This window comes from Schistocerca gregaria, chromosome 10, assembly GCF_023897955.1.
Source record: "Schistocerca gregaria isolate iqSchGreg1 chromosome 10, iqSchGreg1.2, whole genome shotgun sequence".
NCBI lineage: Eukaryota > Metazoa > Arthropoda > Insecta > Orthoptera > Acrididae > Schistocerca > Schistocerca gregaria.
In genome coordinates this window covers 67434589-67506677 of record NC_064929.1, presented here as the reverse complement: position 1 = coordinate 67506677, position 72089 = coordinate 67434589, and the positions used below count along the sequence as shown (strand labels likewise).

The window sequence follows — 72089 nt, the reverse complement described above, 5'->3', positions numbered from 1 at the left end:
GCAGCTCCGTATTCTGCCTGTTTACATATCTCTGTATTTGGATACGCCAATTTCTTTGGCGCTTCGGTGTATATCTAGTTGTTACGGAATCTTTTCTGATAGTGTTCGTATGAAGTGCTGACCTGTATGGAAGTGAAACATTGACGATAAACAAATTTGATAACATCAGAAGAGAAGATGGCGAAACGTAGTCCTATAGAAGAATGTCGATGATTAGATGGGCAGGTCACGTAACTAATGAGGTGATACCGAATGGAATTTGCGAGACAAAAAATTTGTGGCACAGTTTGACCAAAAGAAGGGATCGATTGATAGGATACATTATGAAACGTCAAGGGATCACCTATTTAATATTAGTGGGAAATTTGGGGGAAGGGAGGGGGGTGGGTAAACATTGTAGGAGCTCAAGACATGAATACGGTAAGTAGATTCGGATGTACACTACTGGCCATTAAAACTGCTACACCAACAAGAAATGCAGATGATAAACAGGTATTCATTGGACAAATATATTATGCTAGAACTGACATATGATGACATTTTCACGCAATTTGGATGCACAGAGCCTGAGAAATCAGTACAGAGAACAACCACCTCTGGCCGTAATAACAGCCTCGATACGCCTGGGCATTGAGTCAAACAGAGCTTGGATGGCGTGTACAGGTACAGCTGCCCATGCAGCTTCAACACGATACCACAGCTCATCAAGACTAGTGACTGGCGTATTGTGAAGAGCCAGTTGCTCTGCCACCATTGACCAGACGTTTTCAATTGGTGAAAGATCTGAGGAATGTACTGGCCAGGGCAGCAGTCGAACATTTTCTGTATACAAAAAGACCCGAACAGGACCTGCAACATGCGGTCGTGCATTATCCTGCTGAAATGTAGAGTTTCGCAGGAATCGAATGAAGGGTAGAGTCACGGGTCGTAACATATCTGAAATGTAACGTCCACTGTACAAAGTGCCGTCAATGCGAACAAGAAGTGACCGAGTTGTGTAACCAATGGCACCCCATATCATCACTCCGGGTGATACGCCAGTATGGCGATGACGAATACACGCTTCCAATGTGCGTTCACCGCGATGTCGAATAACGGATGCGGCTATCGTCATGCAGTAAACAGAACCTGGATTCATCCGAAAAAATGACGTTTTGCCATTCGTGCACCCAGGTTCGTCGTTGAGTACGCCATCGCAGGCGCTCCTGTCTGTGATGCAGCCTCAAGGGTAACCGCAACCACGGTCTCCGAGCTGATAGTCCATGCTGCTGCAAACGTCGTCGAACTGTTTGTGCAGATGGTTGTTGTCTTGCAAAGTCCCCATCTGTTGACTCAGGGACCGAGACGTGGCTGCACGATCAGTTACAGCCATGCGGATAAGATGCCTGTCATGTCGACTGCTAGTGATACGAGGCCGTTGGAATCCTGCACGGCGTTCCGTATTACCCTCCTGAACCCACCGATTCCCTATTCCACTAACAGTCATTGGATCTCGACCAACGTGAGCAGCAATGTCGCGATACGGTAAACCGCAATCGCGATAGGCTACAATCCGACCTTTAACAAAGTCGGAAACGTGATAGTACGCATTTCTCCTCCTTACACGAGGCAACGAAACGACGTTTCACCAGGCAACGCCGGTCAACTGCTGTTTGTGTATGAGAAATCGGTAGCAAACTTTCCTCGTGTCAACACGTTGTAGGTGTCGTCGCCGGCGAATGCTCTGAAAAGCTAATCATTTGCGTATCACAGCATCTTCTTCCTGTCGGTTGAATGTCGCGTCTGTAGCACGTCATCTTCGTGGTGTAGCAATTTTAATGGCCAGTAGTGTTAATTGCAGTAATTCGGAGATGAAAAGGCCCGCACAGGATACAGTAGCGTGGAGATCTGCAACTAATCAATCTTCGGACTGGAGACAACAACAGCAACACACCAGGTGGATGAGGCCGCTGTAGTAGCAACAACAACAACAACAAGAAGAAGAAGAGTAGCGGAGAGAGCGGCCGGCAGATACGGCGGCGCGGGTGTTTCCCCGGTGACAGGGCTAGGCCGGTCCGGTAGCTGCGTTACGCACGCAATCTGCGTGTTCGCACGCCACGCAGCAACCGGCGTCGCAGATAGCCGCAATCTGAGCGCCTGGCCGCGCACACACTTCCTCGCACGACGCGTCTTCCTCCTGCACGGCCGCACTTTGCTCGCCGAAGGACGCCACACAAACAAACAAAGCAGCCAGCTGCCGGCCGCCAAACGCAGTCTCCCGTTCCTTAATAATCAGTTATTAGACTGACCAGATGCTGCCCCCCACGTTTCCCCACCTGCTGCTAATCGGCTTACTTCTGCTTGGGGGGGGGGGGGGGGGTGTAGGACGTCAAACGGGCCGTCTTGGAGCAGGGGAGACACAACAGGACATTTTAATTTCCACTGTCTGTACTTTTACTAATGAATAATAAGTTTCATATCAGCGCACACTCCGCTGCAGAGTGAAAATCTCATTCTGGAAACAACCCCCATGCTGTGGCTAAGCCATGTCTCCGCAATATCCTTTCTTTCAGGAGTGCTAGTTCTGCATGGTTCGCGAGAGAGCTTCTGTAAAGTTTGGAAAGTAGGAGACGAGGTACTGGCGGAAGTAAAGCTGTGAGTACCGGGCGTGAGTCGTGCTTCGGTAGCTCAGATGGTGCCGGCACGGTAGCTCAGCGTGTTCGGTCAGAGGGTTAGCTGCCCTCTGTAATAAAAAAACTGAGTTAATCGATTAACAACGAACGTAAACGGATGTCATACGACCTCCGCCCCGAGCAGATGCAACGAACGAAAGGGAACAAAATTAGACTTAAAAAAAAAAAAAAGGTAGAACATTTGCCTGCGAAAGGCAAAGGTCCCGAATTCGAGTCTCGGTCGGGCACGCACTTTTAATCTGCCAGGAGGTTTCAAATTGATAAAACTATGTCAGCATGACCAGGAAGGATCCAGAATTCACAATCATAGCAGTGGAAGTTCAAAAACATAACAAAATAATTTTTTTTACATGTGAAATTTCATCATTTTTTCACTTCTATTGGCTGCGTTTGTTGCTATAGGTACACGTTTCTTCACAAGTAAGAGAGATTCTTCGATGAATTTTGCACAGCGTACAAACCATGCTTACAGGTGCATGAAACTCTCTAGAAATTTTTTAATTTATGAAAAAATGAATGTGCTATTATATTTTAAACTCCATGCCTTGAAAAAACTCAAATTTTATAGTTAATTATATCAATTTTTACCACAGTTTTTAATAGATTTGGAAAATTCTAGAGTTTCATACACCTGTAAGTATGGTTTGTATGCTGTGCAAAATTCATCGAAGAATGTTTCTTACTTATGAAGAAGCGTGTGCCTATAGCAACAAATGCTTCCAATGGTAAGTGAAAAAAGGTGAAATACAAATGTCAAAAAATAAATTATTTTCTTATAATTTTGAACTTCCACCATTATAAGTGTAAATCCTGAATCATTTCTGGTAATTCTGACAAAATTTTATGAATTTGTTTGAAAAAGTACAGACCGTGGAAATTAAAATGTTCTGTGGTGCCTCTCCTGCTTCAAGTCGGCCCGTATGATGTCCTACCTCCATTAACTACTAAGTTTAGCAATGAAGTTTTAATTATCACTTCGGAAAAGCAGAGTTACGTAATTAAGTTTCGGTTTGTTTGCAGGTATACATTCAAATTCCTGCGCGAAAGAACCATAGCGCGCCGCTAGAGGGTACAGAAACCAGACTGGAGCTACAAGAGTCAAAAGACATGAAACTACAGCGTTAGTTCAAAAAGAATTGAGCGAGAGTTGTAGGCTTTCCCGTTTTTGTTTAGTCTCTACACTCAACATGCAGCGGCGAGGTCAGGGATTTTCTCTGCCTCGTGACGACTGGGTGTTGTGTGATGTCCTTGGGTTAGTTAGGTTTAAGTAGTTCTATGTTCTAGGCGACTGATGACTCAGAGCCATTAGAACCATTTTTTCAACATGCAGTAAAGGAAACCAAAGAAAAATTTGGAGAAGGAATTTTCAAAGAGAAGATATAAAAGCTTTGTGATTTGCCGATGAAGTTGTAATTCTGCCAGAGGCAGCGAAGGACTTGGAAGAACAGTTGAAGCGAATGAGTAGTTCTTGAATACAGCTTAAAAGATGAGCATCAACAAAAGTAATGGAAGGGCCACACATTGTAGACAAAATAAATTTGGCGAGGCTCAAGGAATTAGTTCAGGAAATGAGCCAGTAAACTAGTAGATGAAATAACCTAGTTGCACAGTAAACTAACTCATTACGGCCAAAGTAGAAAAAATGTTCAAATGTGTGTAAAGTCTTATGGGACTTACCTGCTATGCTCATCAGTCCCTAAGCTTACACACTATTTAACCTAAATTATCCTAAGGACAAACACACACACCCATGCCCGAGGGAGGACTCGAACCTCCTCCGGGACCAGCCGCCCAGTCCGTGACTGCAGCGCCTCAAACCGCTCGGCTAATCCCGCGCGGCCTCAAAGTAGACAAGATGTAAATTACGGCCTGGTTACACCAAAATAACAACACGGATTATTTACAGAAGAGCTAGAAGCCGACCACGGTATAGATAAGTTTGGGATCCGGACGAATGTAGGAACACCCGGCATAATACTGAACCCACGACTTACAAGGCAGGGTAACGAAAGGTCCAAATGGCTGTGAGCACAATGGGACTTAACATCTGAGGCCATCAGCCCCTTAGAACGTAGAACGACTTAAACCTAACTAACCTAAGGACATCACACACATCCATGCCCGAGGCAGGAATCGAACCTGCGACCGTAGCAGTCGTGTGGTTCCGGACTGAAGCGCCTAGAACCGCTCGGCCACTTCGGTCGGCTGTAAGGAAAGGGAAACCTACGTTTATAGCGCTTGTAGAAACAGCCTCTCTCAATGTTGACTGGAACACGTACCTTAAAATTCTTACGGTAGCAGGGACAAAATACAGAAGGCAGAACGCCATACACAGATTGTACAGAAACCAGACGGCAGTTACAGGAGTCGAAACACGCGAAAGGGAAGCAGTGGTTGAGAAAGGAGTCAGACGAGGTTGTACTTTCTCGATGTTTTAAAGGGCACTCAAATGAAAACCGAATACTCACCCAAACACGACCATGGAATGATTCCATTCAAAAGTAATCACCACGTTTGTCTCACCTGGAAGCGACACGATCAATTTCTGATTTGTAGAACGCGGTCGACTGTTGAAGTATTCACAACCACACCCACTCATGCACATCCTCACCCGACTGAAAACGATGACCACACATGTCTTTCTCCAGGTGGCCAAAGATGTGATAATGACACGGTGAAAGATCCGTGCTGCACGGAGGATGTTGCAGTGAACCGCAACCAAATCGCTGAAGCGTAGCCTTCCTCGGATTTGCAGTGTGTGTGGGTGTGGGTGGAGGGGGCATTATTGGAGCAACGGGATGACTCCGTCAGACAACATTCCTGGTCGTTTTGACTTTATGTAGCGCATCGCAGTTCCTGAAAAGTGTCTTCATAGCGCTGCACACTAACTGTGGTTCCACGCTCAAGGAACTTTATGAGCAGAGGTGCCTTGCAGCCGAATATGGACGTCATCATGAGCTTACCGAAACTTGGCTGAACAGTTTTAGATCTCTTTGGCGGGGTAGATGTGGGATGTTTCCACTGCTGGATTTGCCATTTGCCCCGGGCTGTCGGAATGCTGTCTATCAAAATCATCCTGTTGCACGATAACGACCACCCCTACACTGCCAATCGGACGAAGGTTATGCTTGTGCGATTCACTTGCGAAACACTGCAACATCCTCTGTACAACCTGGATCATCCACAGCGTGATTTTCACATCTTTGGAGACCTGCAGAAAGATATGTGTACTTGTCGGTTTGAGTTGGAGGAATAAGTGTGAGAGTGGATGCAGTAGTGGATTCGTCAGTAGCCGACCGCGTTCTACGTAACAGCAACTGATCGTCTTTGCTGCCGATAGGATAGATGTCTTAATGAGTCTGCTGATTTGAATGGAACCATTCTATGGTCATGTTGTGGCGTGTACTCGGTTTTCATTTTACCGCCGCTGGTATTCATTCTTTAGATTGAGCAAACAGCAAAAGAAACTGAGGAAAAATTTGCAGAAGAAATTAAAATTTAGGGAGAAGAAATAACAATCTTGAGATTTGCTTACGACATTATAAATCTGCCAGAGACAGTAAAGGACTTGAAAGAGCAGCTGACAGGAACGTGTAGTGTCTTGAAAAAGAGTTTAAAAGCTGAGCATCAACAAAAGTAAATCAAGGGTGATGGAATGTAGTGGAGTTGAAGTACACGAAGGTGAGGGAAATAGATATAGGGATTTGGACACTAAAAGCAGTAGATGACTTAAGCTACTTTCGCAGTAAAATAATTAATGATCGTCGAAGTAGAGAGGATATAAAATACGGACTGGCCATAACAAAAATTCATTCTCATTTCTGACAAGGGAACCTCCCCATCGCACCTCCCTCAGATTTAATTATAAGTTGGCACAGTGGATAGGCCTTGAAAAACTGAACACAGATCAATCGAGAAAACAGGAAGAAGGTATGTGTAACTTTGAAAAATAAGCAAAATATACAAACTGAGTAGTCAATGTGGAAGATAGGCAACAACAAGGACAATCTGAGCACAGGAGCGCCGTGGTCCCATGGTTAGCGTGAGCAGCTGCGAAACGAGAGGTCCTTGGTTCAAGTCTTCCCTCGAATGAAAAGCTCAATTTTTTATTATCAGTTTACGTGACAAACTCTTATGTTTTCATTACTTTCTTTGGGTGTATTTATCACATCCACGTTGTTGTTGTGGTCTTCAATCCTGAGACTGGTTTGATGCAGCTCTCCATGCTACTCTATCTTGTGCAAGCTTCTTCATCTCCCAGTACCTACTGCAACCTACATCCTTCTGAATCTGCTTAGTGTATTCATCTCTTGGTCTCCCTCTACGACTTTTACCCTCCACGCTGCCCTCCAATACTAAATTGGTGATCCCTTGATGCCTCAGAACATGTCCTCCCAACCGATCCCTTCTTCTGGTCAAGTTGTGCCACAAACTTCTCTTCTCTCCAATCCTATTCAGTACTTCCTCATTAGTTATGTGATCTACCCATCTAATCTTCAGCATTCTTCTGTAGCACCACATTTCGAAAGCTTCTATTCTCTTCTTATCCAAACTAGTTATCGTCCATGTTTCACTTCCATACATGGCTTCACTCCATACAAATACTTTCAGAAATGACTTCCTGACACTTAAATCTATACTCGATGTTAACAAATTTCTCTTCTTGAGAAACGCTTTCCTTGCCATTGCCAGTCTACATTTTATATCCCCTCTACTTCGACCATCATCAGTTATTTTGCTCTCCAAATAGCAAAACTCCTAATCTAATTACTTCAGCATCACCCGACTTTATTCGACTACATTCCATTACCCGCGCTTTGCTTTTGTTGATGTTCATCTTATATCCTCCTTTCAAGACACTATCCATTCCGTTCAACTGCTCTTCCAAGTCCTTTGCTGTCTCTGACAGAATTGCGATGTCATCGGCGAACCTCAACATTTTTATTTCTTCTCCATGGATTTAATACCTACTCCGAATTTTTCTTTTGATTCATTCACTGCTTGCTCAATATACAGATTGAATAACATCGGGGAGAGACTGCAACTCTGTATCACTCCCTTCCCAACCACTTCTTCCCTTTCATGCCCCTCGACTCTAATAACTGCTATCTGGTTTCTGTACAAATTGTAAATAGCCTTTCGCTCCCTGTATTTTACCTCTGCTACCTTCAGAATTTGAAAGAGAGTATTCCAATCAACATTGTCAAAAGCTGTCTCTAAGTCTACAAATGCTAGAAACGTAGGTTTGCCCTTTCTTAATCTAGCTTCTAAGATAAGTCGTAAGGACAGTATTGCCTCACGTGTTCCAACATTTCTACGGAATCCAAACTGATCTTCCCCGTGGTCGGCTTCTACTAGTTTTTCCATTCGTCTGTAAAGAATTCGCGTTAGTATTTTGCAGCTGTGACTTATTAAACTGATAGTTCGGTAATTTTCACATCTGTCAACACCTGCTTTCTTTAGTATTGGAATTATTATATTCTTCTTGAAGTCACACCCACAAGAAAACCTAAATCGGACAAGGTAGAAAAATCCTTTTACCCATCCTTTTGTTCGCTTTCGGTCGTTGCATCTGCTCGGCGCGGACGTCGTAAGACATCCATTTAAATTCGTTGTTGATCCAGAGCACACTGAGCTACCGTGCCGGTTCCCGTTCGGCAGCTGCTAAAGCTAGCCACGGGATCGCGGCGCTCCTGAGCTAACATTCTCCATGATGTTGCCTATCTTGTGCATGGACTACTCAGTTTGTATATTTTGCTTATTTTTTTCATAGTGCCACACAACTTCTTCCTGTTTTCTCGATTGATCTGTGTTCAGTTTTTCAAGGCCTATCAACTGTGCCAACTAAATCTGAGGAGGGTGCGATGGGGAGGTTTCCTTGTGAGAAACTTAATGTAAACTGAAAAGTCTAGAAGTCTTTTGTGATGGTATGGAAGCGAAAAGTGAACGATAAACAGTTCAGGCAAGAAGGGAATAGATTAGAAGCTTTTCGAACTCGGTGCTACAGAAGAGAGCTGAAGAGTAGATGGGTAATGTGTGAGTGTGCGTGAATTCCTATGGGACCAAACTGCTGAGGTTCCTAGACTTACACACTACTTAAACTAACTTAAGATGAAGACCACACACACACACACACACACACACACACACACACACACACACACACACACACACACACACACACACACACACACATATGTCCTAGGGAGGCCTCGAACCTTCGGCGGGAGTGCCTGCCCGATTCATGACCTGGGTCTCTAACTAACTTCGCGGCCACACTGCTCAGTAGATCGGTAGACAGCGTAAGTAATGAGAAGTTACTGATTAGAACTGCGTACAAAAAAACTGTGGCATAGCTTGACTAAAAGGGGGGATCGTTTGACAGGACACAGTCTGAGGCATTAAGGAAATGTGTATTTGTTGGTAAGTGAGAGGGATAAAAGTTGTATAGCCAGAGCAAGTTGGTTCAAATTGCTCTGAGCACTATGCGACTTAACATCTGAGGTCACCAGTCCACTAGAACTTAGAACTACTTAAACCTAATTAACCTAAGGACATCACACACATCCATGCCCGAGGCAGGATTCGAATCTGCGACCGTAGCGGTCGAGCGGTTCCAGGCTGAAGCACCTAGAGCCGCTCGGCCACAGCGGCCGACTGTACTGTTGCAGCAATAAATCCAGAGTGAATAGGAAACCTCTAAAAGGGTATGTCCATTTTTCTTCCGCCGGTGTACAAGGGTCGGCCATGTGCTTGCTTTAAACTACTGGTCACGGTTCTTTGTTCAAACGCACTACACTAGATTAAAGTTAAAAGAATTACTAGCTCAGCCCCAAGTTCATTACAGGGCCCTGGATCTTTGTTCGGGTCTAACGATTTGAGCTGTTTCTCAACGCCACTGGTGGTAATATTGTAAGAAGGCTCTTTAGGTTTTTATGTTGGTAACGCCAAGTAGCGCTCTGTATGAAAATCACTGACTGTGCAGTGTGCAGTCTCTGGCTGGTTTGTATTGTTGCAATATTCAGTAGTGTAGTGTTGGGCAGTTGGATGTGAACAGCGCGTAGAGTTGCGCAATTGGAGGTGAGCCGCCAGCAGTGGTGGATGTGGAGGGAGAGAGAGAGAGAGAGAGAGAGAGAGAGAGAGAGAGAGAGACAGGGATATCAGAGTTTTGGGAGGTTACTATAACCGAATGATCTGGACGTTTGTCCATTAGAGAGAGTAAAATTTGTAAGACTGGATGTCATGAACTGAACACTATTAAGATAGATACATTGTTTGTTCTCTATCAAAATCTTTCATTTGCTAACTATGCCTATCAGTAGTTAGTGCCTTCAGTAGTTTGAATCTTTTATTTAGTTGGCAGTAGCGGCGCTCGCTGTATTGCAGTAGTTCGAGTATCGAAGATTTTTGTGAGGTAAGTGATTCGTGAAAGGTAAAGGTTATTGTTAGTCAGGGCCATTCTTTTGTAGGAATTATTGAAATTCAGATCGCGCTTCGCTAAAAATATGTTGTGTGTCACTTTAGTGATAATCGGAATAATTAAAGAGAGAAATGTCTGAGTACGTTCAGTTTTGCTCAGCTGTTTGAAAATCAAAGGACGTAGGTTTTCCAGCACTGTCATGTATAATTTTTCTAAGGGGGCGTTTCAATATTTATCTCACTCGTCTTTTCAATGGTACGCGGATTAAATTGGAGCAATTCCGCCCGGTTTTCCTTTGTAAAAGAAAAAAAAAAAAAAAAAAAAAAGCTCACAGAGATCTGCAGACCGTAGATGTAGGTCTCCTGTTGAAATGAATAGAAATGCGTCGGAGAGGCGTTGTCTTACTACGACGGCAGTGGACTATGACGTCACAGAGCGCCTCGCAGTGCAGACGGCTACTGGCTGTGGCGGCAGAGGGTGCGACTGCTAAACGCCCGTCGGAACTCTCGCGGCTTTAACCCGCTCGGTGCCGAGATCGCAGAAGCTGTGATTATAAAAAGTCCCAACTGCGAGCTCGCTCCGCGGGGGGTAGTTAGCTGTAAAAACGGCCCCGCTGCTAAGTGAAGGGAGTGAGTGCGGGGTCACTTCCAGTTACTGGACGGCCGCTTAACGCTCTAATAGCCGGCCGCGTGTGTCAGCCTTAACCGCTAAACGCCGTCATACATCCAGAAGCAAGGCCTTAGCGTGGTGCAGTCCTAGGACCTCAAAGACTACCCTTTTAGATGCCGAGTGCCCTGATGCGGGTGGCTTCTCGGTACACGGGGTGTAAATTTTAAAAGTTGACAAACCAGAATAACTCAAAAAATAAGCTTCACACGAAAGAAAGGTGTAGAATCCGAAGTTGATTATTTTCGAGGGGGACGTCTGATGGTGCTGAAATTAGCCCGCCACCCCCAGCTCCCTGTTCCCTATTGACACATTTGTATCTTAAAGCTGTTTCATGCCGGTACACCTGGCATTGACTCCAGTAAAACCCTACGGCCGCAGGTTCAAATCCTGCCTCGGGCATGGATGTGTGTGATATCGTTAGGTTAGTTAGGTTTAAGTAGTTCTAAGTTCTAGGAGACTGATGACTTCAGCAGTTGAGTCCCATAGTGCTCAGAGCCATTTGAACCATTTTCCAGTAAAACCAGCTTGAAAGCAGTACTACTGCATAATGGCAATGCACGTCCATCGGTACCTTTGGCTTACGCAGTCGACATGAAAGAAATTTATGAAATTATAATTATCCAGTTTTAATACTCTCCGAGCCAGAAGGAAGCCTACAAGGATCTGGATAACTCTCCATACCATCGCCCTTAAACCTTCTACGTGATTTTGTATAAAATGATTTTGGACATTGGGACGCGTCAGTGTCAACCACTAAAAACAACCAAATTGCCGGCGTTTCGTCCATCTTGCTACAGTCCTCTTCAGGGCCGTTAACTGAAGGGGACCGCAGTAGCCGGGCGGAGTAGCCGAGCGGTTCTAGGCGCTACAGTCTGGATCCGCGCGACCGCTGCGGTCGCAGGTTCGAATCCTGCCTCGGGCATGGGTGTTTTTGATGTCCTTAGGTCCTGTGAGCGTGGGGTTGATCTGCTATTCTGTTATTCTGCGCAACGGATTAATCTGAGATGTACTCTTTACCCTGTGGCTCCTGCAAGATCCAATTTCCAACCCGACACTACTACAGAAGTCAGACAGACGCTCCTAACGTTCTAAAAAGAAATGCCTAAAAAAGTTTCAGCAATAAATATCTTCTGGAGTCGTCCTCTGTAAGGAAATGACACAAAAATTCACAAAATTTCTTACGTAACTAGTGGCATACTTGGGTACTGGAGTAGTGCTAGTTAGTGTAAGAAAAACATGAAACTAACGAAAATTATTATTTATTTCGCAAAAATTCTGAGAAATCACAATGGCACTTTTAGTTATGAATTGAACAAGTTATATCCTGGTTCTTTTCGATGCCACTCAAAAATTCGCTCTCAGGCGTTTAACTACAACTCTGTCCATTCACACCGCACAATAAGTGTGTCGGCCAAAACAGTGAACAACGTTTAATCGCACTTCGATTCGCTCTCGACAGAGGTGCTCTCCCAGTGAAGTACTGAGGAGAGACTTGTTCCTCGCTGCAAGAGTGACAACGTAACGGCCGCTCTGTATGCTAGATGTGAAGGGGTATATATTTCGGTCTCTTACATTACTCCTTCAGCTCAAGGCGTCAGAAATACCGTCTGCCAATCAGCATTGCTCTTCTAAAACGGGAGGATGACGTTTCGCTTTAGGCGACCAGTCTGGAAATCTTAGTATCGGCCTTTGGCGTTTGCTGTCCTCTTGTGAAAATCTCTGAAACTGCATGCTATGTGTAAAGAATGCGTAGGTTGGACGCTCTGACACAATGTAGCGGAATTTTCTTTTAACCTGAACACGGGGTCTTTTCCCTTTCACTCGGCACACGCTGTCTGCTCCAAGGGCGGCCGAGGTTGATTCGTCCTCTGAAGGGACTGGCCTCCGGGTGTGTGGTATGCGTCCTTCGAACTAAAAGGTCCTGTGACGATCGTGTCTTTAATGTATGTGTGTACGCCAGCCTCGAGTATTTCAACCCCGGTGCGCACTTGATATCGTTTACATGAATTCATACAACATTGACTTTATCTTATCGTGTTCGGGTTCGAATGAATCGTCTTGATGTACGGAGTATGATTGTGAGGGCGGAATATGTAAGCAATGAAGGTCAGGAGACCACGTCCAGATCATTCGGTTATAGTAACCTCCCAAAACTCTGATAGCCCCCCCCCCCCCTCTCTCTCTCTCTCTCTCTCTCTCTCTCTCTCTCTCTCTCTCTCTCTCCCTCCCTCCACATCCACCACTGGTGGCGGCTCACCTCCAACTGCGCAACTCTACGCGCTGTTCGCATCCAACTGCCCAACACTACAATAACAGACAACAATGGAAACCAGTCACAGTCAGTGATTTTCACACAGAGCTCTACGTGGTGTTACCAACATAAAAGGTTAGTTAGGTTTAAGTAGTTCTTAGTTCTAGGGGACTGATGACCACAGCAGTTAAGTCCCATAGTGGTCAGAGTCATTTGGACGGCAGTAAGTCAGTCGAAAGGTCAGCAGTTCAGTTATTTTAGTATTTTACAATGACGCGGCCCAATTCTAAAAATTGTTGTATTCAAAATAACCCCGGCCGTGGGAGCCTTCGAATTTCTGTGCCGAGTCAACACTAGTGCAGAAGTGCGCCCTTGGCGGCAGAGGTTTGGCAGCCGCTCCTCCACTAGCGGTGTGTTGTTTCGGCGGCGCTCCGCCTCGGGAACAGCCAGCGCACCGCATTCGGCGAGATGTACGACGTGGCGCGCTGCTGCTCTCCTTAACGACTCGCCACTTTATTGCCTCACCTCCTCGGGTTTCGCAAAACATCCACACGGCGCCGCGCCGTCCAGGAAATAGCGACTACACCCTGCTGCGCCCCGTGTCGCTGACTTTTCAAGCGCCAGGGGTGCGATTACACCCCCAGCCGCCCCCGCAAACAGCCAGCCGCCGCCGCCACGGTGCCTCCTCACCCTACCCCGCCCCGGCAGCGCAGCGGGCGGCGTTAATGTCTGCGTCGCAATGGCTCGCGGAGCGCGATAAAACTCTCAAAACTGCCACGGGCGGCCATTTAAATCAGCCCACACAGCCCCCATCCCCATCCCTGCCTGGTACGTGTGTGTTTCACTGGCTGCTCCTATAACATCAGCGCGAACAGATAACGCGCAACCTTGCCGCCCTTTCCACACGCCGCGGCGGCCATCGGAATTGTATGAACGTCGTTTATCGCATCGTAAATGGCTCTAAAGGCGATAGCCGAAATTTGGTCGCTTAATTTTTTTTTCTTTTTTTATGCACGCCCTCATTAGCCTTGCGACTGATTTGACGATTTCCACGATTTTTCGTGAACTGTGCCTGCACGTTTACCGCAGAATTGCATTTTCAAGTACGTTATTGTAAGTACGGTGTTCCCTCTGCCCCGATTTAATATTTGTTCACCAGTGGCTGTAAGGCAAAGGTACAGAACGGCACGCAACTCGCACTGCTATCAACTGAAATTACCTCTTTCATTATTTTTTTTTATTAAACACTGACTTACGGAATTTTCCCTGACAAAGATAACTCAAACTTAACCTATAAATATACAATCCCAGCGCAATCTGACTGTGTAAGTAGGCTGTTTAGGTTTTTTTAATTGGTAACGCCACGTAGCGCTCTGTATGGAAATCACTGGCTGTGCTGTGAGCAGTCTGTGGCTGGTTTGCATTGTTGGAATTTGCTATTGTAGTGGGCAGTTGGCTGTTTACTGCGCGTAGCGTTGCGCAGTTGGAGGTGAGCCGTCAGCAGTGGTGGATGTGGGAAGAGAGATGGCAGAGTTTACAGAGCGGATGAACTGGACGTGTGTCCATCAGACACAGTAAATTTGTAAGAATGGATGTCATTAACTGATGTATATATATTATGACTTTTGAACACTATTAAGGTACTTTCATTTGCTAACTATGTCTATCAATAGTTAGTGCCTTCCGTTGTTTGAATCTTTTATTTAGCTGGCAGTATTGGCGCTCGCTGTATTGCAGCAGTTCGAGTAACGAATATTTTTGTGAGGTAAGTGATTCATGAAAGGTATAGGTTATTGTTAATCAGGGCCATTCCTTTCGAGGGATTATTGAAAGTCGGATTGCGTTGCGCTAAAAATATCGTGTGTCAGTTTAGTGTTGATCAGAATAAGTAAAGAGAGAAATGTCTACGTTCAGTTTTGCTCAGCTGTTTAAATAACTTAAGAGGTTTATTAGCACAATCATTCATAAATTTTTATAAGGGGATATTTCAAGTGTTCCCTCTGCGCAGTATTCATGCCCGATTTAATTTTTGTTCACCAGTGGCTGTAAGGCAAAGGTGCACCATTTCTATCAGTTGAAACTACTTCTATTATTTTTTTTATTAAACACTGACCTACGGAATTTTCCCTGACAAAGCTGGCTCAAATCATTTACTACCCTCAATATACAAGCTCAACGCAATCTAACTGCTATACATTTGCAATATGACTTTCAGTAATTAACACAAAAGAATGACCCTGAATTGCAATAAATCGTAACCATAACACAAATCCAAAAAAATATGAAATTAAAGAAATATGAAACTACTTCCAACTCAGTGCGTAAACTCATTTCAGTCACGAATCCCGATAGTGAAAACCTCGTTCTCTTTCATAAGTGACTCACCTCACAGAAAATTATAATACGAACTGTCCCGCAGGAGGTTCGAGTCCTCTTTCGGTTCAAAATAGTTCAAATGGCTCTGAGCACTATGGGACTTAACATCTGAGGTCATCAGCCCCCTAGAACTTGGAACTACTTAAACCTAACTAACCTAAGGACATCACACACATCCATGCCCGAGGCAGGATTCGAACCTGCGACCGTAGCCGTCGCGCGGCTCGAGACTCTAGCGCCCTGGGGGCCGAGCGGTTCTAGGCGCTACAGTCTGGGACCGCGCGACCGCTACGGTCGCAGGTTCGAATGCTGCCTCGGGCATTGATGTGTGTGATGTCCTTAGGTTAGTTAGGTTTAAGTAGTTCCAAGTTCTAGGGGGCTGATGACCTCAGATGTTAAGTCCCATAGTGCTCAGAGCCATTTGAACCATTTTTTTGTAGCGCCTTTGGCCACTCCGGCCGGTTCCTCTCTTGGGCATGTGTGTGTGTGTGTGTGTGTGTGTGTGTGTGTGTGTGTGTGTGTGTGTGTGTGTGTGCTGTTCTTAGCATAAGTTAGTTTAAGTACTGTGTTAGTCTAGAGACCAATTACCTAAGCTGTTTGGTCCCTTAGGAATTCACAACACACACACACACACACACATACACACACACATACAAAATATGTACAGCAATTACAGCACGTAGCAAGAACGGCCAGCTAAATAAAAAGATTCTAACTACTTTAGACTCTAACTATCGGGAGGAATATGGTAAGAAAAAAAAAGATTTTGTTGAAGAGGCATCTGCAGTTCAAGTGACATGGGACGCGTGAAACTTCTAGATACGACTCTGACACGCGACACGTACGTAAGCATGCTTTCCGACAGACTTGGGCAATTCCAGCAGGACAATGCGTCAGCCCACACGTCCAGAATTTCTACAGAGAGGCTCCAGGAACATTCTTCTGGCTACCACACTCCCCAGACTTGAACATTATTGAGCATATCTCAGATGTCTTGTTGTTCAGAATAGATCTCCACCCCCTCATACTCTTAGGCTACAGATTTATGGACGGCTCTGCAAGATTCACGGTGTCAGTTCCCTGGAGCAGTGCTTTAGGCATTAGATGAGTCCCTGCCATGTCGTGTTCGGCACTTCTGCGTGCTCGCGGGGACCCTACAACATATTAGGAAGGTGTACCAGTCTCTCTGGGTCTTCAGTGTATATATATTTTTTCTTGGATATAACCAGGTCACCAGGCTATCGAGCTACAAGGAGACAATCAAAGATGCAATTAATATCATGTTCGATCTGCACTGCTCCGTACGAGTGCCCTGTTTATAAAAGTTGAAAATGCTTCGGATGGCTCTAAGCACTATGGGACTTAACATCTGACGTCATCAGTCCCCTAGACCTACTTACACCTTACAAACATAAGGACATCACACACATTCACGCGCGAGGCAGGATTCGAAACTGCGACCTTAGCAGTAGCGCTGTTTCCGGCCTGAAGCGCCTAGAACCTCTCGGCCACAGCGGCCGGCTGTAAAAGTTGCACTCATTGGCATTGTGTACCGTTCAGGAAAGGGAATTTGTGAGCTGCCGTAAAGTAAAGAGGGTGGAGAAATGGACAGACGAGACTGCGTGGTAAGTGCTGCGGTATAGGGAATTAACCGCGATGGAATTAGGGGTTGATTTCCGCGTCGCTGCTGGCGCGAGAAAAGGGGGCAACTTCCGTACTTAAAAAACACCAGCCACCACGAAAAGGACCATTCTCCCACAGTATACGGTATAATATGGGCGCGGGCAATGGGGGTGGATGCTGTTAGCACACACACACACACACACACACACACACACACACACACACAGTGCCGATGTATGAACACTGCCGACAATTGTCCCCTTTTTTCGCGCGAACCAAAAACTGCCCGGTGTACGGTTGGTGACAGGATATGTATATGTGTGCCTGCGCGCGCGCGTGTGTGTGTGTGTGTGTGTGTGTGTGTGTGTGTGTGTATGTGTGTGTGTGTGTGTGTGTGTGTGTGTGTGTGTGTGTATGTGTGTGTGTGTGTGTGTGCGGGAGCGGAGAGAGGAAAGGGTGGTGAACGTGCTTTGGGAGGGGAAAAAAAAGAGGAAAATATTTTTAAAAAGCCGCCGACGTTTTAAAATAACGGCATTTCATTTAACGGAACACACAGTGCTGTCCGACTCGCCAGCTGCCATGCAACAATCCCGATTCGCGAGCAACACGGCTGAACAGTCGACAGCTAGCGACAATATTTTTTCCCCCTCGTATCCGTCTCTCTCCCCTCTCCCCTTTCCCTTCCCCCCTCCACCTCTCTTTCTCTCTCTCTCTCTCTCTCTCTTTAAACACAATGATGTGGACGGCACGGCTTAATTTAAATGCAACAATTCTTTCCGGTTTATTCGAGCCGGTATTTGCCGGCTATCGTTTTTTTTTCAATCCTTTTTTTTCATTCACCCGTTTTTATCTGCCGTAGACGTAGTCGTTATAATGACTCGCAGACCCGTCCAGTCCTGCTGCACCGCGCAGCCGTTCGCTTAAATTGCGCGGCAGCCCTTCGCTAAGGGCCGACGAAAGGGACTCGCAAAGTGGCCAAGTAACGTGTCCTGTATGCCACCTCACACATCGAGTGCCTTTTCTCTTACCCCGTGCTGTAGCTTATTTTACCTCCTTTGACTTTTGTTTAATGTCATTGGATTGCATGATATTCCTGGCTATGGCTTTAAAAAAAATGGTTCAAATGGCTATGAGCACTATGGGACTTAACATCTGAGGTCATCAGTACCCTACAACTTAGAACTACTTAAACCTAAGTAACCTAAGGACATCACACAAATCCATGCCCAAGGCAGGATTGGAAACTGCGACCGTAGCAGTTGCGCGATTCCGGACTGAAGCGCCTAGCACCGCTCGGCGATTGCGGCCGGCTGTGGCCTGCCTGGAGGAAGAAAAATTTATTATTATCTGATGCTCTTAGGTGCCTTTTTAATGATATTAAATGCAAGACTTACACAAATATACCGGATGATCAAAAAGCCAGTATAAATTTGAAAACTGAATAATTCACGGAATAATGTAGATAGAGAGTTACAAATTGACACACATGCTTGGAATGACATGCGGTTTTATAAGAACCAAAAAAATGCTAAAGTTAAAAAAATTTCAGAGAGATGGCGCTTCATCTGATCAGATAGCAATAATCAGCATAACAAAGTAAGACAAAGCAAAAATGATGTTTGTTGTATTGGCAGAAGAGCCAACACCGTGTTACGAGAGGAGGCCGAAATGCACGTGTCTTAGCTCACGCAGGCTGGCGTGGGGAGGGAAGAACTATACTGACGTGAGGTCTGGAACATGACAAGGCATGAGCATTCGTAGAGCGGACATAATTAGTTTGATACTTAACTTTAATCCATTAATGATGAACGTCGCTCTTGACGATACATGACTCACAATATTATCGCTTCAGAATACATTATACTAATGGACCGCGACCGATTTAAAGGCTACCACCTAGCAAGTGTGGTCTCTGGCGGTGACACCACAGTGTTCTTTACAGGAAATGCTCAATAAATCCACCATCATTCCTCAACAATAGCTGTAGTCGAGGAATAATGTTGTGAACAGCACTGTAAAGCATGTCCGGAGTTATGGTGAGGCATTGGCGTCCGATGTTGTCTTTCACCATCCCTAGAGATGTCGGTCGATCACGATACACTTGCGACTTCAGGTAACCCCAAAGCCAATAATCGCACGGACTGAGGTCTGGAGACCTGGGAGGCCGAGCATGACGTAAGTGGCGGCTGAGCACACGATCATCACCAAACGACGCGCGCAAGAGATCTTTCACGCGTCTAGCAATATGGGGTGGTTCTAATAAAACCCCATGTGATTCCAAGTATGTGTGTCAATTTTTACCTCTCTATCTACATTATTCCGCGGTTTATTAAGTTTTCAAATTTATACTGACTTTTTGATCACCCAATATGTACCCGTATCCAATATCTACTTTGTACAGTTGGCTTCTTATGCACTGAAATAATTAATTTTGAAATATTAATTGTTGTAATAAATTCACTGATAATTCAATAATTACGATGCAAAAACAGAATAATAATATTCGGTTATGCAGTGGATAATAACTAACCAACAACTCCCGTGTATTCTAGTACTTACAAGCTGCTACGCACCGCTACATTCACTTGGTGATGGTTTTACAGTGATGCCCAACAGGTGAAAGTACTCGTGCATGATGAAAAGACTGAACACTCGCAGATGTGAAACTTCCTGGCAGATTAAAACTGTGTGGCGGTCCGAGACTCGAACTCGGGACCTTTGCCTTTCGCGGGCAAGTGCTCTACCAACTGAACTACCCAAGCACGACTCACGCCCCGTCCTCACAGCTTTACTTCTGCCAGTACTTCGTCTCCTACCTTCCAAACTTTACAGAAGCTCTCCTGCGAACCTTGCAGAAATAGCACTCCTGGAAGAAGGCAAAGGTCCCGATTTCGAGTCTCGGTCAAGCACACTGTTTTGATCTGCCAGGAAGTTTCATATCAGCGCAGAGTGAAAATTTAATTCTGAGACTCACAGATGTGTTGTGATATTCCTGGCTGTGGCCACCAGTCTTTTATCTTGCTAGAAACTCGCGTTGATGCAGCTTGATACACGTCATATGGTACAAAAATGGAGTCAGGTACAGGTAGCAGATGTACCATTCCCGTGTGAAAACGCCTAACGTCTCTTATTAATTATTTATATACTTTTAATTGTATTTAACCCAGTTTTCAGTATGAGCGCCTCTCATGGCTACCCTATGAGACCACTGGTGTTGTTTATTAAATTTCAAATGGTTCAAATGGCTCTGAGCACTATGAGACTTAACTTCTAAGCTCATCAGTCCCCTAGAACGTAGAACTACTTAAGCCTAACTAACCTAAGGACATCACACACATACATTCCCGAGGCATGATTCGAACCGGCGACCGTAGCGGTCGCGCGGTTCCGGATTGTAGCGCCAAGAACCGCTCGGCCACCCCGGCCGGCTATTAAATTTCACTAGTTTTGAGAAACATAAGAGTAACGATATTGCAACCGAAGTTCTTCGGACACCTTCAGCTCTCTTTGGCGCGCCAGGGAGACGAAGTACTTCAGCTGCGCTAGTCAGACTGTTTCGGGCGTTCTTCTGAGGTGGATGTTTATCTCTATTTCGGAAGTTGTCAGAAAATATAGCGTGCTATTAAGAAAGCTATGTCAAGTGTTGTAGAAGACAGTGTAAAAAGTGATTATTTAAAATATAACCGAAGAGGATACCTTAACGAGAGATGTCACGTACGATCATTGTCTGTACTAGAGATCGTGCACTACGTAGATACAGAGACTAACGTGGGCAAGTTCAAAAATGGTTCAAATGGCTCTGAGCACTATGGGACTCAACTGCTGAGGTCATAAGTCCCCTAGAACTTAGAACTACTTAGACCTACCTAACCTAAGGACATCACACACATCCATGCCCGAGGCAGGATTCGAAAAAATGGCTCTGAGATCTATGGGACTCAGCTTCTGAGGTCATTAGTCCCCTAGAACTTAGAACTACTTAAACCTAACTAACCTAAGGACATCACACACAACCATGCCCGAGGCAGGATTCGAACCTGCTACCGTAGCAGTCGCGTAGCTCCGGACTGCGTGACTAGAACCGCGAGACCACCGCGGCCGGCGTGGGCAAGTGGCATCCCATAAAAAGCAGAATCACAGGTTCGAGATGACAGCATATCAGCCTCCGCCGAAGAAGATCCCACGACCGACAAGCTGTCTTCTGTGCTGGGGCCACAACTTCAGAAGACGACAGGTTGGTGGAGAGATCGCTTGGGGGCTCTTATTCCGTCTCTACAGCTCACTCCAGCTTCCGGTCCGCGGCTCGTGGTCTTGCGGTAGCGTTCTGGCTTCCCGCGCACGGATCGATTCCCGGCGGGGTCAGGGATTTTCTCTGCCTTGAGATGACTGGGTGTTGTGTGTCTTTCATCATTTCATCCTCATTCACTCCCAAGTCGCCGTAGTGGCGTTAAAGAACTTGTGGAGCGGCGGCCGAACCGACCCGCGAGGGGTCCCCAGGTCACCAATGCCGTACGCTCATTATTATTATTATTATTATTATTATTATTATTATTATTACTCCAGCTTCGAGATGCAACGTATAAATTGATAAGTCTTCTGGTTCTTCGTGACCTCATTACCATCTTTCCACTATCACTTTATAGGGAAGCAGCATACTCATGCCTGTCTGCTAGAGAACAGTAGGACCAACGTCGGAACAGGTAGCTATGCTTTCTAAAAGCAAAGAGGTTTCTATCCTTAGTATGGTTCTGTCCGTCCCTTGTCATGTTGGTATAGGAAGCTGCCTCTCTGGTCACTTTCGTTTTGTATCGGGAAGCACGCTCGGTAGGAGCGCAGGTCAGTCTGTCCGCGGCGAGCGTCTGAAGTGGTAAGATCTCCGGCTAAGCGCGTGTCTGCTAAGTCCGCAGGACAATGGATTTCTTAAGTTCAGCCTAACTGAAAATTTAATCACCTTTATTTCAGGTTTTAGCTCTAAAATATATAATGCTATGTTAAATTGCAACGCAATGTGATTCGAGTGTACAGTTCAGAATATCGCGTAGTTGCTTTGTCACTACTTTGTAAGTAAAGTGGAACCACGTGTTGATCAGTAACTCTAACTAAGATCATCAATCTTAAATGCGAATGTGCGTGAGATTATAACGTCTCGTCTTGACAATATTTTTCAATATAGCAACTTTTCTTTATGTTCAACCCACGTGGGGTGTACTTTGTGAGACCAGTACCACGTGCTTATACAATTGCTTGACCCATCAGGTTAATAGTAAGACGATAGTAAGCAGTTCGAGATTTTTCTTTTGTAAATTGCTTTTCGATCTAATTTATTTTAATTATAAAAATTATTGTGGAGTTACACTCTTTGTGTAAACCAAGTTAACCACGCGAAGCATGTGGTGTAATCATCAAAGTAGCTCTCAGCTATTCTTTTCGGGAAGATTTCACAGAGAGTTAGTATGAATTTAGTATACCAGTGTGTGGTAATTACATGACGGACAGGATTGCGCTACGAATGTAACTTCTTTAGGTGAAAAGTGAATCGGTTGGTTGTGGTTAACTTCCTCTTGCATATGTTCCAATGTTCTTCGTGTGTTATTTTATGGATGTAGTATTGTATGCAGTCTCCCAATCTTGGCTCCCTATTTGATGTGTTCCGTAAGATTACAAACTCACATTTTCACAATCCAAAATAAGGCACCAGCCTAGTTATGACTCAAGTTTAATATGCTGAAATTTCAATGATCAATGTTAAAATAAATTTCCAAATATAAACTGATTTATTTATTTTTATTTAAATTCTCTTTTTTATATATGTATCACCGGTTTTCGTATGACTATTAAAAGATTATAATTAATGTTAGTCTGGTTGGAAATTTGGTAAGCTAGATTGGATACCTGGTGAAACAGTTGCTCAGTAATGCAACGTTAACTTCCTCAGATAGCTCACAGCTTTTAACCCTCTTTTATTGTCTATCAGCACCGCTTTCACATAACAAATTGAAGCAACAACATTACAAAATTAAGGAAGCAAGATAGATTAAGTAGGCAGATAAATAAAGCGAGGATGTTTAAATTTAAGTAGAAGGGAGAAGGAATGTGAGAAGTTTCAACAGAATAACTATAAAACTATAGCTATAGCGTATCTCCAAAGAGCACGTTCAGAACTCGTCTCCTGCGCGTAGTGTAATTAAATTAATTCTCTCGCCCAAAATATTTGACTTAGGCACGTCAGACTTTTATTAAGATTACTTATCTGTGTGCTGATTGCACATTTAAATTGAGAGCTTCATCGACCATCAGCAAAGGAAGCAATGATTTATTCGATAACTTAAAGTGGTGCATTACTAGCCCAGCGGCTAGTCGGGAGAGCGGATTTGATCAGGCGTTGCCTTAGCCGTCCGCGCCGTGGCTTTATATGTAAGAATGCTGCAGGAGAAAAGAAGGCCCCGGTTGTCTCCAGACGCTGATTAGTGTACCACCTGTGCCGGGAGTCGCGTCGCGTCGGAATCGTTGATATAAACAGCCTCGGATGCAGTAATAAGTTACTCGGGATACGCGTAACCATGTAATCGCTTTCGAGTGAAGTGTTAATTTTGGGATGACGTTAATGATTTATCTTTAGTTTGCGTATGTCGCATTTTCACGTGCCGCCGCGGGACAGACATTCTACCATTATTAGCATGGCATTTGATGAGCATTATAATCAAATTATGGCGAGCATTCACTTAAACATTCAATTTGAACAATTATAGTTGCATCAGCGCATTAGACTCTGAAATGCTCTGGTAGTTTGATTGTGTGGATTCTTTTTGGTCTGTGACTTTCAGAATATAGTGAACATTTTAGAGAGAATGGTTTTTGGTTATGAATCCCAGACGATCTCCTAATACCTCAGGGCTATAAGCTGTACTTATAAATGTATTTCTCAGATGAAGTGGGCACTAGGAATTCTAATTACAGGCTTCACGTTTTGCTAATCACTTTCTGTTGCCAATATTGTAGTTAGAGAGCTAGCATTAAATAAATAATAGTAACATTTAACAACTGTTGCAGTCGCCGCCCCACAAATTCCTCTCCTGCGCCCACTAGAGTTCAGAAACAACAGTTGCACACCTTAGAAATCGAGAAGTTGAGACGACATGGTTTTGACTTCGTGAGTGCCAAGAAGGAGTTAACTAGAAAGAGAAGTACCTGCTACGAGATCGGCCTAGGCTGACAAGGCTCCTCCGTGCCGCATCCAAATGAGACCTCATGTCAAAGGATGGCACAGAGGAAGATGTACAACATTCAACGCTGTTCCGTGGCGGAAGGACAAAACTTTTGCCGCGCGGCGTGACTTGGCCGGCAGCCTGTGGCGGCAGTGAAACACGCTGCGGTGTGGAATTCTAGCGGGGCGTCCCGGGAGGCCTTTTTATTACCCGGTCGCAAGCGCAAACGCGCGAACCCGGTAAAATGTTTCCGGCCCGCGCTTTCATTATTACCTGTTTGCGAGGAAATTTATTTTCCATTACGCCGTACATTGTGCGCGGTGCTCCATTCGGCCAGCACACGGCCGCCTGTCTGTTTTATCTGGCCGGTCTGGCGAGAGCGCAACCACGTGTCCGTTCCGGAATGGCGTATAGAGCTGTCAGCACGCCCGCCCACTTTATGTCGCGCGCTGCAAAATAAGTCGCACGTGTAAAAGGAGACGTGTGGAGTGGCGTCGACCGCGGAATATACCGGCAGCGTAGAGCCTCTACCGCACAGTGATTACACTAAATGAAAATGAGCGCCAAAACCCACCTAATACTCAGTACAAAAATTTATTTTTCGCAAACTATGCTACGGATGCAGCTACTCGGATTATTGCAAATGACAGCCTATCTCTTAAAGTTTTTAATGAATAGACTTCCACAAGTCCATGGAGTGTTTCGCGAATGGTCGCTTAACTCATTAAGTTTGTATGGGCACTTTCGTACTTGTGCTGTCTATCACGCTCTCTTGTAACAGGCAGAATAATTCAGTTGTGCGGCTGTTACAGTGGCGTCCATACAATAGAAAGCACTACGTGGGTGTTTTTTTCTTCGGCCGGGGTGGCATCAGAAGGATAGTGAAATCATCCAGACTGAGGTGGGAGGGATATGTGGCTCGCATGAGTGATACAGAAGTGGTGTTGTTGTTGTGGTCTTCAGGAGCGAAAGGCTATTTACAATTTGTACACAAACCAGATGCCGGCCGCGGTGGTCTAGCGGTTCTAGGCGCTCAGTCCGGAACCGTGCGACTGCTACGGTCGCAGGTTCGAATCCTGCCTCGGGCATGGATGGGTGTCATGTCCTTAGGTTAGTTAGGTTTAAGTAGTTCTAATTTCTAGGGGAATGATGACCACAGCAGTTGAGTCCCATAGTGCTCAGAGCCATTTGAACCATTTGAGAAACAAGATGGCAGTTGTCGAGGGACATGAAAGGGAAGCAGTGGTTGGGAAGGGAGCGAGATAGGGTTGTAGTCTCTCACTGATGTTATTCAATCTGTATACTGAGCAAGCAGTGAAGGAAACAAAAGAAAAATTCGGAGTAGGTATTAAAGTGCATGGAAAAGAAATAAAAACGCTGAGGTTCGCCGATGACATCGTAATTCTGTCAGAGACAGCAAAGGACTTGGAAGAGCAGTTGAATGGAATGGACAGTGTCTTGAAAGGAGGGTGTAAGATGAACATCAACAAAAGCAAAACGAGGATAACGGAATGTAGTCGAATTAAGTCGAGTGATGCTGCGGGAATTACATTAGGAAATGAGACACTTAAAGTAGCAAAGGAGTTTTGCTATTTGGGGAGCAAAATAACTGATGATGGTGGAAGTAGAGAGGATATAAAATGTAGACTGGCAATGGCAAGGAAAGCGTTTCTGAAGAAGAGAAATTTGTGAACATCGAGCATAGATTTAAGTGTCAGGAAGTCGTTTCTGAAAGTATTTATATGGAGTGTAGTCATGTATGGAAGTGAAACATGGACGATAAATAGTTTGGACAAGAAGAGAATAGAAGCTTTTGAAATGTGGTGCTACAGAAGAATGCTGAATATTAGATGGGTACATCACACAACTAATGAGGAGGTATTGAATAGAATTGGGGAGAAAGGGAGTTTGTGGCACAATTTGACAAGAAGAAGGGCCCGGTTGGTAGGACATGTTCTGAGGCGTCAAGGGATCACAAATTTAGCATTGGAGGGCAGCGTGGAGGGTAAAAATCGTAGAGGGAGACCAAGAGATGAATACACTAAGCAGATTCAGAAGGATGTAGGTTGCAGTAAGTACTGGGAGATGAAAAAGCTTGCACAGGATAGAGTAGCATGGAGAGCTGCATCAAACCAGTCTCAGGACTGAAGACAACAACAACAACAACAACTATCTGTCCGTCCGTCCGTACGATGCGAGTTAACTCCGCCGTAGTATGGGAACGCTACACCTAAACAAACATCGAAACAAGACGTATATTTTGACGGAGCACAGGGAAAACTGTGCGACTGTGAAACTGTTGCATTCATTTGTTGCAGTTTATGTGACAAACTCTTATGTTTTCATCACTTTTTTTGGAAGTGACTATCACATCCACAAGAAAACCTAATCGGGCAAGGTAGAAGAATCTTTTTACCCATTCGCCAAGTGTACAAGTTAGATGGGTCGACAACATATTCCTGTGATGTGACGCACATGCCGTCACCAGTGTCGTATAGAATACATCAGACTTGTTTTCCTGTGGAGGAATCGGTTGACCTATGACCTTGCGATTAAATGTTTTCGGTTCCCATTGGAGAGGCAACTCCTTTGGTCTACTAATCGAACGGTATTGCGGTGCGGTCGCAAAACACACTTATTACAGTGAACAGCGACATCAATGAACGAACGAACAGATCATAACTTTGCGAAAATAAAGAAAGTCAACTTTCGCCTCGAAGGAAGACTTGAACCAAGGACCTTTCGTTCCGCAGCTACTCTCGCTAACCACGGGACCACGGCGCTCCTGAGCTCACATTACCCTTGATGTTTCCTGTCTTGCGCATGGACTACTAAGTTTGTATATTTTGCTTATTTCTTTCATAGTTCCACATAACTTCTTTCTGTTTTCTCGATTGATCTGTGTTCAGTTTTTCAACGCCTATCCACTGTGCCAACTGATAACTAAATCTGAGGGGGGTGCGACGAGGAGGTTCTCTTGTCACTATTCGCGCAGTTGCAGACCGCCACTCGCAGAACAGTTACCGCTGATCGATATCCATTGCTTGTTTGGACAATCTCGATAGTGAACAACACTACTGTGTGCATGTCACCCAGCGCTAGCGACACTTGTAAATCAAAAATTAAATATTGTCAGTCTTCTTTGTCGAAATAAAACTACAAATGTTATTTGCTTGAATTGTTGTATAACATTCCGAGAACGCAGCATCCCTTAGGCACCCTACACGAGACGACTGGGCAGGACAGCACACAAGCTGTTGGCATGCAGACTGACTCAGAAAGTTTTGTAGATTTTCGCTCTCAGGTCGCTACGTAATATATATATATATACAGGGTGTTACAAAAAGGTACGGCCAAACTTTCAGGAAACATTCCTCCCACACAAAGAAAGAAAATATGTTATGTGGACATGTGTCCGGAAAGGCTTACTTTCCATGTTAGAGCTCATTTTATTACTTCTCCTCAAATCACATTAATCATGGAATGGAAACACACAGCAACAGAACGTACCAGCGTGACTTCAAACACTTTGTTACAGGAAATGTTCAAAATGTCCTCCGTTAGCGAGGATACATGCATCCACCCTCTGTCGCATGGAATCCCTGATGCGCTGATGCAGCCCTGCAGAATGGCGTGTTGTATCACAGCCGTCCACAATACGAGAACGAAGAGTCTCTACATTTGGTACCGGGGTTGCGTAGACAAGAGCTTTCAAATGTCCCCATAAATGAAAGTCAAGAGGGTTGAGGTCAGGAGAGCGTGGAGGCCATGGAATTGGTCCGCCTATATCAATCCATCGGTCACCGAATCTGTTGTTGAGAAGCGTAAAACACTTCGACTGAAATTTGCAGGAGCTCCATCGTGCATGAACCACATGTTTTGTCGTACTTGTAAAGGCATATGTTCTAGCAGCACAGGTAGAGTATCCCGTATGAAATCATGATAACGTGCTCCATTGAGCGTAGGTGGAAGAACGAAACTAAAATGAGCTCTAACATGGAAATTAAGCTTTTCCGGACACATGTCCACATAACATGTTTTCTTTATTTATGTGTGAGGAATATTTCCTGAAAGTTTGGCCGTACCTTTTTGTAACACCCTGTATATACAGGGTGTTTCAAAAATGACCGGTATATTTGAAACGGCAACACAAACTAAACGACCAGCGATAGAAATACACCGTTTGTTGCAATATGCTTGGGTCAACAGTACATTTCCAGGCAGACAAATTTTCGAAATTACAGTAGTTACAATTGTCAACAACAGATGGCGCTGCGGTCTGGGAAACTCTATAGTACGATCTTTTCCACATATCCACCATGCGTAGCAATAATATGGCGTAGTTTCTGAATGAAATTACCCGAAATCTTTGACAACGTGTCTGGCGGAATGGCTTCACATGCAGATGAGAAGTACTGCTTCAGCTGTTCAATTGTTTCTGGATTCTGGCGGTACACGTGGTCTTTCAAGTGTCCCCACAGAAAGAAGTCACAGGGGTTCATGTCTGGCGAATAGGGAGGCCAATCCACGCCGCCTTCTGTACGTTTCGGATAGCCCAAAGCAACCACACGATCATCGAAATATTCATTCAGGAAATTAAAGACGTCAGCCGTGCGATGTGGCTGGGCACAATCTTGCATAAACCACGAGGTGTTCGCAGTGTCGTCTAAGGCAGTTTGTACCGCCACAAATTCACGAAGAATGTCCAGATAGCGTGATGCAGTAATCGTTTCGCATCTGAAAAATGGGCCAATGATTCCTTTGGAAGAAATGGCGGCCCAGACCAGTACTTTTTGAGGATGCAGGGACGATGGGACTGCAACATGGGGCTTTTCGGTTCCCCATATGCGCCAGTTCTGTTTATTGACGAAGCCGTCCAGGTAAAAATAAGCTTCGTCAGTAAACCAAATGCTGCCCACATGCATATCGCCGTCATCAATCCTGTGCACTATATCGTTAGCGAATGTCTCTCGTGCAGCAATGGTAGCGGCGCTGAGGGGTTGCCGCGTTTGAATTTTGTATGGATAGAGGTGTAAACTCTGGCGCATGAGACGATACGTGGACGTTGGCGTTATTTGGACCGCAGCTGCAACACGGCGAACGGAAACCCGAGGCCGCTGTCGGATCACCTGCTGCACTAGCTGCGCGTTGCCCTCTGTGGTTGCCGTACGGGGTCGCCCTACCTTTCCAGCACGGTCATCCGTCACGTTCCCAGTCCGTTGAAATTTTTCAAACAGATCCTTTATTGTATCGCTTTTCGGTCCTTTGGTTACATTAAACCTCCGTTGAAAACTTCGTCTTGTTGCAACAACACTGTTTTCTAGGTGGTGGAATTCCAACACCAGAAAAATCCTCTGTTCTAAGGAATAAACCATGTTGTCCACAGCACACTTGCACGTTGTGAACAGCACACGCTTACAGCAGAAAGACGACGTACAGAATGGCGCACCCACAGACTGCGTTGTCTTCTATATCTTTCACATCACTTGCAGCGTCATCTGTTGTTGACAATTGTAACTACTGTAATTTCGGAAGTTTGCCTGGCTGAAAATGTACTGTTGTCCCAAGCATATTGCAACAAACGGGGTATTTCTATCGCTGCTCGTTTAGTTTTTATTGCTGTTTCAAATATACCGGTCATTTTTGAAACACCCTGTATATGCGCCAAGGTCATTCATTGTTATCTTGGTGAACAGCCACTGACAAAAGTGCTAGTGTGTTTGTGTTGGAACTTAAAAAGTGGCAACACTTCTGTGGAGGCACTAACGCATACTGCGGCAGACTGTCAATGCACAGTGTTACTGTTCGTTTTTGGAGCATCACCTGCGACCAGTTTAGCGAAAGAAGCGGCGTCACTTTCTGCGCAACCCACCCATCATTTTGCACGACAAAGCGCGGGCGCAAACAGCGCAAGCTGTGGCTGCTCTGTTCGGTCGATGGGACTGGGAAGTACTCGACCATCCACCATACTCCCCGGACTTAAGTCTTTGTGACTTTGATTTGATTCCGAAGATGAAGGAACCATTTCGTGGCATTCGCTTCAGAACTGTTCCAGAGATTCGACAGGCAGTAGACCGCTCCATTCGCACCATCAACAGAACATCTTGATGCAGTAATTTAGCAACAGCCGTATGTATTGTGGGAATTTATTTTATTTTTGAACTTATATGTGCTACCAGTTTCGGCATTACATTGATGCCACCTTCAAGCCCCACTCGCCATAGTCGTAAAATCGCTATACACGCAAGGAGCCATATAACTGGATCCGTGAATCAAATCACTGTGCAACAGCTCTTGGTGGCTAGATGGCACGACTGAGCAGTTTGCGTCACCTGGCCACCGAGACCTGTAGAAGGACGATTACTTTGCCATTCACAATTAAGTGGCTGGCAGAAGATTCATTGAAGCACCTTGTAAGAGGTCCATGATTAAAGAGTTTGTCGCTGGCGCACTCGAGCTGATGTAATTTCGATGTATTGCTCACGCGCTGCCTGCGATATGTAAGCTAGAAGAGAATCTGAGACCAAAGAGCAGTATTGACTGCAGTAGGAACTGTGTAGCAGTAGGAGTAAGTTGTTGCTACCGAGCAGTCTGGTCTGGTGTATCGTGTTGGCTGGGCCGGTCGTGTGCAGCGATGGCGGAGCCTGAGCGTTGTAGGATAGGGTAAAAATAGCCTCGCGCATATGTAGTATAGTTACATCAAGTCCCATGTAAATGTTTTAAAAAAATCTGTTAATAATAATCCTTCTGATAAAAAGTAACTTTTGACATTTATCTCAATTTAAAGAATTCACTAATTTCTCCAATCCTTGGCAATCCCGATTATTGAAAAGAAAAGTCAGTTCGTTCCTCTTCTATAAGCAAATCTATCGGCCAGCATTGCACTTAGCTGCGCCAGGAAATTTCTTATAGGAGCAGATATATACGCGTTATCCGGCGATCTAATTAAGGTAAGATTTTTCAGTTTATTCGGAATGATGTATCAGAGCCATGACGCAGCATTGCTGACGTCCAAAATTTACCAGGTCAAATTGACTGTCAATTATTGAAAGGTTATAGGTTTGTCACATTGTATTATATTTTTCACTGTTGGGTAGTTACGCTAAATGAGAATATTATTCATATTATTTTATTTTGTGGGGAGGTCACAACCTTCAAGTTATTTCGTCTACCATTCCACTCTCAAACAGCGCGAGGGAAAAACGAACACCGCAGAGTTTCCGTGCGAGCTCTGTTTTTTTTACAATTGTATTGACCAACTATCGTCACGTTAAGAACTTCAGTTCCTCTTCTTCCTTTGTTGTTGTTTCCTATTTTTCCAGTATTTCCTCATTTTCTCCCCATGAAGTCTCTTACTTTCTTCTGTCCATGTTGTTCCCAATTTTTTATTTCATCTGCTTTGAAAGCCTTCCAAATTTAGTATTTTCTTAAAAAAAACGGTTTCTTTCTGCTATTTCTGATTCTTTGATGTTGTTTCTTTCAAGATCTTTTCTTACTTCTGTAATCCATGCTATTGTCGATTTCTTCTTCCAAAAATATAGCAGTATTTGTTTTGTTAGTCTATTTCCATCCATTAGGTAGAGATGTCCAAAATAGGTTAATCTTCGTTTGGCCATTACTTCAGATATTTTCTCTGTATTTTTGTAGATCTCCTCATTACTTCTTAATTTCCAACCATCTGCAGTTTTCATTGCACCCATTATTTTTCTAATAATCCTTCTTTTCTCTTATTTTATATAGTAGCCATTTCTCCCTGTGTAGGTAGGCGCCAACAGACTAGTTTCGCAGTCTGAGGAGAACTTTGATGAGTCAAATTTTACGAGACGTTCCTGCCACAACGAAAAACTCTTCGTTTTAATGACTGTCACCCCATTTCGTGTATCATATCCGTGGCACTCTCTCCCATATTTCGCGATAATACAAAACCAGCTGCCCTTCTTTGTACTTCTTCGATATCCTCCGGCGGTACCAGTTGATGCGGATCCCACACCACACAGCAAAACTCTAGAAAAGGGCGGACAAGTATACTGCAAGCAGTCTCTTTAGTAGACCTGTTGCACTTTCCAAGCGTTCTGCCAATAAATCACAGTCTTAGGTCTACTTTACCCACAACATTATCTATGTGATCGTTCCAAGATAAGTTATGCGTAATTGTAATCGCAGAGTATTTGGCGGAATTTACAGCCTTTAGATTTGTATAACCTAAGGTGTAACCGGAATTTTGCGCATTTCTTTTAGTGGTCATATGGATGACTTCACACTTTTCATTATTTATAGTGAATTACCACTTTTCACACCATACAGATATAGAGTATAAATCATTTTGCCATTGGTTTTAATCATCTGATGGCTTTACAAGACGGTAAATGACAGCATCATCTGCAATCAATCTAAGAGGACTGCTTAGATTGTCTCCTATGCTGTTTACGTAAATCAGATTCAAATGGCTCTGAGCACTGTGGGACTTAACATCTGAGGTCATCAGTTCCCTAGACTTAGAACTACTTAAACCTAAGTAATCTAAGGACATCACACACATCCATGCCCGAGGCAGGATTCAAACCTGCGACCGTAGCAGCAGCACGGTTCCGGACTGAAGCGCCTAGAACCTCTCGGCCACAGCGACCGGCGTAAATCAGGAGTCGCAGAGGGCTTATAGCACTTGCTTGGGAAACGCCAAGTATCTCTTCTGTTTTACTCGAAGACTTCCCATTAGTTACTACAAATTAGGATCTTTCCGACAGGAAGTAACAAATTCAGCCGCAAAACTGAGGCGAGACTCCAGAGACGCGCATTTAACTATCAGCCGCTTTTGAGGAACGATATCGAAAGCGTTCTGGAAATCTAAAAATATGGAATCAATTTGACATCCCCTGTCGAAAGCACTCATTACCTAGTGAGAATAAAGCCATTCCGGCAGGTGTGGCCGAGCGGTTGTAGGCGCTACAGTCTGGAACCGCGCAACTGCTACGGTCGCTGGTTCGAATCCTGCCTCGGGCATGGATGTGTGTGATGTCCTTAGGTTAGATAGGTTTAAGTAGTTCTACGTTCTAGGGGACTGATGACCTCAGATGTTAAGTACCATAGTGCACAGAGCCATTTGAACCAATAAAGCGCTACTTGTGTCTCACAACAACGATATTTTCTGAATCCGTGCTGACTATTTGTCATTAAATCCTTTCCTTCGAGGTATTTGTCAAATACTACCTCCGAACATAGTATATATTCCAAAATCCTACTGCAAATCGACGTAAGTGATATGGGTATATGTAATTGAGCGGATTACTCCTTTTTCCTTTCTTGGATGCTAGTGTGACAGTTCTTTCCACGAGGGAGCGCTTTTATATGATTGCTAAATGTGTCGCTATGTATCTGAATAGCCGACTATGAAGTCACTGGTATTCATTCTGGACCGGAGGCCTTTCGTTTATTAAGTGATTTAAGGTAGTTCACCATACCGAGGATATCTAATCTACTCATTTTCTACCATATTTCAAGACTGGCTTCCGTTCCGGGAGCTATTAAAAGCATCTCACACTAAAGTTCGCGCTAAACGTAGAGCTTCTGCAAAACTTCACCCATCTTCTGGGGATTTTATGTTGTTTTAAATTTGGCATCTGCTCTGCACTTACATAATCAGATTGGAACGGGTGGAAATTCTCTCTTACGAAGGTATCAGGCGAATTTTTTATCTGATTTTTAAGCTGATGGGTTTGGATGTTACGGTATTCAGTCTCGAAACAACGAGCTTGTGGTCACTAATACCTGTTTGTGCTGGCCACAAGGTAGAGCAATTACCATAGCTGCAGCGACTTGATCGTCCTACATTTCGAAACGGGCTAAATACTCTGCATTTTTATTTAACAGTCCAGGTAGAGCTACAATACTATGGCGCAGTATTATTGCACAGTGATATTGACTGCCTAGGGCTCCGCTTCAGCTGTGAGCTATCGGGAGTGTGACGTCACCCGCACTCGCATAAACCACCCCGCCGGCGGGACACCTCCCCACCCCCTCCCCCTGCCCCTGCAGCCCTCGCTGCCGACATTTTTCCGCCGGCCGTTTTGCGGACAATGGCTCCATTCAGTGCCCGCCCGCCGGATGCTTTCCCACGTGTCGTTACTCTGCTTCGCATTATCACCTGGTTGGGCGGAAAATTTATTTTCTATTATTTTCACCCTTCCAAAACGCGCCCCGGCAATTCCGCGTTCCCCCACAACCCCATACCCTTACCCCCTCCCTTCTACCTCCCCCACCGCACCACCTGCAGTTTCCGTAGACTGCCGTTTTGCCCCTGCCACGCCCACCTATTGCGGCCAGATGCAATTGGTGCGATAACTGTTAAGTGTGTGTACACACGTTATAAAAACGGACAATTCCGCAGAGTGTTTTTGTGCGCTGTGCATTCCTACACCCCTTTCCCCATCCCACCACCCAAACTGTCCCTCTGCCATCCTCTTCTGTGTGTGTGCGTGTCTATGTATACGCGTGTGCTTTTGTCTGTGTGTGAGTGCGTGTTTTGGCTCGCCAGTGCGATCAGATACGCCGCTGAGTCTGGCTTTTGTTTCTAAATTCACAGATGCGCTTTGTGATTCTGCTGTCTCTCTCCGTCTCTCTATTCGCGTATCTGTCTGTCTCTCCCTCCCTTCCGCCCCCTACCTGCTTTTGTGTGTGTGTGTGTTTTTTTTAATCCGTCTGTCGATTCGCACGTGATGTTTTTGCAATAGTGATTTAAGTTTCCCGCTGTAATTGGAATCACGCCAGCGGACTATTGTGGCCGTCAGACGTGTATTTTGTTTCCCCTGATTTATCGCTTTTTCACCGCGCAGCATTACCAATTGTGTGTTATTTTAAGCGACTTTTGTCGATTCATCAGTTACTGTATGTATGCATGTATGTTACGTCGGCGCGCGAGCGGGTAGGAATTTTCTGCCATTCTCTGTCCGAATTGTGCGTGCGTGTGCACACGTGAGCGTGTGTGGGGGGGGGGGGGGGGGGCGAGAGGGGGGGGGGGGGAGACTGCGTTTAAATGCCGCCTGCAGTAGGTTACAATGCTATTGTTTAAATGCTGGTGTCTGCTGCTTTCGTACTTGTTAGTAATTGCGTCTTGTTTTGTTTCAGGTAAGTCACGAGACAGAAGGTGAATGCGTTTTGCCTGGCCATGGTGGTAAGAAAGACACGTTCTAAGCTACAAACCAGATGGTAATTTTCAGTTTTCATGCACCACAAACTGCAGTGCTTGTACAAATATGCTTTTGTTGTCAGTTCGTATTCTGTTCTGAACGGCTCATTATGCGGAATTATCCATTTACTCCTTTATCGCAGTTTTGCCTTATTTAAGAAGAGAATTAAATCTGTCTACAGCTGAAAACAAACTTAGTTCGATTACACGTATGTCAAAGTAAAGACATGGTACATTAATCGTCACGCAACATATTTATTCGACTTCATTATAATATTAATTTAACATCAAATCTAACCTACTATATGTACTTTTTACTTTCTTTCTCCAAGAGCAATAATAAATGATTCTGGTGTGCTCTTGCGCAAGCAACACGAATGGTTTGAGACAATAGTTCTGCTCAACCATATTTAAAATTTCTATGTTAGTTATGTCCAACCGTAGTAAAACTGACACTTTTCGTAAGAACATTCGTTCACGTTCAGATTAATAACAAATGGTTCAAATGGCTCTAACCATTGTAGGACTTAACATCTGAGGTCATCAGTCTCCTAGACTTAGAACTACTTAAACCCGACTAAACTAAGGACGTCACACACATCCATGCCCGAGGCAGGATTCGAACCTGCGACCGTAGCAGCAGGGCGGTTCCAGACCGAAGCGCCTAGATTCATGACAGAAATTAAAAATGTCTGTTTTTGATGAAGAAACACAGTTTATTTACTTGTTTTTAAAAGTGTTTATAAGTATACAAACCATAATTCCTTTTCCAAATTCGTTCTGCATTAATTTAATAAAAAAACTTTACCCTGTACAAAGTTTTTAGTTTCCTCTGCAGGTACAAGGATGAATAAATTCTTGGATGAGCCCATTCTGCAGCAACATACACAATGTAATACTTTGCTTCTATCACATTTTTAGTGTAGGACGCATTACTGTGTGATCTCATCAGAATATACGCATTTAGGAATAACAGTATTCCATTCTCAGACCTAAAATCGAAATTTAAAAAATCTCAAAAACTATAAAGACAGAAAACTGTACTTCCGTAACGTATCAGTTTTTATGCGATCAGCTGGCCGTAGTGGCCGAGCAGTTCTAGGGGCTACAGTCTGGAACAGCATGACCGCTACGGCCGCAGGTTCGAATCCTGCCTGGGGCATGGATGTGTGTGATGTCCTTGGGTTAGTTAGGTTTAAGTAGTTCTAAGTTCTAGGGGACTGATGATCCAAGCAGTTACGTCTCATAGTGCTCAGAGCCTTTTGAACCATTTTTTTATGTGATCAGATTATAGTAAATATGAATCCATGGCTACATTTATGTGGCCGTTGCACTCAACTCCTAAATAATTCGTAGAAATTTATTGTCTCATGGCGGTATAAAGTAGTAAGACTTTCTTCATCTCGGAACCTTGTTGAGTGTTTAAATATCCAAGATTCTTGGAGCCAGTGCTGCTTACCCACTGTCAAGATGATTCAAATGAGTGATTACATAAGTTAACGACGTTGAATATTTTTTCCATTTACGCACATAATACAACTTTTGTTTATATGAGTATGTACGATAAGTACGATGGTAACGAAGTGTGCGAATTACAAGGAGAAAACCATAATTTCAGTCCCTCTGCAATACTATGAAGACATATCCAAGTTGTATATAATTGAGACATTCATCAGAGCCTGGTGACCATGGTTATATAATAATGCAGTACTGTAATGCAGTGAATAGATCGCTTCAAAAGAGTCATACAGGTGGTGAAAAATGACTTTATTATCCGAATTGCTCACTTGACACATTTCGGATTAATCTCCATCATCAGATATCTGTTACTTCAGCTTAATGCTTGGATTTGTATGCCAAGTGAATTTCACTTTTTCTGTATAAACATTCGTACTTGACTTTAACACTGTTTGCAATCGATGGTAAAGATTTCAACTTACGGTTGACGTAATTCAGGACCACACTATTAACTAAACACTTCATGTTAAAGAAATTTCTTAACTGACATGCTAGCATTTTTTTTCGAAAGTTGTACAGGAACTTAGCCTCCCCAATAGCTGAGCTCCGCATGAAATGCAGCTGAGACTTGAAATCACGTAGGAGATATACGATCATGGTTATGTTATCATGCAGTACTGTATTGGGTCGAATAGATTCCTTTAAAAGAGCCATACAGCCTGTGAAAAATGATTTTATGGCTCAGAGCGCTAGTTTAAATCTTTAGCTTCGAGTACAAACATTAACGTCAGACATGAACGTTTATTCGTAAGAGTGGGATTCGCTCGGAATTCGCTAAGTAACAGATATGTGATGATGGAAATCAATCCGAACCGCATCAGTTTACGTCAGCAGTTTGAGTAATAAAGTCATTTTGTGCCGGTTGTATGACTTCTTTGGAACGGCCTGTTCAGCTCCAATACAGCACAACATTATAACATAAAAGTTGTGCATGTGAGATGGGCGGTCGAGGGTGTAATTCTACAGAAACCACGCTGGTAGCTTCATCAGTGATGGCGAGAACAGAGCGAGGGTGTCACGTAAGACACACCTGTCACATGACTGCTCTCTTCCCTCTCGACTCTGCAACCGTCGCTGCAAAGAAATGATATCTTTTGTCTTAAGCTTTTCTCGGCGCGAAAAAAAGGACAAAGGACTGGCGGGAGGTGTTCCTCATTAGTAGGCAAGCGCCCCGCGGGCGTGACGTCATCTTGCGCTGGAGGTAACGAGGCCACATTCGTCCCCCGTCCCCTCTCCACGCACGCCGGAACAGCGATGACGTCTGCTCGCAGAGTAGTCCGTCTGCAGTCATCACAGAGGATCCAAGGCGCACACGTGCTCTCTGGGAAGAAAGGGAGAGGGGAAGGAGTTAAGAATGGTAGAAATGCGGGAGTGGGAGTGGACTCTGGTGGAGTCCTGGCGCGGTCGCCAGTTCCTCCTGCGCAGCCTCTGTTTGTGGAACCTCAGAGCCCTGGCGTCCTCTTACGCCGGAGGCTGCTAGGGGGGAGGGGGGTGACGCGCCGAAAATTGGACGTCAGTTTAAGCCGCGGCCTCGGGACTGCGCGAGGGTGGAAATACGCCAGAAGAAGCCGTGGCAGGGGTGGGGGCGGGGCGGGGGGTGCCGCTGATACCGCTGCCGTGGCACCTAGGCGGCGCCGCGCGCCATTTGCAATCCGTCTTCCGGAATGACAGCTCCTTGTTCTTTCGCTGATGAAAGCGGAAGCGAGCTCCAGAGCAAGCCTACTGGAAACAGCTTCCTGTGTACGTCTCCAGCTGATGAGGGGCACAGGTTATGATGCTACCGAGTCGCCTTTTGGCGTGTGAAGGAGAGTAGGTTATGTTCAAAATTTTCCCACAAGAGCAGGAAAGCTGCTCTGAACTGGAATTATGGAAGGCCAGTAAGGTATCCTGCACTGATCCGCACATAACCTTCAATTACGCAATGTCTGAGACTGACAGCATTAACAATGACGAATGTAGAATCACAGAACAGGAAGTGATCCACTCCATTCAAAAGCTCAAAAACAACAAGGCAGCAGGCGAGGACCAGATATCAGCAGAGATGTTAAAAGAGGGCGCAAACAAACTACACAAAGAAATTTATAACCTTATCACAATGAGCTGGAAAACTGAAACACTGCCTGAAGATTGGAAAACTGTGATAATTTGTCCCACACACAAGAACGGAAACAGAATGGAATGCGGAAATTACAGAGGAATCAGTTTGCTGAACATAACATACAAAATCCTGTCAATGACCATTCTGGAAAAACTTAAACCTTACGCAGAAAACATTATTCATGATTACCTGGCTGGATTTCGAACAAACCGTTACACAACTGATAATTTGTGTACTATAAGACAAATCTCTGAGAAATACTGGGAATTTAACAAAAACATCCATTGTCTCTCCATTGACTTCCAGCGAGCCTACGACAGCATCCAGAGAAGTAGCCTCTACAACACATTACGAGAAATTAGTATACCCAGTAAAATCGCTAGGATGATACAACTGTCCATGGATGGTTCCCAGGCAGCATTGAAGCTCAGAGGATCCATATCCCCCCCCCCTTTCCAATTAAAACAGGCTTCCAATTAAAACAGGCTTTCATGTATCCTCTTCAACCTTGCATTAGAGAAAGTGGTTCGGGAGAGTAATTTACATCTATACAATGGTCTCCAATTCGAACACAGTGAAGTAAAACTCCTGGCGTATGCAGATGATATAGTGTTTGCTGAGTGAAACTGAAGAAGAACTGAAAGACATCTCTCAGGCACAGTGCCAGCAAAATCGGGCTTTTCATTAAACAAGAGAAAACTGAATATATGGAAATAGAATAGCCTCAGGGCCAAGATTTCTGTACTCACTAAGCAACCCATTCAAAAGTAAAACATTGTCAATCACCACAAAGATGAAGATAAACAACACTATTATCTGCCCCATAGTACTATACGGCTGAGAAAGCTGGACTCTTACAAAGAATGAAGGCGAAAAACTGAATGTTGTCGAAAGAAAAGTAATGAGAAAAAGCTGGGGACCTGTGTTGGAGAATAGTGCATGGAGCATTCGAAAGAACAAAGAAATTTATCAGTTAATGAAGCAAGCTACCATCATTCAGAAATTAAAAAGTAGGAGACTGCAATGGGCTGGACATGTGGCCTCAATGGAAAACAACAGGATCAACGAGAAAGCATTTGAAGGAACTCTCCAGGCAACAAGACCATTGGGACGACCTCGTACAAGGTGGAAAGATGACATAGAGAAGGACATCGCAGTATTAGGAATTTCCGCAGGGTGGAGAGAGGCTGCGAGAGATAGAAGACGGTGGAAGCAGATCGTTTGATGCAGCGCGTGGTCTACAGGGCCTGTCATCCATGAGTAGATAGATAGATAGTAAGGTATCCTTTCTAGTTTGGCAGAACCTCCACATTCATTCAGAACATTTCCTGGCAATAAGTTTTAAAGTTTGAAGGATGGAAAAAAGTCAGGCTACGTCACATTTTGCAGCGAGTCCTTCCATCTCAGTACTCTAGGTCCTCCAGTTTTCTCATTACCAAAGCCAGTCTGTGGACTAGGGTTACTACCTTGGCCAAGTAAAAATTGGGACACTGCCAGCATTGGCAAATAAAAAGTCAGGACACTTCATCATAATGCCCAGCTCCTTACAAAGTTTAGGTGTTACAATTATCTGTTCTGGTTCTTATCATTAAGCCATCTATATCTTACGATGATTTCCTAGTTCCCTCCTTCCAGTCGGCCTATAATTTCTTATTTATTTTATATCGTTCTATAGACGTAAATGTTCCATTGCATACTGTTATTTATAGTCTTCTTTAGTTGAAAAGGTTTTTAAATCTTATGTTATCGTTTCATTCCTTATTTTATGTATGTTATTATAATCTCTTACATATCTCGTGACATGTTGCTGTGTGAACTGTTGTCTTGTATGAAAGTGAGACCAGGACCATAGTCAGTTCTGAGAAGAGCAGCATACAGGTTTTTCACATGCGGAGCTACAGAGGAATACCTAAGTTGAGATAACTAGAGCGACTAAACTGTTCCATCTCCCTGAAGACGAACACTGGAAACATGGTCGAAACGGCCGTATTGTAGTCATTTTAGCCTTCCATAATGATTCGGTATAGTATCCAAAACGATTTCAGTCAAGTTGACGCTGGCTATAGAAACTCACACACTTATAAAATACTGTATACTTGATACGAGGGGGGATTCAGTTAGTGATGCAACATATCATTTTTCTTAAAGCTGTTGGTTTTATTCAGGATTCCAATATGCTATGTTATTCCATGCTATGTTATTCCATGGTATGTTATTCCACGCTATGTTATTCCATGCTATATTATTCCATGCTATATTATTCCATGCTATGTTATTCCATGCTATGTTATTCCATGCTATGTTATTCCATGCTATGTTATTCCATGCTTTGTTATTCCATGCTATGTTATTCCATGCTATGTTGGATCCAAAACCCTATTTTACAACATAATGTCCATTCAGTGCGAAGGCCTTAGGTCATCTTACTGGTAGGCACTTTGTGTCGGCATGGTACCACTCTACCGGTCGATATCGGAACCAACGTCTTGCTGCATCAGTAACCTCCCATGTAGCCGCGTACTGCTTTCCACGGAGAGCATACTTCATTGAGCCAGATGTTGAAGTCGGAAGGCTTGTGATCCGTGCTGCAGGGAGGATGAGGAACAACACTCCAATGAACGTTTGTGAGATTCTCTCGTGTGTGAAGAGTTGTGCGGAGTCTTGCGTTGTCATGGAGAAGGAAATCCCTTGCACTTTCGCGATGGCGAACACGCTGAAGTCGTTCCTTCAATTTGCTTAGGGTAGCAAAATGCCTTCAGAGTTGATCATTGCACCATTGCAAAACAAACATCGTAAAACGCTTCTTTTTTTTGCGTCATCAGTCTACTGTCTGGTTTGATGCGGCCAGCCACGAATTCCTCCCCTGTGCTTATTCATCTCAGAGTAGCGTTTGCAACCTACGTCCTCAATTATTTGCTTGACGTATTCCAATCTCTGTCTTCCTCTACAATTTTTGCCCTCTACAGCTCCCTCTAGTACCATGGAAGTCATTCCCTCATGTCTTAGCAGATGTCCTTAGGAAATGCATAGTCATCCACAGAGTCTGTCTCGGCTTTGAACTCTCTGAACGAAAAGTTATTTGATAACTCGCCAGGTCAGATTTGCACCGAGCGAGGTGGCGCAGTGGTCAGCACACTGGACTCGCATTCGGGAGGACGACGGTTCAGTTCCGGGTCCGGCCATTCTGATTTAGGTTTTTCGGGGTTTCCTTAAATCGGTCCAGGCAAATGCCGGGATGGCTCCCTCGAAAGGATGAGACCGATGACATCGCTGTTTGGTCTCCTCCCCAACCCAACCCCAGATTTGGATGAAATCCAAATCTTTCGACGTGACCTGCTTTAACATCGTCATACAGTCAGATGTATCCCTGACGACGATGACGCAGTTTTTGGTCGCGAACTCGGTTCCGGAGCGATGAGATGGAAATGTTCAGGTGAGTAGATAGTTCGACGAAGCCTGACTGTGGTGCCTTCTAGGGTTGGAGTTGTGCACCGAGCCGGTCTCACATACGAGAGGGTGGCGCGCAAAGAGGCGGCAGTTTTCATTAGCAGGGGACGCGGCGCGGTGCCCCGGGGGCAGACGTCAGTCAGGGCGACACCTCGACGCCGCCCCCGCCGCCCTCGGGGGGCAGACGAGGCGCCCCGCGGCCGGCTGTCAATCACGGCGACACCTCGGCCCGGCGCCGCCGCCGACGCACAATCGGACGCCGCCTACGGGCGTCCCTCCCGCCCCCGACGCCACCCCCGCAGCCGTGAAATTTCACACCTCGGCCGGCGCCGCGCCTCTAATCTTCGCTGGTGGCCGGCGGCCATGCTGTCGGCCGCAGATGCAGACGTGCGGAGCTCTGCCTGCGATGGCTCACGAGCAGACGGAGCGTGTGCCCCGCGGCCGGCGCTGCCTCGGTAATTAATACGGTGCGCTGTCAATTAACGAGCGCCGGCGCACTTCAAAGGCGCAGGCAGCGCGCGCGTCTTTGTTCGGAGCCTCGCGCCAGAGTCGTCACGCGCCAGTCAGCGGCACTCCGTACGGACGGCGTCGGCTTACCGCAAGTCAGCAGAACGCTGCGCAATATCTAAACTCATCAGTTAAAAAAAAAATACAAAATTACTCACCCCAGAAGATAGCACAGTAATTCCGCGTAACACACAGGCAGATAAATCATAACAGAAACTGGCTAGAATCAATAAATAGAATTTCGAATACCATTAAGATAATTACACTCCTGGAAATGGAAAAAAGAACACATTGACACCGGTGTGTCAGACCCACCATACTTGCTCCGGACACTGCGAGAGGGCTGTACAAGCAATGATCACACGCACGACACAGCGGACACACCAGGAACCGCGGTGTTGGCCGTCGAATGACGCTAGCTGCGCAGCATTTGTCCACCGCCGCCGTCAGTGTCAGCCAGTTTGCCGTGGCATACGGAGCTCCATCGCAGTCTTTAACACTGGTAGCATGCCGCGACAGCGTGGACGTGAACCGTATGTGCAGTTGACGGACTTTTAGCGAGGGCGTATAGTGGGCATGCGGGAGGCCGGGTGGACGTACCGCCGAATTGCTCAACACGTGGGGCGTGAGGTCTCCACAGTACATCGATGTTGTCGCCAGTGGTCGGCGGAAGGTGCACGTGCCCGTCAACCTGGGACCGGACCGCAGCGACGCACGGATGCACACCAAGACCGTAGGATCCTACGCAGTGCCGTAGGGGACCGCACCGCCACTTCCCAGCAAATTAGGGACACTGTTGCTCCTGGGGTATCGGCGAGGACCATTCGCAACTGTCTCCATGAAGCTGGGCTACGGTCCCGCACACCGTTAGGCCGTCTTCCGCTCACGCCCCAACATCGTGCAGCCCGCCTCCAGTGGTGTCGCGACAGGCGTGAATGGAGGGACGAATGGAGACGTGTCGTCTTCAGCGATGAGAGTCGCTTCAGCCTTGGTGCCAATGATGGTCGTATGCGTGTTTCGCCCCGTGCAGGTGAGCGCCACAATCAGGACTGCATACGACCGAGGCACACAGGGCCAACACCCGGCATCATGGTGTGGGGAGCGATCTCCTACACTGGCCGTACACCTCTGGTGATCATCGAGGGGACACTGAATAGTGCACGGTACATCCAAACCGTCATCGAACCCATCGTTCTACCATTCCTAGACCGGCAAGGGAACTTGCTGTTCCAACACGACAATGCACGTCCGCATGTATCCCGTGCCACCCAACTTGCTCTAGAAGGTGTAAGTCAACTACCCTGGCCAGCAAGTTCTCTGGATCTGTCCCCCATTGAGCATGTTTGGGACTGGATGAAGCGTCGTCTCAAGCGGTCTGCACGTCCAGCACGAACGCTGGTCCAACTGAGGCGCCAGGTGGAAATGGCATGGCAAGCCGTTCCACAGGACTACATCCAGCATCTCTACGATCGTCTCCATGGGAGAATAGCAGCCTGCATTGCTGCGAAAGGTGGATATACACTGTACTAGTGCCAACATTGTGCATGCTCTGTTGCCTGTGTCTATGTGCCTGTGGTTCTGTCAGTGTGTTCATGTGATGTATCTGACCCCAGGAATGTGTCAATAAAGTTTCCCATTCCTGGAACAATGAATTCACGGTGTTCTTATTTCAGTTTCCAGGAGTGTATTTTCAGCCATAATGGCTAATGTTTGTATACCGTGACTGTGTGGGAAAATTATTTATTTCAAGTTTATGCTACCAATCACTTTTTATTTTATGTTTAATCTAACATAACGGAACGCGTTTCGAACATATTTTGTTCATTTTCAAGCGTTTGTACACACATATATACATCGAGAATTGTTACTTAAAATAAACAATTTCAAATTAGATTAATCTAGAACACTTTGTTTTTTACTGTAGCTGCTGGTGTGGCATTTGGAGGGAAGTAGGGGGGCAGTGTATATATAGAGATCGAAGTCAGTGATGTCTTCTGCTAGTTTTCTTCTCTGTTGTTGGTTATGTATCTCACAGCACTTACATCCTCTTGCCGCTTCACTTGTATCATTGGTGTAATGGCGGAGCTGATGATAGATATCACACTATTGCACATTATTTTGTCACTGAATGTCACTGCACAAATTGCTTCGATGTTGTACACACAACACAAGATGGCGGACTGTAGCATGTGAGTCTGTATCGATTATCAAGGGTTCTGGTAGATTATTTACATCGACATTTCGTGAATCTATTGAGTTAGAACTGGCATGTAGATGACACCCTCATTCTGTTTGATGGCACAGAGGATGAAGTGACAAACCTCTTTAACAAGTTCAATAGTCTACATAAAAATATTCAATTCACCCTCGAACAGGAAGAAGACAACACCATACCTTTTCTTGACATAAAAATATCAAAACAGAACCAAAAGGTAGCTTTCAATGTTTACAGAAAACCTATTGGCGCTGACACCACTATACCAAACTCCTCAACACATCCCTCCTCCTACAAAAAAGCTGCTTATAAATCAATGCTGTGCAGAGCACACAAATTTCCACTTCAACATACAGAACTCCAACAAGAAATAGAAACCATAACATATACTGCAATAAACAATGGATATGACCCTTCTCTAATTAACACCATGTCACAACAGATAAAAAATAAACTGAACAAACAACATCACACTACACTCACAACTGACAGTGCCCCAGCAGTCAAATATGTAAAAATGCCATATCTTGGAATAGTATCTGACAAATTAGCAAGACTATTCAAAAACACAGAAGTAAAAATTAGCTTCAGCACCAACAACAACCGAGGTAGGAAGCTTATCCACAATATAAAACCATCAGATAGAAGTCTTGATGCATCTGGCATTTACAAAATTACCTGCAGCCAACGTAATAAATATTATATCGGCCAAACAGGCAGAAACTTCAGAACCCGATTCAAAGAACATTTAGACTGCTACAGGCTTGATAAATGTGACAAATCAGCAGTAGCAACTCACATTAAAGACACAGGCAACCCTCTGAAAATAGAAGACAACCTCGAAATTTTACACAAAATAGGAAAAAGTAAAAGAATGGATATGATGGAAGAAATGGAAATTTTCATACATAACACAAAGCATGGAGATAACATTCTTAATGAAATAACCGTATTCAAAAACTCAAAATTCTTCAACAGTCTTAAGCCAGTTCTAACTCAATAGATTCACGAAATGTCGATGTAAATAATCTACCAGAACCAAGAAAATCGATACAAACCCTTGATAATCGATACAGACTCAAATGCTACAGTCCGCCATCTTGTGTTGTGTGTACAACATCGAAGCAATTTGTGCAGTGACATTCAGTGACAAAATCATGTGCAATAGTGTGACGTCTATCATCAGCTCCGCCATTACACCAGTGATACAAGTGAAGCAGCAAGAGGATGTAACTGCTGTGAGATACATAACCAACAACAGAGAAGAAAACCAGCAGAAGACATCACTGACTTCGATCTCTATATATACACTGCCCCCTACTTCCCTCCAAATGCCACACCAGCAGCTACAGTAAAAAACAAAGTGTTCTAGATTAATCTAATTTGAAATTGTTTATTTTAAGTAACATTTCTCGATGTATATATGTGTGTACAAACGCTTGAAAATGCACAAAATATGTTCGAAACGCGTTGCGTTATGTTAGATTAAACATAAAATAAAAAGTGACTGGTAGCATAAACTTGAAATAAATAACCATTAACATACATGAGAGAGTACCACTGTGCGATTTTTGAATCCATCATAAGTTTTGCAGCCAGCACATGGGTTCATAAACTGAGCCTTGCGGTAAACGAGACTATTGTTCGCCGAAAGCAGAGAGGAGTACTGCTTAGGTTGTCAGGTGCCTTCACTGGATGCCCTGCCTGTAGTCCTGGGTGTTTTTCCAATCGACATAACTATCAAATACCGTGCTGCAGCATATTGGTTAAAGAAGGGCAGTAGAGAGTGGGCAAGATTGTGGTAAAAGGGGGTTGATGTGTTATTCTGTTATTCTGCGCAACGGATTAATCTGAGATGTACCCTTTACCCTGTGGCTCCGGCAAAATGCAATTTCCACCCCGACACTACTACAGAAGTCAGACAGACGCTCCTAACGTTCTAAAGAGAAATGCCTGAAAAACTTTCAGCAATAAATATCTTCTTGAGTCGTGCGCTGTAAGGAAATGACACAAAAATTCACAAAATTTCTTACGTAACTAGTGGGATACTTGGGTACTGGAGTAGTGCTAGTTAGTGTAAGAAAAACATGAAACTAACGAAAATTATAATTTATTTTGCAAAAATTCTGAGAAATCACAATGGCACTTTTAGTTATGAATTGATCAAGTTATATCCTGGTTCTTTTCGGAATGTGAAGTTACCTCTCAAGGATAGGATTCGCTAAAGATATTTCTATACAAAGTTTAAGATTGTTATTGACTTGGCAGAATGGATGAGAAGCGCGCCTACTCAGCTTGAATGTTGATGCTTTGGCATGTTGCGAGGTACGGTCGAGGCTGTCGCGTGTGCAATGCAGTGAAGTGTACTGTTGTGGAGGAAATACGGGGCTCGCAATAGCTGTAGCGCACAATACTGTAAGCTGCGATGACTGATATCTGCGGCGCTCGCTGCTGACAAATAAGATAACTCTCGTTCTATCTGGATTGACCTTCGCCAATCAAACTCTCCCTACGGATTGATGAAGTCAAGGACTCCTCTTCGCCCCTAGTCTAATATTGGCGTGGTACACCGCGATGCCACTCAAAAATTCGCTTGCATGTGTTTAACTCTGTCCATTCACACAGCACAATAAGTGTCGTGGCCAGCACAGTGAACAATGCTTAATGGCAAGGACTCAATATAGACTAGCACTTCGATTCGCTCTCGACAGAGCTGCTCTCCCAGTGAAGTACTGAGGAGAGACTTGTTACTCACTCCAACAGCGACAGCGGAACGGCGCGTCTCTACGCAGGTCGTGAAGAGGTATATCTTTCGGTCTCTTCCATTATTCCTTCAGCTCAAGGTGTCAGAAATATCGTCTGCCAATCAGCATTGCTCTTCTAAAATGGGAGAATGACGTTTTGTTTAAGGCGACCAATCCGGAAATCTGTAGCATCGGCGTTTGGCGTTTGCTGTCTCCCTGTGAAAGTCTCTGAAAGTGCGTACTATGCGTAAAGAATGCGTAGGCTGGCCGCTCCCACACAATGTAGCGGAATTTGCTTTTAAACCGAACACGGGGTTGTTCCCCCCCCCCCCCCCCCCCTTTCACTCGGGCCCACGCTGTCCACTACACAGCTGACATAGGCTGGGTCGTCCTCTGAAGGGACCGGAATCCCGTTGTGCGGCTTCTCTCCCAAGCTAAAAGCTTCTGTGGAGTGTGTGTGTGTATGCCAGCCTCGAGTATTTCAACCATGGTGCGCTTACTTGTTAATTGCATATCGTTTACATGAATTCATACAACATTGACTTTATCTTATCGAGTTTTGGTTCGAATGAAGCTTCTTGATGTGTGGAATATGATTGTGAGGGCGGAATATGTAAGCAGTGAAGGTCAGGAGAACACGAAGTCTTACAAGATCTGTAACAGGAGACGACATTCAAGACAAACTACACTTAAAAAATGGTGCCTGGATACTTGGCAGAGAGACTGGGATACGAGTGACAAGGGCCGTAGGGTCCATGACTTTTCCCCAAACATCAGGGAGAGACTACAAATGAAATCCGAGTCGTGGAATGATACACTTTTTGACCGGTCATGGGCCGTACCCAGCACACCTTCACCGTATGAATCTCAGGGAAAGTGATAATGCATATGTGTGGTTATATCTTGATACCAGTGCCTACTAATTTTAATTGTGTATTACAACACTGAGGATGGTCACTAAGTGACAGAAAATCGATTTTTCTGACAATAAAACAACAAAATATGGCCCATGCTGATTTTCCTTCCAATTCTATACATCTGTTGATTATATCGTTATTTAGACACAGAACAGGGAAATACCTGTTTTTTGTTTCAATTTTGAACATCAGTGTAGATAGTTTATCCATTCTGGGAATCTAGGATCTTGACGAATTTTGCCTGTTATAGATATCGATACTGGCCATATATCAAAATATGCGACATAAATGGCCCTACCTTTTGAGTGCATTGACGGAGAACCTTAAATTTCTTACAGCGCCAAGGGACCACAGATCTTAGTAATGGAAATAAATGGCAACTTGACACACCCACACGTTTCTGAGAGAAAGAGGTCTTAACGGACGGACAGACAGACAGACAGACTGGTAAGAAATAACAAAGAGAAACTTTTGTGTGTGATATAATTACAAATGAACGATTTTCGAATTTTTTCCTTTTTTGTACTATGGAAACCTTGATTCCTGCGAAATTTCATGATTATAGGTCAACGGCAACTACCCTACAAGTTCTGATGACCGAGTTTACGAGTATCTAAATACGTGACATAAATGGCCGTACTCAAAAATGGTTCACATGGCTCTGAGCACTATGGGACTTAACATCTGAGGTCAACAGTCCCCTAGAACTTAGAACTACTTAAAGGTAACTAACCTAAGTACATCACACATGTCCATGCCCGAGGCAGGATTCGAACCTGCGACCGTAGTGGTCGCAAATGGCCTTACTCTCCGATTGCACAGACGTAGAATCTCAAGTATTTTCTGCAAGCAATTAGTAAACAGTATGCTGCTTGACATTCTACTTTTGTATACAAGATTATTTCTGTTTTATTGTCTTCATCATTACGTCTGAAAAAGATCGCATTTGTTATTTTTAACACGACATATAATTTACAAAGGTGTTTTACACTTACGACATGACGTTGTAAACAGACAAATGACAACTTTGAGTAAACTATTGCTGATGTCTGTAGCTGTTGGAGGTAACACTTTCCCAATAACATTTTAAAGTTTCCAGATGAATTGATGTTGCACGTACATTATAATACGCTTTGTATCATTCTGACAGCCGTAGAAATTAATGTTTGGCAGCTATTTGTTTACCCAGAGATATTTCTATTATTACAGGTCGGGTATCTATGGAACTGTTATTGCCGAGTTGGTACACTCTGGTGTTTTGTTAATCTGTTACCCCAATATAAAATTTCGTTTTTTAAATTAAGTGTGCTTGAAATAGATTTGTTCGCTTTCGTTTGTGTGTGTATCTCAGTTTCCTCCGGCTTCAACCGCACACAGTTTTTAAGAAGAATTTATTCAAAATTTTATATGGGATAACAGATAACCAAACAGCCAAAGATTACAAACACATCAATAACAGCTATGATACCTTCACGGGTTATCAGCCGAGTGGCGTACTCTTCCAGTCGCAACGTTTCAATGGATTGCGTATCCATCCTGAAGATAATGGATACGCAATCCATTGAAACGTTGCGACTAAAAGACGACGCCAGTCGGCTGATAATCCGTGAAGATTTCATGGTTGAAATACGCCGATAAAGCCTGCAATCACATACACGAATAACAGTTTCATAGATACACTACCCGCAGGAACATAAACATCTTTGCGTAAAGAACTATATAGCAAAGATTGATTTCTACGTCTGTTAGAATTCTACAAAACGTGCAACAACGAAACAGCGGACGGCTTTATAACGTTACTGAAAAAATGTTACATCCGAGTACCAGGGAGAGCAGCAATAGTTTACTCAAAGTTGAAATAAGTTCGCTTACATCTTCGCCGAAAGAGAACGATGCTGGCGCACTCACAGATGTTTCGGAGCACACCTTTCATCAGGAATTGTTGAACATGGAGCTGTGCAGCAGACCGCCGGCCGATGTGGCCGAGCGGTTCTATGCGCTTCAGTCTGGGACCACGCGACTGCTACGGTCGCAGGTTCGAATCCTGCCCCGGACATGGATGTGTGTGATGTCCTTAGGTTAGTTAGGTTTAAGTACACTCCTGGAAATGGAAAAAAGAACACATTGACACCGGTGTGTCAGACCCACCATACTTGCTCCGGACACTGCGAGAGGGCTGTACAAGCAATGATCACACGCACGGCACAGCGGACACACCGGGAACCGCGGTGTTGGCCGTCGAATGGCGCTAGCTGCGCAGCATGTGTGCACCGCCGCCGTCAGTGTCAGCCAGTTTGCCGTGGCATATGGAGCTCCATCGCAGTCTTTAACACTGGTAGCATGCCGCGACAGCGTGGACGTGAACCGTATGTGCAGTTGACGGACTTTGAGCGAGGGCGTATAGTGGGATGCGGGAGGCCGGGTGGACGTACCGCCGAATTGCTCAACACGTGGGGCGTGAGGTCTCCACAGTACATCGATGTTGTCGCCAGTGGTCGGCGGAAGGTGCACGTGCCCGTCGACCTGGGACCGGACCGCAGCGACGCACGGATGCACGCCAAGACCGTAGGATCCTACGCAGTGCCGTAGGGGACCGCACCGCCACTTCTAAGCAAATTAGGGACACTGTTGCTCCTGGGGTATCGGCGAGGGCCATTCGCAACCGTCTCCATGAAGCTGGTCTACGGTCCCGCACACCGTTAGGCCGTCTTCCGCTCACGCCCCAACATTGTGCAGCCCACCTCCAGTGGTGTCGTGACAGGCGTGAATGGAGGGACGAATGGAGACGTGTCGTCTTCAGCGATGAGAGTCGCTTCTGCCTTGGTGCCAATGATGGTCGTATGCGTGTTTGGCGCCGTGCAGGTGAGCGCCACAATCAGGACTGCATACGACCGAGGCACACAGGGCCAACACCCGGCATCATGATGTGGGGAGCGATCTCCTACACTGGCCGTACACCTCTGGTGATCGTCGAGGGGACACTGAATAGTGCACGGTACATCCAAACCGTCATCGAACCCATCGTTCTACCATTCCTAGACCGGCAAGGGAACTTGCTGTTCCAACAGGACAATGCACGTCCGCATGTATCCCGTGCCACCCAACGTGCTCTAGAAGGTGTAAGTCAATTACCCTGGCCAGCAAGATCTCCGGATCTGTCCCCAATTGAGCATGTTTGGGACTGGATGAAGCGTCGTCTCACGCGGTCTGCACGTCCAGCACGAACGCTGGTCCAACTGAGGCTCCAGGTGGAAATGGCATGGCAAGCCGTTCCACAGGACTACATCCAGCATCTCTACGATCGTCTCCATGGGAGAATAGCAGCCTGCATTGCTGCGAAAAGTGGATGTACACTGTACTAGTGGCGACATTGTGCATGCTCTGTTGCCTGTGTCTATGTGCCTGTGGTTCTGTCAGTGTGATCATGTGATGTATCTGACCCCAGGAATGTGTCAATAAAGTTTCCCCTTCCTGGGACAATGAATTCACTGTGTTCTTATTTCAATTTCCAGGAGTGTAGTTCTAAGTTCTAGTGGACTGATGACCTCAGATGTTAAGTCCCATAGTGCTCAGAGTCATTTGAACCATTTTGAACCATCTGCAGCAGACCACCCCTACCTGTTTACACCTTGACTCAACGATATCGTCAATTACGACTGTCGTGCACACGGAACCATTGGAATTCGACCGCCGATCAATGAAAACGTGTCGGATCTTCGGGTGAATTATGTTTTTGATACACTCAGTTGATGGTCGTCTCCTCAAATTGCGTCATCGAGGTGAACTGTAAACTCCGTCCGAACATGCCTTGGAAGGCCCAACGGTACCGACCGGCCGCCGTGTCATCCTCAGACCACAGGCGTCTGTAGATGCGGACATGGAGAGGCATGTGGTCAGCACACCGCTCTCCCGGCCGTATGTCGGTTTACGTGACCAGAGCCGCTACTTTTAGATGAAGTTGCTCCTCCAGTTTGCCTCACAAGGGCTGAGTGCACCCCGCTTGCCAACGGCGCTCGGCAGACCGGATGGTCACCCGTCAAAGTGCAATCCCAGCCCGACAGCGCTTAACTTCGGTGATCCGACGGGAACCGGTGTTACCACGGCGGCAAGGCCGTTGGCCATCGAAGAACGGTGGCTCGAAATGTGCAGCGCATCACCGACGCAGGCTAGTGGAAGCACTGTTTTGCTATGGAAGACATTGCCCTGAGCTTGCACGAGACGAGACCTGTGGTAGTAATCGAAGACACGCTGACAGCTGCGAACCACATGCATTGCTTAATGCTTCAAGTCTTCCCCGACGGCGATGTCATCTTTCATCAGTATAATTATCCGTGTCTCGGAGCCAGAACCGTGCTACTGTGGCTTGAGAAACATTATAGCGAACTCAACGTCGATGTCTCGGCGACCAAATTCGGCTGATGTAAATCCTATGGAACCCATCTGGGTCGAAATCGAGATGCATCACAGCATACGCAGATCAGCGGCCCATTATTTGAGCGAATCACATGAGCTGTGCGTAGACATGTTATGGCGAATACTTCGAAAAAGCTACGAACAAACTTTCGGATCCCTGATACGCAGAATCAGTGATGTATTTCGTTCCAGAGACGGATAAACAAGCTGTTGCGCAGGTGGTCATAATGTTTTGGCTCATTAGTGTGTTTGTTTTTAGCGTTCTGGTATGATATACCAGAACGTTCTTCAGAGCGTAAACTACCTAATGGACTAGAAACAGAAAGTGACAAACTTCATTAATTTGACATACAAGCCCCCCCCCCCCCCCCCCCATTCTGAAACTTCCTGGCGGATTAGGACTGTGTGCCGGGATCTTCGCCTTTCGCGGTCAAGTGCTCTAGCGAATCACGATCCACGACCCTCCCTCATTTTTTTGTGCAGCTAATAGTTTACGAGATAACTGCATTTTAATGAGAAAACCTTTTCACTTACTGTGAAGTTGGCACCCTTTTTTTCAGAAATATATATTTTTTTAGAGTTCTTGATAGATATGGCATAGGTCTAGAGTTCTTTGTACAAAATTTGAATAGTTATGCAGAATTTAGCGAAGAAAACAACAATAATCGAAAAATTTTTGCAGAACTATTAAAATTTTGTACAAACAGCTCTAGAACTATGCCATATCTATCAAGAACTCTGAAAAAAATATACATTTCTGGAAAAAAAAAGGGGTGCGAACTTCACAGTAAGTGAAAAGATTTTCTCCTTAAATTGCAATTATCTCGTAAACTATTAGCTCGACAAAAAATGTTACTTGGATTTTCGATAGAACTCGTGGAGTTCTCTTCAGAACTTTTCTCAGAACCGTTGTAGTTATTTACATTAAGCGTAAATTGCCAAAGAATGTTTCCGATACGAAAATTTTTTCGAGTATTGTTGTTTTCTTCGTTACATTTTGCAGAACTATTGAAATTTTGTGCAAAGAACTCTAGAACTATGGCACATCTAATGAGAACTGCGAAAAAATTATTTCTCGAAAAGAAAGGGGTGCTAACTTCACACGACTAGTTTCACAGACGCTGCCAGCTCCGCTGGAGAGGTTCTGTGAAGTTGGGAAGGTAGGAGATGGGTTACTGGCAGAAGAAGAGGTCGCCGTTAGAGCTGGAGTGGCTCAGCAAGTGGGGCACTGGACTGCGAAAGGCAAAGGTCCCGAGTTCGAGTCTCGGCCCGGCACACAGTTTTATTCTGCCAGGAAGTTTCATATCAGCGCACACGCATCTGCAGCGTGCAAGATATCACTTTGGAATTTCCCGATCTGCCGGGCGGATTGGATCCAATGCCAGAACTCCTCCCCAATCCCGGACGAGCCGTCTTACCGCGTGCGGACATTCTGGCGAGTCTCTTCCAACATTCTCACTGAGAACAGCTACGTCATCAGCTTCATAAGATGACGGACGGTAATGAACCGGCAGGGCTGATGTTCCTGATGAAGAAACAGTTCATTCCTGCCGCCAGGCGCGAAGTAGCTGTTTCACACTTTGCTCGTGCGCGCTCTCGCACGCACGCACCCTTTGTTCGCCCCCCCCCGCTGCTCGCTGGCGGCCTTTGTCTCTGCTTCCCTTTCTCTGTTTTGTAATTACCTCCCCGGGTCCGCCGGGCGACAGCTCCAGCCGCTAAACAATAAGTTATTCTCTTCCGGCGCCGAGGAGCCGGACAAGTGTATTCGCGGGCGCGCAGCCGGGGCTCTCCTTTAGCCAGTCGGCCGGTCTGCAGTCGCTACGGCTGTGCGTTGACAGCGGAGCGCCACAAAGAGGTGTCAATGCGAGCGCGCCGGCCATGACCGACGCATTGTGCGTGCCTTTGGCGCCCACCGCTGACTGTCGCCTTGTTTTGTGTCGGCACAGTAACCGCGAAATAAAGGCGCCAGCTACTCACAGAGCGCGGACGGGCGGATTAAAAAGCAGGAAACGCGACAATGGGGCAGGGGCGGTCCCTGCCAGTCCCAATGCCCGCTGGACATACGAGTCAGTGGCGCGTCGATACATGGGCACTATTACATATCGGTTACGTGCCGCGGGCTGCGGCTCTAACAGCCCGGGTGACACAATGGGCCGGACCAAGCTTCCCGGAATCAAAGACGCGCGTAATTGCTGTCGGTAGAGAAGCACGTCGTATATCAGAAGCGCCATCAGTGTGTATATACCCTGGGGTGACAAAGGTCACAGGGTAGCGAATTCACTCTAATATCGCGTACACAAGGTATAAAAGGGCAGGACACACGCGGATCAGGCTACATCTACATCTACATGACTACTCTGCAATTCACACTTAAGTGCTTGGCAGAAGGTTCATCGAACCACAATCATACTGCCTACCATTCCACTCCCGAACAGCGCGCGGGAGAAACGAACACCTAAACCTTTCTATTCGAGCTCTGATTTCTCTTATTTTATTTTGATGATCTTTCCTACCTATGTAGGCTCAACAAAATATTTTCGCATTCGGAAGAGAAAATTGGTGACTGAAATTTCGTATACAGATCTCGCCGCGACGAAAAACGTCTTTGCTTTAATGACTTCCATCCCAACTCACGTAACATATCTGCCACACTCTCTCCCCTATTACGTGATAATACAAAACGAGCTGCCCTTCTTTGCAACCTTTCGATGTCCTCCGTCAATCCCACCTGGTACGGATCCCACACCGCGCAGCAATACTCTAACAGAGAACGAACGAGTGTAGTGTAAGCTGTCTCTTTAGTGGACTTGTTGCATCTTCTAAGTGTCCTGCCAATGAAACGCAACCTTTGGCTCGCCTTCCCCACAATATTATCTATATGGTCTTTCCGACTGAAGTTGTTCGTAATTTTAAAACCCAGGTACTTGGTTGAATTGACAGCCTTGAGAATTGTACTATTTGTCGAGTAATCGAATTCCAACGGATTTCTTCTGGAACTCGTGTGGATCACCTCACACTTTTCGTTATTTAGCGTCAACTGCCACCTGCCACACCATACAGCAATCTTTTCTAAATAGCTTTGCAACTACTACTGGTCTTCGGATGACCTTACTAGACGGTAAATTACAGCATCATCTGCGAACAACCTAAGAGAACTGTTCAGATTGTCACCCAGGTTCTTTATAAAGATCAGGAACAGAAGAGGTCCCAGGACGCTTCCCTGGGGAACACCTGATATCACTTCAGTTTTACTCGATGATTTGCCGTCTATTACTACGAACTGCAACCTTCCTGACAGGAAATCACGAATCCAGTCGCACAACTGAGACGATACCCCATAGGCCCGCAGCTTGATTAGAAGTCGATTGTGAGGAACGGTGTGAAAAGCTTTCCGGAAATCCAGAAAAACGGAATCAATCTGAGATCCCCTGTCGATAGCGGCCGTTACTTCGTGCGAATAAAGAGCTAGCTGCGTTGCACAAGAACGATGTTTTCTGAAACCATCCTGATTACGTATCAATAGATCGTTCCCTTCGAGGTGATTCATGATGTTTGAATACAGTATATGCTCCAAAACCCTACTGCAAACCGACGTCAATGATATAGGTCTGTAGTTCGATGGATTACTCCTACTACCCTTCTTAAACACTGGTGGGACCTGCGCAGTTTTTCAATCTGTAGGTACAGATCTATCGGTGAGCGAGCGGTTCTGTATGATTGCTAAGTAGGGAGCTATTGTATTAGCTCAACTGAAAAGGTTTCCCACGTCGTAGTGACGGCACTACGGAAATTAACGGACTCTGAACACGGAATCGAGGTTGGAGTTACAGACATGGGGATTTCGGAAATCGTTAGGGCCGGCCGCAGTGGCCGAGCGGTTCTAGGCGCTTCAGTCTGGAACCTCGCGACCGCTACGGTCGCAAGTTCTAATCTTGCCTCGGGCATGGATGTGTGTGATGTCCTTAGGTTAGTTAGGTTTAAGTAGTTCTGAGTTCTAGGGGACTCATAACCTCAGATGTTAAGACCCATAGCGCTCAGAGCCATTTGAACCATTTGAAATCTTTAGGCAATTGAGTATCCCGACATCCAGTGTCAAGATTGTGTCGAGGATACCAGATCTGAGACAACACTGTGTGATCAAAAGTATCCGGACACCTGGCTGAAAATGACTTTCAAGTTCGCCCACCGTTAGTCTTCATGGCAGCTTCCATTCTCACAGGCATGCATTCAGTACTGGAAGGTTTCTTGGTGAATGGCAGCCCATTCTTCACGGAGTGCTGCACTGAGGAGAGGTACCGATGTTTGTCGGTGAGGTCTGGCACGAAGTCAGCATTTCAAAACATCCCGAAGATCTGTAGGATTCAGGTCAGACCTCTGTGCAGGGCAGCCCATTACAGGGACGTTATTGTTGTGCAACCACTCCGCCACAGGCCGTGCATTATATACAGGAGCTCGATCGTGTTGAAAGATGGGAAGGCGATTGCATCGCCATCCCCAAATAACTCTTCTACAGTGGGAAGCAAGGAAGTGCTTAAAACATCAGCGTAGGCCTGTGCTTTGATAGTGCCCAGCGAAACAGTAAGGACTGCAAGCCCCCTCCATGAAAAAGACGACCACACCGTAACACCACCGCCTCCGAATTTTACTGTTGGCACTACTCACACTGGCAGATGACGTTCGCAGGGCACTCGCCACACCCACACCCTGTCATCGGATCGCCACATTGTGTATCGTCATATGTCACTCCACACAACGTTTTTCCATTGTTCAGTCGTGCAATCTTTACGCTCCTTACACCAAGCGAGGCGTCGTTTGTCATTTAACGGCGTGATGTGTGGCTTACGAGCAGCCGCTCGACCATGAAATACAAGTTTTCTCACCTCCCCCCTAACTGTCATGGTACTTGCAGGTGGATCCTGATGCAGTTTGGAATTCCTGTGTCATGGTCTATTACACATTACGACCCTCTTCAACTGTCGGCGGTCTCTGTCAGTCAACAGATGAGGTCGGCCTGTACGCTTTTGTGCTGTACGTGTCCCTTCACGTTTCCACTTCACTATCACATCGGCTGTAGCCTTTCGCCCCTACTATTCAATCTGTACATCGAGGACGCAATGATGGAAATAAAAGAAAGGTTCAGGAGTGGAATTAAAATACAAGGTGAAAGGATATCAATGACACGATTCGCTGATGACATTGCTATGCTGAGTGAAAGGGAAGAAGAATTAAATGATCTGCTGGACGGAATGAACAGTCTAATGAGTACACAGTATGGTTTGAGAGTAAATCGGAGAAATACGAAGGTTATGAGAAGTAGTATAAATGAGAACAGCGAGAAACTTAACATCAGGATTGATGGTCACGAAGTCAATGAAGTTAAGGAATTCTGCTACCTAGGCAGTAAAATAACCAATGACGGACGGAGCAAGGAGGACATCAAAAGCTGACTCAGTATGGCAAAAAAGGCATTTCTGACCAAGAGAAGTCTACTAATATCAAATACCGGCCTTAATTTGAGGAAGAAATTTCTGAGGATGTAGGCCTGGAGTACAGCATTGTATGGTAGTGGAACATGGACTGTGGGAAAACCGAAACAGAAGAGAATCGAAGCATTTGAGATGTGGTGCTATAGACGACTGTTGAAAATTAGGTGGACTGATAAGGTAAGGAATGAGGAGGTTCTATGCAGAATGGGAGAGGAAAGGAATATGTGGAAAACACTGATAAGGAGAAGGGACAGGATGATAGGACATCTGCTAAGACATGATGGAATGACTTCCATGGTACTAGAGGGAGCTGTAGAGCTGTAGAGGGCAAAAACTGTAGAGGAAGACACAGACTGGAATACGTCAAGCAAATAATTGAGGACGTAGGTTGCAAGTGCTACTCTGAGATGAAGAGGTTAGCACAGGAAAGGAATTCGTGGCGGGCCGCATCAAACCAGTCAGTTAACTGATGACAGGAAAGAAAAAATCACATCGGAAACAGTGGACCTAGGGATGTTTCGGAATGTGGAAATCTCGCGAACATACGTATCACAGAAGTGACACCGAACCACCTGGCCATGTTTGTGAGTTCCGCGGAGCGCCCCATTCTGCTCCCTCACGATGGCTAATTACTCTTGACGTCGCTGATATGGAGTACCTGACAGTAGGACAGTAGGTGGCAGCACAGTGCAGCTAATCTGTCCGGATATTTTTGATCACACAGTGTATCTCCAGAGACAGAATGACCCACTTCTAACAACCCTACCACAACAAAGGTCAAAAATTAATTATGTTTGTAGTGTTGCTCACCCTGCTAAACATTGCATTTTCGGGCAACAAGAGAGTTATATTATGTGGCAGGTGTCATAAGAGCACAGTTAATAAAGTCATTTCTTGAAATAATGGATAAACTAGGCACTCATCTTTTCATGTTTCGTGCGCTGGTCACGGTGTGACCTCATGGCCCAATCGTTGAAAATCTACGTAGTGATGATTCCAAGCTCGGCTGCAAAGAGGCGTAGGTGTTATTCTGCGATATTCAAAAGTTTTATAGATGTGTTTTGTAAACCATTCTTGAAGATTAAACTTTTGCAAGTTAGGACAATGGTGGTGTAAAAAAAGTAATCAGCACTCCACATTTAAGTTACACTTCTTTTTTATTACTTTTGTTGCAATATCACGTAACCCGTTCCAAAACATCACTTCACAATATAAAACATACTTGAAAATATCTTTCTCACTGTTAAAATTCACATTTCATAAACTGACTACAATTTACGTCTTTTTAACATGACGACCAAAGCTTGACTCTCTAATAACCGCTTACGCGCCCAAAAATCAGAGTTACAAGTACGTCAATGATCATAGTGACGACAGAAATATGTTAACTATTTTACAGAAACACAGTAGAATATTGCTGGTATCGAGAGGTTGAGGTGAGTTGCCGTAATGGATACGTAATTCAAGTACCATTACACACTCAAGGTGAAGGCCGAAACTAGTCGTGTGATAGAATGAAGACATTCTGAAGATACGGCTTGTAAGGTGTCAGGCAAATCCAACACCTTCCATGAAAACCCTGACATGATAAGCAAATCCGGCAGTACGCCACATAGCTCCGAATAAATCCTGACATTAAATTAACCAGAGTAATACGATCAACGAGTGAGCAAATGGAATACCACATACTAACACAAGAACGCCTAAATGCATGTCATACCTTCCCACGCAGACGCAGTTCCGAGGGAAGAAACGAGGACAGAAGCCGAGACCAGAACTATGTTAAGCTAGAAGGCCCTACGATAAGGGACGGACACCCACATCGCCTGCCGACCACCAGGACCACCCCCCCCCCACCCCCCCAGTCCATGTTAAAAGCTAGAGCCCTCCAGAAGAACAGTATAGATCTTATGATAACACTAAAAGGGCCACACCAGCTGCAAGTTTTAGCATGAGACTTTTTCGCGTCTCTGTTACGTTGCAAACGTTTAAAACATTGCCCCACCACGAAAAGTATAACTTTTCTCATTGCATAGACAGAATTTTGTAGGTGGAGTTTAGCTTAACATTGAGACCCTGATTGGCCGGTTGAAAACACAGCCAGATAGCTTTTTTTAAGCCAACGTCGGTAAATTTTACTAAGGAGAAATTAGGGGAGAGTTGTTTCTGAGACGGCGGGCTGTATGGAGTTGCGCCGCCCGCTGCCTCCTGACGCTGCCTAACCAACGACAAGGTAATTAACGCACGCGATGCCGCATAACATCGCATAAAGCTTCACTCAGAACTGCAGAAGTCTCATCTGTTACACATTTTACGTAATACTAGTGTCGATCGTCAATTAAATCTCATCGTGTTCACATTTGCTACTTGAAATAAAAATCTGAAACGCTATGACTTTTCTGTTATATAATTATTGAGAAGCCACTGTAATTTACGACAAGTTAGATAAGTAATTAATGATAATTGAGGGTCACTGTAGACCATTTTGATAGTTTTCTCTTTTGTGAAACTTAATTTAAACCTAGATTATAGATCTGATTGGCATAGGTCATCCTTCGATCCATTGTAGAACTTGGAAACCCATTCAGGGAATATTCGTTCACATTTTTGTTGAACGCAGTTGGTTTTTATCATCCTGTATTAACACATTTCCTTTTATCAATAGTGCAATTTATAAACGATGTTTTGTGATTAGAATAAATTTCCAATGGTAAACTTAACTGCTTCTTCGACGTTATTTTATCAGCTAACTAAAAATAGGAAAGCCTTGGACCCCTTCCACTAAATTTAGTTAGTATTAGGATTCTTTTACAGGGAGTGCAGTGGAGCTGACGCTGAGATCATTTAGTATTTGGTTATATCATCGCTAGTCTCACTGATCTCTTCTGAATTCTACATGTCATGTGTGGTCTGGCGTCTCCTTACCAGCAACAGGTCCCAGGTTCAAACTAGTCAATTCTCTAAAAAAACACGCTCAGACCGTCGTTGCGCGAAAGCGGTAGGGAGATACGATTTACAACAAACCTACACCACGCTGAATGTTAGAAGCTGTGGTGGTACTTTTTCTCATAGAAAACCATATGCCCTTAAATTATGTTTTGATTTAATAGTTGTTGTTTTTTTAAGTCTGTAAGACGACACAAGTAATACACGCCGGGCAGTGGTTTAGTCGGACAGGAGGGCAGGAGAGGGTGTGGGAGGGCGCCGCCTTGCCCTCGGAGACGGCGCCGGTGCGCGACTAATCCCAGAGTCCTGGGAGGTAGGCCGGCCGTGTCGCGGGGATCAGTGCCGGGGATAAAGCAGATCTCGGCACAGCCAGGTCGCCCGCTCACCGCCTATTGCCCAAGGAGAGCAGCGGCTCTCGAGGCAGGCGGAGCAGAGCCGCTGGCTCGACTCCGGTGTGTATTCCACTACACTGGCACACTGGGCGAGTTCAACAGTGCGTGAAGGGCGAAGTTTCTGGCACCCAAGCCTCCAGATGTCAGACCCTCAGATCGGTACCAAATGTGTGTCGATAATGAACCAAAACTACAAATTAGTTCGTACTGTGCAGTCATCCAGCAGAACGGGCGTAAACGTTAACTAAAAGTAACACCAGCGTTGCGGAGCACAGGAAAAGCGTAACTGTGAGTAAATAATACGTGTAGCCTCCGTGGGGAAGTTGGTAGAGCGTTAGATCGTTGTACCACTGGCCCTGAGTTAGTACCCCAAATACGACATTTTATTTTTTTTTTACTCTATTTTCCGTGAAAGTGTTACATGGCTCTATTAATACTTTCGCACGTGTGATGCAATTGTTTCTATAAGCCTCTGTTGGGATTATTTATGTTATTCTGTGGAAGTACAAATGGTTCAAATGGCGGTGAGCAGTATGGGACTGAACATCTGAGGTCATCAGTCCCCTAGAACTTGGTACTTAAACCTAACTAACCTGAGGACATGGCACACATCCATGACCGTGGCAGGATTCGAAACTGCGACCGCAGCGGGCGCGCAGTTCCAGGCTGTAGCGCCTAGAACCGCTGGGCCACTTCGGCCGGCAAACACGTGTTTATCTGGGAAAGTATGTTTTTCAGGATCCATGTTTGGTGGATTTATTCTTATTATTTCGATGAGTACTGCCGCCTCTCAAAGTATTCGACCCTTTTTTTTGAACACCCTGTATACTCTATAGGATCAAAAGTATCCGGACACTCCTAAAAACATACGTTTTTTCATATTAGGTGCATTCTGTTGCCACCTACTGCCAGGTATTCCATATCAGCCACCTCAGCAGCAATTGGACATCGTGAGACAGCAGAATGGGGTGCTCCGCCTACTTCAAACGCAGTCAGGTGACTGGGTGTGACTTGTGTCACTCGTCTGTAGGCGTGATTTTCCCACTCCTAAACATCCGTAGCTCCACTGCTTCCGATGTGACAGTGAAGTGGAAACGTGAAGGGACACGTACAGCACAAAGGCGTACAGGCCGACCTCATCTATTGACTGACAGAGACCGCCGATAGTTGAAGAGGGTCGTAATGTGTAATAGGCAAACATCTATACAGACCACCGCACAGGAATTCCAAACTGCATCAGGATTAACTGCAAGTACTATGACAGTTAGGCGGGAGGTGAGAAAACTTGGATTTCATGGTCGAGCGGCTGCTCATAAGCCACACATCATGGCGGTAAATGCCAAACGACGCCTCGCTTGGTGTAAGAACCGTAAACATTGGACGATTGAATAGTGGAAAAACGTTTTGTCGAGTGACGTATCATGGTACGCAATGTGGCGATCCGGTGGCAGAGTGTGGGTATGGCTAATGCCCGGTGAACGTGATCTGCCAGCGTGTGTAGTGCCAAAAGAAAAATTCGGAGGCGGTGGTGTTACGGTGTGGTCGTGTTCTTCACGTAGGGGACTTGTACCCCTCGTTGTTTTGCTTGCTACTATCACAGCACAGGCCTACAGTGACGTTTTAAGGACGTTCTTGCATCTTTCAACATGATCGAGGACCTGTTCGTAATGCACGACCTGTGGCGGAGTGGTTACACAACAATAACATCCCTGTAATGAACTGGCCTGCACAGACTCCTGACCTGAATCCTATAGAACACCTGTCGGATGTTTTGGAGCGCCCACTTCGTGCCAGGCCTCACCGACCGACATCCATATCTCTTCTCAATGCAGCGTTCCGTGGAAAATATGCCGTCATTCCCCAAGAAACCTTGCAGCACCTGATTGAACGTATGCCTGCGAGAGTGGAAGCTGTCATTAAGTCTAAGCATGGGCCAACACCATATTGAATTCCAGCAGTACCGATGGAGGGCGCCATGAACTTGTAAGTTATTTTCACCAAGGTGTCCGGATACTTTTTGAGCATGTAGTGTATCATATCGCTAAGGAGCGAACATGTCATAGCTAAGAAAGTTTTCTTGGAGGGGGGGGGGGGGGGGGGGTGGCGAGTACGTCAACATGTTGATTTGAATGTCTTTGAAGCTGCCCCACGTAAGTCGAAGCGCGAGTTCCCTTCCTTTTAGGCGCTACGGTCGCATGTTCGAATCGTACCTCGGGCATGGATGTGTGTGATGTCCTTAGGATAATCAGGTATAAGTAGTTCTAAGTTCTAGGGCACTGATGACCTCAGAAGTGAAGTCCCACAGTGCTCAGAGCCATTTGAATCATTTGAACCTTTAAATTCCTAACACTGGCCTTGACATATTCGGCTTTTCTGTGCTGTGATAGGAGCGCTTTTCGTTGTGGTCATAGGGCAATCCAGCTCCACCTTCTTGCCTCCATTAACGTTCCACGCCTGTCCGCCAGTCTCGGCGAATTACGCTGGAGACGCAAGGCGGGGCGAGCTCGTGTTGACACCGCCTTCCGGCGGGCCCGCGGCAGGACGGGGAATTTCCCGCATCTGCAGAGGCTGCGCATCGCCAGCACCCAGAGTTGCGAATCTATTGGCGGGACACCAGGAAGGAAGAGCCGGCCACCGCAAGCCGGCTGATACGGCGGCGTCGGCGTCGCACACGACCGGGTGGCCGTCATCAGCGCGGACACACAGAAAGAGGGCGTGACGGCGCGTCCCGAGCCTTCCGGCCCGCGATGACCGAGATAAAGAGCCGGCCACAAGTGGCAGGGTGGAGGGGTAGAGGCTTGCGACAGCCGGCCAGCTGCGACACGCTCTATTCGTGGACCGGGAAGCTGGCCGTCTCTTCCTCCAGGGCACAGGGAACCCCGGGGGCAGCTATCGGCGCGCCTCGCCGCGATGATCCAAATGTATTTATAACAATTTCGCGATGGCTAGCCAGACAACATCTTCCGGCCCTTTGTATCGTTCTAGTACACTACTGGCCATCAAAATTGCTTCACCACGAAGATGACTTGCTACAGACGCGAAACTTAACCGACAGGAAGAAGATGCAAATGATTGGCTTCTCAGAGCATTCACACCAGGTTGGCACCGGTGGCGACACCTACAACCTGCTGATATGAGGAAAGTTTCCCACCGATTTCTCATACACAAAGAGCAGTTGACTGGCGTTGCCTTGTGAAACGTCGTTGTGATGCCTCGTGTAAGGAGGAGAAGTGCGTACCATCACGTTTCCGACTTTGAGAAATGTCGGATTGTAGCCTATCGCGATTGCGGTTTATCATATGGCGACATTGCTGCTCGCGTTGGTCGACATCCAATGACTGTTAGCAGAATATGGAATCGGTGGGTCCAGGACGGTAATACGGAACGCCGTGCTGGATCCCAACGGCCTCGTATCACTAGCAGTCGAGATGACAGGCATCTCATCAGCAAGGCTGTAACGGGTATGGCAGTCACGTCTCGAACTCTGAGTCAACAGATGGGGACGTTTGCAAGACAACAACCATCTGCAGGAAGAGTTCGACGACGTTTGAAGCAGCATGGACTATCAGCTCGGAGACCGTGGCTGCGGTTACCCTTGACGCTGCGTCACAGACAGGAGCGCCTGCGATGGTGTACTCGCCGACGAACCTGGGTGCACGAAAGGCAAAACATCATTTTTTCGGATGAATCCAGGTTCTGTTTACAGCAACACGACAGTCGCATCCGCATTTGCCGACATCGCGGTGAACGCACATTGGAAGCGTGTATTCGTCATCGCCATACAGGTGCATCAACCGGCGTGATGGTTTCGGGTGCCATTGGTTACACGTCTCGCTCACCTCTTGTTCGCAATGACGGCACTTTGAACAGTGGACGTTACATTTCAAATGGTCGAATGCTGCCCTGGCCAGAACATTCTCCAGATGTCTCACCAATTGAAAACGTCTGGTCAATTGTGGCCGAGCAACTGACTCGTCACAATACGCCAGTCACTACTCTTGATGAACTGTGGTATCGTGTTGAAGCTGCATGGGCAGCTGTACCTGTACACGCCATCCGAGCTCTGTTTGGCTCAATGCCCAGGCGTATCAAGGCCGTTATTGAAGCCAGAGGTGGTTGTTCTGGGTACTGATTTCTCAGGATCTATGCATCCAAATTGCGTGAAAATGTAATCACATGTGAGTTCTAGTATAATATATTTGTCCAATGAATACCCGTTTATCATCTGCATTTCTTCGTGGTGTAGCAATTTTAATGGCCAGTAGTGTAACTCCCGTCTTGGGCCGCGGCCAACCGTGCAGTTTGAGCGTCATAACGCAAACCGTTCAGAAGCTACGGGGATTTTATTTCAAGCAGATCAGTATTAATCACCCACTACGTATGTTGCGGACCTCAGTGTTTTAATGCTGGGCTAAGGACAAATCAGACGAACGGAAGCTCCAGGTCAGAGAGACAAGCATTCTGCGCTTGTCTGGAGGAGGTACCCTAACAGAAAAAGCAAGAAACGAGCGCTTCCGAGGCTCGTTTAACACACCAAAAACGGCGGAGAAGCTACAGGAAATCGACGACGCTGGTATACGTATACCGTGCACTGGGAACCTAAACATATGAAAACGGTTCTTGACACAAAAGAACCGAAAAAGAAGGCTCAGAAAGTCGCCGATTACGACCCTAAATAACGATCTGAAGACGATACTATTTCATCCTCAGATGATGCAAATCAGAATGGTTACAAAACTACGAAGGCAAAGTCCCAAATGTGGGAAGTGAGGCATGGAAGAAGATTTCTTTACACCAATTCACACAAACGTTGTTTTGAACTTCGGTCTAATCGTGAGGAATCCATAGGGATCACCTTTTTCTCACAGCTAATTGTTGAAACAAGATCATACTCTTCGACATGCCTAAGTTTGTGTCTGTCCATGCCAATAAGCTTCAGGCATGCGGAGAACAGTACCATGTTTTTTGGAACAACTATTGTTGGTCGGTCTCGGCGCCTCCCTGACGGAAGCACAGTGCTCCAGTCGCGAATGGAATGGGAAAAGGGCTTTGGTGACAGAATTTTAAATACCTATGTCACGCACAAGGAAATGGTTTTCAAAATGTAAATACAGATGTAGTAAACATAAAACCAAGTGTCGCTCATGTAGAGAGAGAGATCAGTTTTGGGGCTGCAGACGTGAATTCTGTATGTATACCTCCAGTACATTGTCGCTCCTCTCTCAGCGAGAGACCGCTAGCTATTGCGAATGGAACACGTGCCCAGCTAAGCCTATTCACGAGACGTGGGAAGCCCTTCTGGTAAGGGCGGCTATAGCCCCAGACCGCGAGCCCGTATATTTCACAAGGGGCAGCGAGGAGGTGCCCCGCCGTTTCATTAACCCAGATACGTAAAGCGGGGTTGGGGTGGGGGGAAGAGGGGTGCGATTAATTTGCAGCGCACCGGGCCAGCTGCTGCGTGTGGGCGTGACTGGGGGAGGGGAGGGAAGCGAAGGAGCGGTTTAGGCTGCGGGGGCGATAGTCTCGAGGCTGGGGGCTGGAGGCGGAGGATAGCCGCAGGAGGCTGCGGTCGCAGGGGGCGAGGGGCGGAGTGGCGGTGAGAACAGGTGGCTGAACTGCGCCTACACGGCAAACAGGAAGTGTGAGCCACGTGTGCAGGGAGCAAGGCTCCAACTTCACGTCATGAGATACACCCTTTTGCTTGTTTTAATTGCCATTAGTTCGATAATAATGTGGCAATCGAAATCTACAACGTCTGTGGATGTACTTAGCTTGTGGTTGTTTTTTGTCCAGGGTGATGGGAACAGCCGAATGAAGACAATCGATTGAGTCGGTTACTGGAAAACAGTCAATCCATTCGGCTGTATATTGAGGTCACAAAAGTTATGGGTTAGCGATATGCACTTATACAAATAGCATTAGTGTCGTGTATAAAAGGGCAGTACATTGTGGTTTGTACTAAAGTGATCCATGTCAGAAGGTTTCAGACGTGATTATGGCAGCATGACGGGAATTAACATACTTCGAACGCGAAATTGTAGTTGGCGCTAAACGCATGGGACATTCCATTTCGGAAATCATTAGGGAACTCAATGTTCTGACATCCACAGTGTCAAGAATGTACCGAGAATGCCACATTTCAGACATCACGTCTCGCCACGGACAACACAGTGGTCTTCAGCGCTCACTTAACGACCGATAGCAATGGCGATTGCATAGCGTTGTCAGTGGTAAGACAAGCGTCTGCGATTCGAGGCTTACTCAAATGCTGCAGGTGCTAAAACCAGCCGATAAACCAAAACGGAGACGATCATTGATTTTCAAGCGCGGATGGAAGTGGATGGTTACGCAAACAGGCTTGTGTTCAGCGTCGAAGTCAAAATTTCACTAAGTAGCAAACTGAAGAAACATCATTTAAGAATAAGCCACTCTGGTATATGAACGTAATTTTCCGGAAGTTAAAATTAGCTATCAGTTACGATCACAGAGGTCCTTTCGTCAAGATTCTAGGAAAATCTACCGTTACAGACAAGGCATGATTTTAGAATGCTTCCCGTAACTTTAGTCACCTGGGTGTAGATGGTATTTGTCCTAATGCAGTGACGATTGGGTATCAGCACTGAGATTTCAGAGCGGCCTGAAGATGACAGTAGTGTAGTGTGTAAACTAGTAGCGTAATGAAGATACACTACTGGTCATTAAAATTGCTACACCACGAATATGATGTGCTAGAGACGCGAAATTTGACCGACAGAAAGAAGATGCTGTGCTATCCAAATGATTAGCTTTTCAGAGCATTCACACAAGGTTGGCGCCGGTCGCGATACCTACAACGTGCTGACATGAGGAAAGTTTCCAACCGATTTCTCACACACAAACAGCAGTTGACTGGTGAAACGTTGATGTGATGCCTCGTGTAAGGAGAAGAAATGCGTACCATCACGTTTCCGACTTCGATAAAGGTCGGATTGTAGACTATCGCGATTGCGGTGCATTGTGCGACATTTCTGCACGCGTTGGTCGAGATCCAACGACTGTTAGCATAATATGGAATCGGTGGGTTCAGGAGGGTAATACGGAACGCCTTGCTGGATCCCAACGGCCTCGTATCACTAGCAGTCGAGATGACAGGCACCTTATTTACACGGCTGTAACGGATCGTGCAGCCACGTCTCGATCCCCGAATCAACAGATGGGGACGTTTGCAAGACAAAAACCATCTGCACGAACAGTTCGACGGCGTTTGCAGCAGCATGGACTATCAGCTCGGTGACTGGCTGTGGTTATCCTGACGCTGCACCAGAGACACGAGCGCCTGCGATGGTGTACTCAACGACTAACCTGGGTGCACGAATGGCAAAACGTCATTTTTTCGGAGGAATCGAGGTTCTGATTACAGCGTCATGATGGTCACATCCATGTTGGCGACATCGCGGTGAACGCACATTGGAAGCGTGTATTCGTCATCTGCATGCTGGCGTATCACCCGGCGTGATGGTATGGGGTGCCATTGGTTACACGTCTCGGTCACCTCTTGTTCGCATTGACAGCACTTTGAACAGTGGACGTTACATTTCAGATGTGTTACCACCCGTGCGAAACAATACATTTCAGCAGGATAACGCACGACCGCATGTAGCAGGTCCTGCAAGGGCCTTTTTGCATACAGAAAATGTTCGACTGCTTCCCTGGCCAGCACATTCTCGAGATCTCTCTCCAACTGAAAACGTCTGGTCAATGGTGGCCTAGCAACTGGCTCGTCACAATACGCCAGTCATTACTCATGATGAACTGTGGTATCGTGTTGAAGCGCCATGTGCAGCTATACCTGTACACGCCATCCAAGCTCTGTTTGACTCAATGCCCAGGCGTATTACTGCCAGAGGTGGTTGTTCTGAGTACTGATTTCTCAGAATCTATGCACCCAAACTGCGTGAAAATGTAATCACATGTCAAATCTAGTATAATATATTTGTCCAATGAATACCCGGTTATTCTCTGCCATCCTTCTTGGTGTAGCAATTTTAATAGCCGGTATTTTTATAAAAACTACGGTTGTTGGTGGTCCCCATTTCTGCAAGTTTATTACCAGCCTGAGTCCTATGGCCCCTTCGATGGCGGATAATCTCCTACTGTGTCCTGTGTACGCAGAGCAAGGTGGGAAAAATATGGAGCTGAGCACTATGGGGCTTAACTTCTGAGGTCATCAGTCCCCTAGAAGTTAGCCTAACTAACCTAGGGACATCACACACATCTATGCCCGAGGCAGGATTCGAACCTGCGACCGAAGCGGTCCCGCGGTTCGAGACTGTAGCGCCTAGAACCGCTCGGCCACCCCGACCGGCGAAGGTGGGAAAAAGTAGTTGCCAACATTCACAACGTGTACACCGCGCATTCCGCAGCTCGTGGTCGTGCGGTAGCGTTCTCGCTTCCCGCGCCCGGGTTCCCGGGTTCGATTCCCGGCGGGGTCAGGATTTTTCTCTGCCTCGTGATGACTGCGTGTTGTGTGATGTCCTTAGGTTAGTTAGGTTTAAGCAGTTCTCAGTTCTAGGGGACTGATGGCCATAGATGTTAAGTCCCATAGTGCTCAGAGCCATTTGAACCATTTTTTTGTGTGGACCGCATTGAGACTAGATTTGTCAAGCACCCTGTGCACACGTTGGAGGAGGTTAGCGGCGACCTGTGGCGCTCAGTACGTAGTCGTGATGGATCCCGCCCCCTCACACCCGCGCCACCCCCTCCACTGTCGACCAATTACGAGCGTCGCACCTCGAGGCTCGGTGGCCCAATATCCGGCCTCCAGCTGCCGACGCCTGCCGCTCTTCTCGCTGCCGCCGCCACCTTTTGTACGGCCGCTGGCGCCACCAATTCCGCCGCCAGACGGGCAGAGAGGAGAAGAGAGAAGCCCCACTTCCGCTCGCTTGGCGCCGCCAGATGGAAAACGCATCTCCAGCCGACCTGCCGCCCACACGCGCGCTAGCGAGCTGGCTGGCTGGCTGGCTCTTCTCTCTCCACAACTGCTGCCAGGGCCAGGGAGAAGTGGCTGTACCGCATTCGACGTTCCAGAAGCTCACCATAGAAATTCGAGCCGTGTCTCAAAACGCACGTCCTACCGGGCGAATAAGGGTCCGGTCACACACGTCCGCGCGGCGTTCGTGCCGAGAAACATCCGACTGTGGGCCGCCGTCTGGAGGACGAAATATACCATTAAAATAAACCTAGCGGGCCAGACATGACCGGGCCCCTCTCGCGAAATGTCCGCGAACCGATAGCGTGCCGGGCAGATTTTCTTCTGCTTAATTTTTCAAGTGACGGAAGATGTTACTGTAGAAGTAATTCTTAAGTTTCCTGTAGCTGTGACAGCACTGTAGTTCACACATCTTGTAAACAGAAATCCTTAGGACTAGCGATTCTCTGAAGATCAATAATTCAAGAAGAGTCCTTAACCGCATTTATTTTTATTATTATACCGCAGCGGTATAGTAACAAAAACAAATGCGATTAAGGGGAGTAGGTCGTCAAACGGGCCGACTTGGAGCAGCAGAGCCACCACAGGACATTTTAATTTCCAGTGTCTATACTTTTACAAATAAGTTCATAAAACTTCGTCAGCATCACCAGGAAGGATTCAGGATTCACACTCATTACGGTGTAAGTTCGAAAAAATAAAAAAAAATTTTTTTACGTGTGATATTTCATCATTTTTTCACTTACTAGTGGTTGCATTTGTTGCTATAGGTACACTTTTCTTCATAACTTAGAGAGATTCTTCGATGAATTTTGCACATCATTCATACCATACTCAAAGGTGTACGAAACTCTAGAATTTATTTAATTTATGAAAAAACGAATGAACTGTCACATTTTAAACTTCATGTCAGAGAAAAATACAAATTTTATAGTTAATTACCTCAATTTTTACCACAGTTTATAATAGATTTGGAAAATTCTAGAGTGTAATACACCTTTAAGTATGGTTTGTATGCTGTGCACAATTCATCGAAGAAT

General features: G+C 45.7%; 1 pseudogene; it reads right to left on the bottom strand.

Annotated features, from left to right (window-relative positions):
* Nucleotides 1-52845: 52845 nt before the first annotated feature.
* On the bottom strand, nt 52846-52963 carry LOC126293783 (5S ribosomal RNA; annotated as a pseudogene).
* Between the last annotated feature and the right edge of the window lie 19126 nt (nt 52964-72089).